This window comes from Rhinopithecus roxellana, chromosome 8, assembly GCF_007565055.1.
Source record: "Rhinopithecus roxellana isolate Shanxi Qingling chromosome 8, ASM756505v1, whole genome shotgun sequence".
NCBI lineage: Eukaryota > Metazoa > Chordata > Mammalia > Primates > Cercopithecidae > Rhinopithecus > Rhinopithecus roxellana.
In genome coordinates, this window is record NC_044556.1 from 85,452,115 (window position 1) to 85,524,203 (window position 72,089).

General features: G+C 39.4%; 1 pseudogene; it reads right to left on the bottom strand.

The window, feature by feature from the left end:
• Positions 1–24,451: 24,451 nt before the first annotated feature.
• On the bottom strand, positions 24,452–35,540 carry LOC104657342 (annotated as a pseudogene).
• Between the last annotated feature and the right edge of the window lie 36,549 nt (positions 35,541–72,089).

Genomic DNA, 72,089 nt, shown 5'->3' on the forward strand with positions numbered 1-72,089 from the left:
AATGGCAAGGACAGACAACTTCAGCATCAGGGAAAATGCCACCTGACTGAGCCTCATAGGAAGTTTTTGGAATTATAAGATAAAACTTGGATAGTGCTGCTGCACTGAGCAAGTGCCAGCTACCTGCCCCATGTCCTGCATTCTATGGAAGATGGCAACTTGTATTGCATGAATCCAACCCTCCAAATTTTAGATCCTGGAAATAGGTACAGCTGTTTTTTGAAAGCAAAAAGTGAGAAAAAAAAAATACCCACACAAGTCCTAGGAACAAGTTTTATTTTTGCTGCTGGTTCTATTTTCAATCATTTTGGAGGGTCAATGTTCATTCTCAACTCCTTCAAGGGTTTGTAACTTGGCTGCTTTGGGGATGGCTGAGTCACATTTTATGACATCAGCTTAGAAAATGCTGTGGCTTTTCATACTCTTCAGAGGACACCCTTAGGCTGGAGTTAACAACTTAGGCTTGAAGCTAGTTAGACATGGGGTATGGTCAGGTCACAGTGCTTAGTAACTTCAGAAAGCTTCCAATGGATAAAAAGGTGGTACTCAAGAAGGTAACTGGGAGGGGTGCAAGACACCAGTGAAAACAGCAGAAATAGTAGATTAAAATAATAATCACAACAGTAACATAGGACAGCAATTTTGGGCATATATAATAAAAAAAAAGACAAGGTAATTAACAGAACTTGTAGATCTATGGAAATGCTTAACAAATGAGGGGAAGCATGAAAGAGAACCACTATAAAACATGGCTCTTTCCTTATGAGCCTACTCTGAAACAAATGGAGCAAAGGAGTAAAAGAGTTAAAAAACTTTGGGCATAATTCCCTTTGAATTTGTTTCTGTGACTTTTCATTCTCCAGAGGACACCCTTAGGTGGAGTTAACTCAGGCTTGAAGCTAGTTAGACTTAGCATCTAACTAGTTCTGGTCCCTTACTAAAAAAAGCATCCAATATTTTTTTAATTGGCCAATAATATTCACCCTCTCATAATAAAGATGGATAGAAATAATTTTACTCACATTCATTTTTATCTAACATTCAATGAAATCTTCAACCAATCAGTCCTATCCTTAGCTTGCATTGAAAATATCACTATTGAAGGTGACTCCTGTGTACAGAAAATTTTATTCTGCATCCTCCCCCTGCCACCAAAGCTAACTAAAACAATGAGTGACCCATGCTTTTCAAGGTCATTTTGTGTCCTTGACACTGCCCCTGCTTCCTCTAGGTTCCCTTCCATTCTCCTTGCTCACCTCCAAACTCCAGATAGAGAGGAAGAAACCCAGGAAATGTGGAGCTTCAAATGTGCTTAAAACTGCAATATCACCCAATCTGAAATTGATTACAGGGAATGTAAGCGGCTGTTTTAAGGCTATTACTAAGGTTTTCTCAAAGAGTTAATAGAGATTTTGTTTGTTAGCTTTTCATATACAATTGTATATGATCTTGTGACTTACGTAAAACATTACAATAACGTATTTGAGAAGTAGCAACTCAAGGTTTTTCCCCGACTTGAGTTGTTACTTGAGTAACAAAATGTGTGCCATTTTCCTTTTCCCCAGAAGAAACACATATACTCATATTGATCTGCTGTCAAAAGGTGATTCCTGTACAAAATTAGCCTCCAAATCATCTTGCACCTAACTAGATGTTTTGAGTACAAACATGAGGATGATTCATCTTTTCAAAACAGAATGTAGCTGGCAAAAATGTTGTATTGCTTTAACTTCTCATTTTGGATTTGAAAAAAAGGGCAGCTCAGCTATTACTGAATGAACTACTTATTCTTCAACATTGAGTCTGACTTGACCAGGAGGGCATATAAACAGTCAGCTTGCTTTAAGAACAGCTGGTTGACTCAGTGATTACAGTCAGCAAATTTTCTAGCTGTGTCAGGGACTGCCTGGGATTGCAACCTGGGAAGTAAAGATACTCCTTAGGCAGATGAGACTTCTGAAATCAGCCAGTTGCTCATGAAACACAGAAGTTCAAGGCCTTACGTGGCCAAAACTCATCATATGGCCCACATTAGCCTATTCTTTGTGTGTAAGATTCAGCCACCTGAGAGAAACTAATTATTCTTTTGCCATCAGCTTCCTCAACATCATGATCATCACCCAAAATAATCAAACTCTGACCTGCACATGGTGCTGTACCTTACAAGCACAAGGCAAGCAATGTCTGCCTCCCCAGGCCTCCCACAATGTTCTTTCTGAGCCTACTTTTCCACCACATATTGGAATAACGGTGCAGGTGTGTGCCAACATGCACTTCTTCTGCAGTCTGTGAGCCCCTCAACTGGAGATACTATTGTTGTGGTTCAATCAGGCTGGTGGGAAAAATATTAGAGATAGTTATAGAGATAGACACAAATCTTGGAAGGCCAAGAAGTTTGCGTAACTTTGGTAATAGATCTGGCTGACTGTGGCCTGCTCCCTTTACCTTTAGTTAGACAAATTAAAGTAGTAACAAAGGAAAGCAGAGTAGTTTACCTAGCTAGCTTGTTTACTCATGTGGTCTTAGGACTAACCTTTGATGTACTGCGGGTGCTTAAGTGCTTTTGACTTGGGAAGTCCACAATGTCAATTACCCTCTAAAGGTGTTGACTCAAGCCATTGTTAATTAATCCTACTGAATAAATGTGAGTCTCACTAGCTGGTCAGTGCCATAGTGGCAACTGTTTACAGCACTCAGCAGGGAGTCTGTAAGCGGCTCCAGACACCCTCAGCTGGACTGGCAAAGCAGAATATCTGTGTGTCAGTGTATGTTATTCATCCATCCCTGGGTCAGGTGTCTGCAATGGACAGACCCCCTGCAGCTGGTGGCCCTGTGTGAGGGGCACTGCTGCATACTATGACTCACACTAACTTGCACAGTGACGCACAATCCAAAGGAGGATCCCAAACTCCCTGCAACTGGAACCAAACCAAAATTCATCGTCCAACGTAACACATTAAAGTGATCATTTATAGAAAGACCCTTCAAGACACTCTGATAATTATACATTTACAAAAATTACACAGATATACATATATAAGCAAATCTCCACTATTTTCATTAATGAAAAAAGAACAAGCAATTAATCTAAAGCAGAACTTAATCAAGATACCATTAATATTTGCCTTAGGAATATTATATAATTTTTGCACAGTGATTTGATGTGTGCTCAGTTCTCACTAAAATTAGTTTGTGTTTTCCAATCCCACTGTGTCAGGTCACAGGACAGTATAACTCAGCGTGTTCTGGTTGGCAAGGGACAGTCTGTGAAAAATGAATTAAGTGGTCCCATTAAACCCTAATATGAATAAACTATGTGTGATGAGTACATGTGTCTGTAAGTGTATGAGGTGTGACATAGTATATGTGAGTGTGTGTATGTTTCTGTGTGTACCTGTGTATGTGTATCCAGATCTCATTGTCTTTACTTTGGATACAAAGCTATGGCACAAGCGTGTTGGCAATCATCTTTTAAAAATAGCCCTTTCACATGGAGTTTAGCTGGTTTTAGTGATCAAGACTTAAATATCATGTAATGTGTGCTTGGTTTTGTTCTAAACGAGGGCCAGCAAATCATGACCTATGAGCTGAATCCAGGCTTGTTTTGGTAAATACAGTTTTATTGGAATACAGTAATTCCCATTTATTTACATATTATTTATTGCTGCTTTCATATTAAAATAGTTGTGACAGAGACCATATGGCCCACAAAACCTAAAACATTTTCAGTCTGGCCCTTTACAGAAAAAGTTTGATAACTCTTGTTAAAAGTACTTAACAACTACTAACTGCTACCTGTAAGGTTTCATCTGCATAACAAGACCACCTTTGCTAGCCAGGTTTCCTCTTCTCTTCCTCCCATTACCTATTTTACCACCATAACCTGTTTTATCACAATCCAAGTTCCTATTCTTTCTGTAACCTCAAGATGGTATACAAGCAACAACCATCTGACCATTTCTTTGAGTTTTTATATTTTAGATGACACCTGTGCACACATACACATCTGATAACATTTGTAAGCCTTTTTTATTCCCAGTGAATCTGTGTATTATCAGTTTGCTTTATAGACTCAAATCACTGATCCTTCAGGGGAAAAATTTAAACTTCCCTACAGTAGATACTATTATTGGAAGAAATCATTTCTTTAAAACCAGCAAATTAAAAGCATTTTGATGAGGGCTTCATTAGCCTTATAAAGGTATGAATTAGAAAAGAATTAAAGAATTCACAACATCCCAGGGTTTATGTGTCCAAACTACTCTGTGGACAATGAACTCGGGGAAGAAATAGAAAAAAAAAAATCATATCAGAAAGCAAAACTAAATTATAAGGTACTCAAGAGAGGAAAGCTTATAGCTTTTAATGAATACTTTATAAGGAACATTGAAGAATGGTGTAAAAACAACCAAGAGAATGAAAATGGGATACAGAGGAAGTATAAACAGTCAAGAGAGAGTCACTGAAAAGGAAGATAGGCAAAGCAAATTGAACATTCATTTTACCAATTCGTGAAAAAGAAATTTTTTAAAGGAAACAAACTAATATTTAAGATGATAACATAACAAGTCTTTCTATAAATAAAGGAATGCCTGAATCTACAAACTGAAAGACCTACCAGATACAGGGGGAAATTACCCAGAATTATCAACTGTCAGACATGTTCTTATAAAATTATTACACCTTAAAGATCAAGATGAATATTCTCAGGGGCCTCCAGGCAAAAAGGCAAAATAACTTTAAAAGGTAAAAAAAAAAAAAAAAAAAAGATTGTCCTCAAACTTCTCAGAAACAATTTTAAAAGAAAAACAATAGTGGAACAGCATTGTTAGAAAACGTCAAGAAAAAGTGTAAATGAAAGACATTATACCGAATCCAGCTGTTTTTCAAGTTTCAAAGCCATAGAAATGCAGTTCTGAATGTGGCATAATGAAGGAAATACTATACACATGTGCCCTTTCTAAGACATTTAATAGATGATAGACTTCATTTAACCAAAATTACATGCACATCCTTCAAAAGGATTGGCAGTGGGCGTTTTGTATTGTCAATTGTAGAGGTAAGAACAAAACAAGAGTGGGTTATGGGCTAAGTAATAATATGTAAATATTATATATTCTGACAAGCCAAAAGAGTGCAACTGAAAAGTGGGACCAAAAGGGACAAAGTAGGCCAGGTGTGGTGACTCACACCTGTAATCAGGCCAGGCAGTGCCATAATCCCAGCACTTTGGGAGGCTAAGGCGGGCAGGTTGCTTGAGCTCAGGAGTTTGAAACCAGCCTTGGCAACATGATGAAACCCTATCTCTACGAAGATAAAAAATCAGTCAGGCAGGTGGCATGTGCCTGTAGTCCCAGCTACGTGAGGCTGAGGTAGGAGGATCACCTGAGCCTGGGGTGGTCAAGGCTGCAGTGAGCCATGATTTCGCCACTGCACTCCAGCCTAGGCAACAGAGTAAGACCCTGTCTCAAAAAAAAAATAAAATAAAATAAAGACTTTATAAAGAGAAACAAAACAAAAGGGACAAAATGGAAAATAGAATAAAATTATTACCTGTTGTGTACAGATAATAGACGGGAGTGAAAGGGCACCATTTAAAACTGATAGGTGGTAAAACTTAAGTAAAAATAAAGGGTATTGAACATAAATAAAATGTATTAATACAAAGGTAACTACTTAGAATAAAAATTTAAATTTTCCTAAATACCAAAACAAAAATTTAAAAGTCAAAGAGGGTATACCAAATAGAGAAGGAGAAAAGCTAGTAAATTTAGGATAGTGCACATGGTAATCTCACTGTAAAATAGTAGGGTGGGCCGAGTGCGGTGGCTCATGCCTGGAATTCCAGTACTTTGGGAGCTTGAGGAGGGTGGATCACCTGAGGTCAGGAGTTCAAGACTAGCCTGGCCAACAGGGTCAAACCCCATCTCTACTAAAAATGCAAATATTAGCCGGTTGTGGTGGCATGCACCTGTAATCCCAGCTACTCAGGAGGCCGAGAGGCAGGAGAATCACCCGGGAGGCAGAGGTTGCAGTGAGCTGAGATGGTGCCACTGTACTCCCGCCTAAGAAACAGAGTAATACTCTGTCTCAGAAATAAAGTAAAATATAAGTGTGGAATTGAGACTAAACATTATAATATCAAAAAATGTGAATATGCATAAGGTATCCATTAATAAAAATGATATAAAAGTTGGTATACAAAACAAAACCTAACTCTATGCTATATATAAGAGATACACTTAAAATGAATAATTCAAAGAGGCTAAGAGTAAAGAGGTAGCAAAAAATGTACCAAGTAAAAGAAAGCAGAGGACACAGTGCCGTTACTAAAGTAGACTTCAAGCCGAAAAGCATTCAACGAGACAAAGAAGGACATTTTATAATATTAAAAGCCACAGTGTACTATGAACGAAAAATTATCTGAGACAAGTCTCAACCAATTTAGTTTATTTTGCCAAGGTTAAGGATGTACCCCTGACACAGCCTCAGGAGGTGCTGACATGTGCCCAAGGTCACTGGGGCACAACTTGGTTTTAAACATTTTAGGGAGACATAAGACATCACTCAATACATGTTAAGATGTAGGTTGGTTTGGTCTGGAAAGGCAGGACAACTCAAAGCAGGGGCTTCCAGGTCATAGGTAGTTTTAAAAATGTTCTGATTGGCAGTTATTTGAGTTATCTAAAAACCTAGAATCAATAGAAAGGAAAGTCTGGGTTACAATAAGAGGTTGTGGAGACCAAGGTTTTATTATGCAGATGAAGCCTCCAGGTAGCAGGCTTCAGAGAGAATAGGCTGTAAATATTTATTATCAGAATTAAAGAGTCTGTTCTATCAGCCTTAAGGTCTGTGTTGATGTTAATGGTAATGAGGTATGTCCGGACTGCCCCCCACTTTCCATCATGGCCTGAACTAGTTTGTCAGGTTAACTTCGGAAAGCTCTTGGCCATTCCAAATCTGTTCAAATGGGTAGGGGGGGATTTTTTGTTTATGCTACATTGAAAATATAATAGTTATGAATAGCTAGGCACCAAATAACCTGGCAACCATCTTTACGAAATACAAGTCATGGGAGATGCAAGGATAAATAAGTAGAAACACACTAATAATAGAACACTTTAACACATCACTCTCAAATAGCACAGGTTAAACAGACCAAAAAGGTAAGGTTGTAAAGTAGCTAAACAACATAAGGTGGATTTTTTAGGCATATATCAAAGACTACATCCTGATAATAGAGAATATACCCTTTTCTCAAGTGCACATTGAATGAAAATTGATCATACACTTCAGTTCAAAGAAAACACCAGTAGGCTCCATACAATAGAACTCTTTGATCACAATGCAAAAAAGGTAAAGAATGAAAACAAAGAAAGATAAAAAAAAGTCCTTGACCTTAGAAATTTGAAGACTTTCTAGCCCTTGGGCAAAAGGGAAATACAGCCAAGCACTATGGCTCATGCATGTAATCCCAGCACTTTGGGAGGCCAAGGCGGGAGGATCACTGAGGTCAGGAGTTCGAGACCAGCCTGGCCAGCATAGTGACCTTGTCTCTACTAAAATACAAAAATTAGCCAGGCATGGTGGCAGGCACCTGTAATCCCAGCTACTCAGGAGGCTGAGGCAGGAGAATCGCTTGAACCCGGGAGGCAGAGGTTGCAGTGAGCCAAGATCGTGCCACTCCACTCCAACCTGGTGACAGAGTGAGACTCCCTCTCAAAAAAATAAATAATTAAAAAAAGGGGAAATACAAACAGTAATTATAGAATTTCTGAAAAATGGTGATAATAAAAACATTACATATCAATCTGTGAGATGCATTAAAGTAGGGATCAGAGGAAATTTATAGCTCAAAATATCTTTATCAATTTTAGAAAGGTAAAAATAAATGAAAACTATTGAAAAGCAGGTAAGCCAGAAAAAGAAATTTAAGATCAAAGATTAATTAGGAAAAGTTTTTTAAAAAAAGAGATTACAAACAACTTTATGCTAAAAAAAAAAAAGAGAGAGAGAGAGAGAGAACTTGGATAAAACAGATAAATCCCTCAAATAAATTCAACTTATAAAAATGTAAACAGGACAAAAAGAAAATTTGACTAGCCATATTTCAACTTTAAAAAATTAATCCATAATTTAAAATCTTCCCACAAAAAAATCCCAAGCCCAAAAGGCCATACCAGTGAATTAAACTGAACATTTTTAAAAGAGATAACAAAAGAGGAGGGAAAAAAATCACCTCAAGTTCCAAAGACATTTTGTTGGAAAGTCTGTTAGTCAACCTGTGCCTTAATTACCACAGGTAAGCAGAACCAAAGCACCCTATTCCAAAGCTCTCTCCCATTGTGTTGGGAAACTGCTCTTTCCATCCACACCTCAAGGCAGGAGACAACAACCATTTTGTCTGTACGGCAGGAACAAGACAGCATAAATACCTTGCAGACAATGACCAGAGTGGCACACACTGAAAGAGCTGCAGCTTGTAGGAGCTCAGCAGGAAGCCCAGCAGCTCATGCTAAGCTTGTGTTCCAACAGTCAACATGGGAGGAGAACATAGGTCAGAAAACAAAGAGATGAGGATAGGGAATTTAGAAAAGCCAGCCTGGGCAGGATAGGCTCTTTAGACAACCTGTGTACTTCCAAAGGGAAGGAAGCAATGAAGCCCTTCATCTGACCCCAAAAGAGACATCACTTTCTTTTCTTATTCTTCCAGTTTTATGACCCTCCCCACACCAACACCCCAATAACTTCTTAGAGACCAACACCCTCCTCCCAACCTCAACCCAAGACTTCTTAGAGACAAACACCTTAGGGGCAGAGATTCAAGTACTTTGTGCACTCTTTTCTTCCTCTAACTCTAAGGAAGAGACATTCTCCCAGATTGAATTGCAAGTCGAGAATCCCACTGCATACCCAGGAAACACATCCAAATGGAATATGAAATTGCTGACTGCTCAGAGCTTTGTGCTGCATTAAAAAAAAAAAAAAAAAAAAAAAATCATCTAGAAAAAAAGTTCATTCCTGATAAAGACTCACTGATGTTAGGCTGCCTGTTTTCCACTTGCCCTCAGCACCACCTCGTCTCTATCTCTATTATCCTTTCCACCCTGCCTTGTGCTCTAGGAGGCTGACCTGTACAGATGGCATTAAAAGGCCTTTTGGCTCCCAGCTGGGTCCAGCCAATGTGGAACGCTACCATAAAATGGGAGGGAGGAGGAGAGAGATGGGTCAGTGTACACGCGGCCTCCCTCCCTGCAGAGTCCTGGCTGATTCTCAATGTGGAAGCATCCTGCTCTGATCAGGTTACTCTTGCTACCTAATTCTGTCTCTGAGTAACCACTCCTCTTTTCATCCTTCCAGGCCCCAAAACACACCCTTCCACCCTCTGTTACTTCCTCTGGGGCACTGCACAGTCCCCTGTGGCTTTTCCATACAGAGCCTTCTCATTTCAAAATAGTCCATTTATTAACCTCTTTGAATACCTGCCATCTCCTCACATTCTGCTGTTGAGTTTCTGACTCTACAGTCAAGAAAATAAACTCTCAGAAAAGAACTTTAGCCTGGAGATCCCAGGCCATGCTGCTGAATCAAGCTGTGAGGTCATGGCAAGGTGGGCCTGTCCCTAATTGTCACTTCAGGATATTCCAAATATGAAGATAGGAGGGAACACTGGTGTCCATCTTTGTTAGGCCTAGAAAACTAAGCTAAGATTGGATGTTTATTTTACTTTAATGCAGTATCTGCACAGTAAATGTTTGCAATTTGGAAGCATTTTTCCCCAAATATTTAGGAAATAGCCCTCCTCTCTAATAAAAGTATTTTGAAATTGTTATAACATTTTGTTTGTTTTCTCAGGTGTTTATATTTCCAGGTCATTAAAAAAATCATCCTTGCTTGGCTATGCTACTAAAATCTCAACTGCCCTGTGGGTATGGCCAGGAAGAAAGACAATGCTTGCCACCAGTCCTGCTGGGCAGTCCAGCCTTGATCCAGAGGTCTGGGAGGGCATGGATGATGTATTCCAACCCTATTTGTATCACCCTCTAATTGGAATCCTGGTTTGTAGCCCATTCTGAATGAGCCTGCTTTAATTCCCTAAACAGATGTCTCCAAATGAGAAACGAAAAAAGAAATTTGTAAAGCAAATGACTGTCAGGTGTTTGGTCCAGTCTGACTTAACCAGACACTTCAAGTACAGCTAAAAAAAAAAAAAAGAAAGAAAGAAAAAGAAACACAATTTTGGATCCAGAAGACCCGGGTGCAAATTCTGGCCAATGTACTTAATATATTTATCTTGTGATGCTCAACTGCTCATATTCGTCATCTGCGAGATGGGTATAGTAAAATGTTCTCACCTGCACAGTATCATAAAATGTGAATAAGGTAATTTGCCTAAAAACATATTAAAATCAAATATGCCAGGCAGATTTTATGTTTGTTTTTGTTGTTTTAGAAAACAGAGTCTCACTCTGTTGCCTAGTCTGTAGGGCGGTGGCATGATCATAACTTACTGCAGCTCACACTCCCGGGCTCAAGCAATCCTCCCACCTCAGGCTCACAAGTAGCAAGGACTACAGGCATGCATCACCATGCCTGGCTAACTTTTTAAACTTTTTTTGTAGAGATGGGGTCTTGCTAGGTTTCTCAGGCTGATGTTGAACTCCTGGCCTCAAACAGTCCTCCCACCTTGGTTTCCCAAAGCTTTCAGATTACAGGCTTGAGCTACTACACCCTACCAGATGTTTGTTTTAACAAAAATCATGAAAAAACAAAATAGTAGAATCTAAGCCATTTTGTCCAAAAGTCATTCCCCCAAATATTAATTAAGGGCTTGGCATTGATTCAGAAGATGTATACAGCATAGAGTCAGCCTCTAAAGTTTGCAACATAATTAAGGAAACAAATATAGCTTTAATGATTATTAGAGTATTAGGAAGTATATTCTGATGGCTAAGTTGTGTCATTTTAAAAAGTTCTTTATGACCATAGTTCATGGAAGAAAGACAGCAAGGTAGATTCATTTCTGTAATGAGAGAGGTCTTCACAGAGGAATTTGGTATGGAATAATAATTGGAGTTAACATTTATTGAGTAATTATCACTTTAAGACATAATTTTAAGGTGTTCATATATTAATGCATCTAAGCCTCAAACATCCACATGAAATAGTTGTTACAATTTTCTCCATCTACAAAGGAGGAAACTAAATTTCAGAGAGTTTAAGTAATGTGTTCATTGTGTGCAATTAAGCAAGTGGAAGACCTAAAATTCAAAACTGGACAGTCTGAGTCCAGAGCTCTACTTTGACCCTTCCTGATGATGTGGGTGCACCTGGTACACCTGCTAACACATGGCACAAAGGTTCTGCAAACTCTGTTGAACAATTTGCCATCTGGCTCCTTCCATCTTGGCTCCTTCTTATCCAGTAACTAAATGAGAACTAGAAAAAGGTGTTCTACTTCCAGTCCACGGGTGACCTGCTAAGTAACCTTGGGAGATTTCATATGTCCTGCCACAGACTGTCAGTCTTAAATAATGAATTTCAGAAAATATAATTAAGTACAGTTTATTTGAGTGCAAAGCTTGAGGATGGCCACCCAAGACACCAACTCCAGACAAACGGGGTCAGCATTCCAAAGTGGAGAAGTTAAGGTTTCATTTAAATAGAAATCTTAGCAGGATTATGACATTTTCCATACAAGATCAGAGCATATGCCACAGCAATTTAGTTGGTTAAAAATTGCTACATCCCAAGGCAGATTACTCTATAACTCCCTGAGGAGGGGTAGTGATCTGAGTGGGTGTCTTAGCTCCAGCACTGTTTGGTCTTAATTATTTAGAGAAAAAAGAAAAGAAAAAGGCAGAAATTGAAACTGCAAGGCACATGACTCAGATGGCATAGCCACCTTCCTCTCAAGGCTCAGGATAATTTAAAGCTCCCACCAGGTGCAGTGGCAAACACTTGTAATCTCAGCACTTTGGGAGGCCAAGGTGGGAGGCTCACTTGAGCTCGAGAGTTTGAGACCAGCCTGGACAACATGGTGAAACGCTGTATCTACTAAAAATACAAAAATTAGCTGGGTGTGGTGGCACACACCTGTAATCCCAGCTACTCAGGAGCCTGAGGCAGGAGAATCCTTGAACTTGGAGGCGGAGATTGCAGTGAGCCGAGCCGAGATCACACCACTGCACTCCAGGCTAGCGACAGAGCGAGACTTCGTCTCAAAAAATAAATAAATAAAAGAAAGAAAAGAAAAGAAAAAAGAAATCTGGTCTCTACAAAAAAATACAAAAATTAGCCAGGCATGGTGGTGTGCACCTGTAGTCCCAGATACTCAGGAGGCTGAGGTGGGAGGATCTAGGTTGCAGTGAGCCTAGATCCTGCCACTGTAGTCCAGCCTGGGCAAAAGATTGAGACCCTGTCTCAAAAAAAAAAAAAAAAAAAGAAAAGAAAAGAAAAGAAAAGAAAAGAAAAGAAAAGAAAAGAAAATGAACATGGCCAATTTATTTAAGTTGTATTTTAAAAGTGTTAATAATGTAAAGTTCCAACAGCTTTAAGTTTGAATATTTTTAAGTTTGATTTTTTTAATTTCACAGCTTCTTTACCAATAAATCCAAAATACTTCCACAAATGTACCTCAACTATCAGAATAAAAGAAACTGTGAGAATAAATGGGAAAGGCTGCTAAAGAATACAAATGACCTAAAACAGTAAATTAATTGTCATCATTACTATTTATTTTTTACTGTCTATTTAACCCCATGGCCAGAAGGCATATTTCTAACTATAATCTGTAATGACAAAAGGAAAGTGGGCAGAAGCATGTGCCCGGATCAGCATGGCCCGACAACCTCCGCAGGATTAGTTGCTGTGGATGCAAGTCCTGCAGCAGATAGAACAGCAAATGTGCACATCTGTATTATTCAGGTGACGCGAGGATACAGAAGAAGAACAGAAATGACTTTTAGAACCAGTCTTGTTTTCTGCTTGTGTTATTTTATACAGGACTACTTAATGTCTCATTTTCAAAATTGTCTGAATATGCATGTCTTTGATGCAAGCAAGACACAGGGCTCCTAAATAAAAGAAGAAATAGGAATATGAGTAAAAAGTAATGACTGTTTTTCTTCTTTAAAATATATTATTCTACTCTGGTAGCATAGAGAAGCCCTAAGGGAGCACTGAGTAGAATTTTTAAAAAGCCCTTCCTCTGATTCAGTCCGTACTAGCTTCATGATGACACCTGAGCAGACTTAGTTGAATGAATTTCTGAATGAATAATAAGTGACAGAAATCAATCAGATATCTCTGCTGCCGCCAAATGTACAATATGACAATGTCACTGACTGGGAGAGAGCAAAGATTGGCCCTTGACCAAGTGTGGGAGGCTTACAGTGCATAATGTGGAAGTAATAGGACAGGAAGTACCTGTCTTGCATTTGATAACCTGAAAAAGGGGATAGAATTAATATCTCTTGGGCTTGCCACGTCTGGTGAATTAAAGGGAATATTTACTTGACTATAGAGAATGCAGGAATAGAACCATAGATGTGACAGAAATATTGGCAAGTATTTATTCATTCATTATTTCACTCATTCATAAATCATTCAGTGACTGTCAAATAACTGACTACCTGGCAAGCAAACGTGGCTAGGTGCTGTGGATTAAACATGAAAGAAGCGGAGTCCCTGATAAAAGGAGCTCACAACGTAGTGATAGAAATAGGCATAAGCAAATAAATATAATGTGATGAGTTTATCTTAATCACAGCGATGGGCACAGGGTACTGGGAGAGCCCTTAAGGAGGTGCAGGGAGGCAGGAGGAATGCTTCCCAGAGAAATGACCTTGGAGCTAAGTGTTCAAGTATCAGCATGAGTTGACCAGGTGAGGGGCAGGGAGATTTTGCACCAAGAGGACCTATTTGAGTAAACAACTGAAAATGAGATACAGAATGGTTTATGTAGACAACTGCAGACAATTTACTGTAGCATAAAATGCAAAGCAGGAAATGGGAGAGAAGAAGCAGAAAAGGTGGTGAGGACCAGGCCACAGTTGGTCTTATCCAAAGAAGCAGAAAAGGTGATAAGGACCAGGCCACAGCAGGCCTTCTCCAAAGAAGCAGCTTTTTTTTTTTTTTTTTTTATGATGTAATTTTAGGCTCATTTAATGAAGAATATAAATTGTATATATTGTATATGCAATGTCTCAACTTTTCTTTTTTTTTTTAATTTTTTTTTTTATACTTTAAGTTCTAGGGTACATGTGCATAACATGTAGGTTTGTTACATATGTATACTTGTGCCATGTTGGTGTGCTGCACCCATCAACTCGTCAGCACCCATCAATTCATCATTTATATCAGGTATAACTCCCAACACAATCCCTCCCCACTCCCCCCTCCCCATGATAGGCCCCGGTGATTATAAATCATGCTGCTATAAAGACACATGCACACGTATGTTTGTTGTGGCACTATTCACAATAGCAAAGACTTGGAATCAACCCAAATGTCCATCTGTGACAGACTGGATTAAGAAAATGTGGCACATATACACCATGGAATACTATGCAGCCATAAAAAAGGATGAGTTTGCGTCCTTTGTAGGGACATGGATGCAGCTGGAAACCATCATTCTTAGCAAACTATCACAAGAACAGAAAACCAAACACCGCATGTTCTCACTCATAGGTGGGAACTGAACAATGAGATCACTTGGACTCGGGAAGAGCAGCTTGTTTTTTATCCTTTTGGGTAGAAGTTCTCAAACTTCAGCCTGATTGAGAATGACCTGAAGGGTTTTCTAAGCATTCATTGCTGGGCCCCACCCGCCAGAGTTGCTGACCTCCTAGGGCTGGGGTAAGGCCTGAGAATTTGCATTTCTAACAAGTTCTCATATGATGCAGATGATGCTGGTCCTGATAACACCCTGCTCTAGGCAACCAAAAGGGCTTAATGGGTTTCAAGCAAGACATCCATAAGGTAAGTTGTGCCTTTTAGAATCCATGGACTCTCTGGATAGGCTGCAATTTTAAGAGTCAAGGCCTGGAGGGGGGTAGGCCAGTTAGGAGGCTGTGCCAGAGGCCCACATGGAGAAGGAGACAGACAAACCGAACTATAACTTTGTTAGTTAGCAACTCCATACGTTACTCACAAACATTATTGTGGAAAAAATCAATGTATCATGTTTGCAATGTCTGGCTCTTTAATTAGTGCATAAAATGTGAACAATATTGAAAGAAAAAATATTTAAGAGAAAAGAGGTAGAACTGGAGCTATACACATTTTCTATTGAGAAATGAATCCTACTGATTAAAACCAGAAAATACAGATTAGTTTCCTACCTTGGATTCCTCATCCCAGTGATAGGGACAGAAGGAAGGGAAATTCTGGGCAGAAGAGGGCAAGTCCTTGGCAAGGGCCCCACCCTCAAGCTGAAAAGCCTAATACCGCCACCAAAAGTGAGAAGTTACATCCCTGTTTTCCTGATCAATGTTGCCTTTTCCAAAACCACCTGTGGCCCACCCTACCCCTGATCCTGTGCCCATAAAAGCCCCAGGCTTAGCCAGCAGAGACAGCAGAAGCAGTTGGATGTCAGAAACTACAGTTGGACATTGGAGAGAAGCAGCTTGAATTCAGAGGGACAGCTTGATGACATAACTTCAGAGAGGAGTCCAACCAGGGACAGCCAGACTCCAGGGGAAGATTACCTTCCCTCTCTATCCCCTTGTCAGCTCCCCTTCCAGCTGACAGCCACTTTCATCAGCACTAAAATCCCCCGCATTTACCACCTTCAATTCGTTCATGCCACCTCATTCCTCCTGGACACCAGTTAAGAACTCAAGTGCCACAAGTGTGGGTTCAAAAGGCTGTCACACTGACCCTCCACTGAGCTGTTAACACTTAAGCCATCAGTGAATGGCAAAGCTAAAAGGGCACTATAATACTTCCTCTGGGGCATCAAGGGTCATGGGCACCCTCCCCTAGATGCTGCAACAGGGCCAGTACAGGGTTGGCTCTTGCCAGTGTCCAAAAGCACCCACCCCAACTCCTGTACCCACTCATCTGCACTCCCCCTCTCATGAGGGGTGGAGCAGCAACTGAGTGGAGTTCACCACTGCTGGTGCCCATGCACCCCAGTTCCTACCAATGAAGGGGTCAGGGAAACATCCTGCTTTACCAGCCTGGCCTATTGGATGAGCTAGTAAGTGGTGTCTCATCAAACCCCTTTGGAAAGTAAAAGAATTCCAACTCTGAAAGAAGAAGTCAGGGCTTTGGAATTAACAAAGAATATGTAGAAAATAAAAATGGACACCTGGGTGGCATGCCAGACCCCTACTGACTCCAGTAAGGATGGTATCATGTCCAAGAGGGCAAAAAAAAAAAAAAAAAAAAAGAGATCCAGAGACAAGAAAGGAGACATGGGGTTTATTAGGGGGAATTTCCATACGAGGATGGTCCAGTGGCAGTGGGCTGAACAGGAGAACCACTACCATTTGTAAAAAGTATACAGCTTACATAGTATTTTTACTTAGCACCCTCCATCCAGCAACCTTTACCTTGTAACCTCCATTCAACCCAAAACAAAAAAACTCGATCATCTGTATGACCTGCATTCTAAGTGATGGGCTGGCGGTTCAGATGTCCTTCATAGATAAAGACTGAATCTCCAGGTTGGCCACTCCTGGACTTCGAACACACATTCTTCTTAGATCACAGTGTCATTCTCAGGGTATGCTTAAGTTAAATTATTGCTGTCAAGTGTGCCTGCTGGGGGGTGGCATGAAGGAGGTGGGAATGAGTGAGCTCAGACACATCAATTTCCCCAGTCTGACATCCAGGTAAAGCCCCACACCTGCAAACCCAACCCCCAAATCCCCAAATATTTCCTAGTTGACTTTCTCTAACCTGAGTTCATCACAGTTCCTCCCCTGGAATCTGAAGATCAATGAGAAAGACACAGAGACTAAAAGATGTTCCAGGAAAGTCTCAGAGCAAAAGTTCTTCTGCTGGGAGCCCCAGAATCCAGAGGAGGTCTGGAATCACCTTTCCCTAGGTCATTCAGTAACACCCTGAATGCTGTGTGACCCCAGTTTCACAAAAGCGTGCTTCATCAACCATCTGTAGACAAGAACTAGTTTGTTTGTTTGTTTGTTTGTTTTAAATATCCAATCCACTATGCATCTGTGCACTTGTAAAATATGATTTAATAATGGATTACGATAACCACAGTCTGATCATGACAAAAAACATCAGAAAAATCTCAACTGAGGGACATTTTACAAACTACCCAATCAGTACTCCTCACAACTGTCAAAGTCAACAAAAACAAGCAAAGTCTCAGAGACTATCACAGCCAAGAGGAGCCTAGGGAGACACGGTAATTAAATGTAATGCAGTAGCCCGGATGCAATCCTAGAACAGAAAAAGATCAGGTAAAATTAAGGAAACCTGAATTGAGGGACATTCTACAAACTACCCAACCAGTACTCCTCACAACTGTCAAAGTCAACAAAAACAAAGTCTCAGAGACTATCACAGCCAAGAGGAGCCTAGGGAGACACGGTAATTAAATGTAATGCAGTAGCCCGGATGCAATCCTAGAACAGAAAAAGATCAGGTAAAATTAAGGAAACCTGAATTGAGGGACATTCTACAAACTACCCAACCAGTACTCCTCACAACTGTCAAAGTCAACAAAAACAAAGTCTCAGAGACTATCACAGCCAAGAGGAGTCTAGGGAGACACAATAATTAAATGTAATGCAGTACTCTAGATGCAATCCTAGAACAGATAAAGATCAGGTAAAATTAAGGAAACCTGAACAAACTGTGGACTTTAGTTAATAATATGTATCAATATTGGCTCACTAATTGTGACAGATGTACCACACTGCTGTTAAAAAAAAGGGAAATGGTGTGAGGTATATAGGAACTCACACTATCTTTGCAATTTTTCTGGAAATCTAAAACTGTTCTAAAAACGTTTTATCTTTAAAAATGAAGTTGCTAGAAAAATAAATTAGAAAAAGCAAGATGAACAAAATATAACCTCCAAATTTATGATATTCAGCAAACATAAAATTACATTTCAATAAATGTAAGAATAAACAAACCTAGAAAAAAGAAAAGAATAGCAAACATTATATACCTCTTTTATTGAAAGTGTGTATATAGGACAATAAGTAATGAATCACTTATATACAATGATGATTTTCGTCATTCTGCAATTGTAACTAAACGAAGAGTGTGAAAGAGTGAGTCCACATACTAAACACTGAAGTGCATACTTTGAAGGAACATCAGATTTATCAGTATTAAAGTTCTTAACATGACAAATTAGCATGCTTTGTGCTGGTTAATGTATTTGATTAAGTTTGGATTGATCACAATGCTTCTCACTCATGATAATGTATACCTAAATTATTTCTGTGTTTCATAACACTGGTAGTAGAGAAACGAGTCTTACAGATACATGTCGACAGGAGGATTAGAAGTGACTTTAAAAGGAATTTTAGCAAGCTTAGCATATTTATGTTGGAACTTTATTCAAAATGAAGAAAGCAATATTTTATTTTTGATATTTATTTTCAATCCATCAGTAACCACTCCAACAACTTTTTCCAATAAAGTCATAATGAAATTTAAATTATCTCTCAATGAAAGGAATGGATTTCAGATCAATAAATTTCCTATGTAAGAATTTTTTTTTTTTTTTTTTTTGAGACAGAGTCTTGCACTTTCGCCTGGGCTAGAGTGCAATGGAACACTTTCAGCTCACTGCAAATTCCGCCTCCTGGGTTCAAGTGATTCTCCCACTTCAGCCTCCGGAGTAGCTGGGATTACAGGTGCCCGCCACCACGCCCAGCTAATTTTGTGTATTTTTTTAGTAGAGACGGGGTTTCATTATGTTGGCCAGGATGGTCTTGAACTCTTGACCTTGTGATCTGCCTGCCTCAGACTCCCAAAGAGCTGGGATTACAGGGCGCCTGGCCCCCTATGTAAGAATATTTTTAGTAGAAAATAAAATGCAAAAATTCTGCCAAAATTCATCAAGTGTTTGGTGATAACATTTTACATTTTTGAAATAATCAGGATCATGACTTAGGTGAAAATTGTTAAATTATGGAACATGTCATAATAATCTTTAAATCTCTGTTCTTCTAAGCTTCCAATTTTGTTCTTGTCCTTTGATCTTATCCGCCACTGACAATTATTCTGTACTCCTTCCTTTTACGGAAGTAGTAGGATCATTATAATACCAAAGATACGAGACAAACGAGCAGTTCAGATGTCCAATTTACCTCTTTAAGAAGATGAAACCTAATACTTTTCTTATCTTGCAGAAGTATTAAGAGCTTATTCTATAAATCAAGCACGCTCAACTTTTCTGCTCTACAATCACTGTGCCTTAATATGCAATGAGTCATTTGTAATTCATCTTCCATGTTATCACATAGTAAAGAGAATAATCTAGAATGTAATGCATTCCACTTTACTTAATTTACAATTTTTATTGTGTCACTTGGCACATTGTTTATTTAGGCTTTTTTCATAGCATGACTTTTGCAATAAAGGAAACAATGCAGTGATTTTTCTTCTGGCCCAAGCTCCTTGATCTAGGTAACGACTTCAGAAAATTTTCTTTTCACTGGAAGTGTGACATCAGAGCATACTTCTACACAAAACTTAAACTCTAAAACATACTTGTTAACTTTGTAATCCTTCACAGATTTATACAGTTCAGAGTTAATCATAATTGTCAACAGTGAAGCTTAAAAAATTAATTCTTCAAACCACCATCATGTTCAAGTTGCACATATATAAAAAGAATTGCAAGTTAATAATATCAGTGTATAAGTCAAATTTCAATGAAAAAAACTTTGCTAGGTTTATTTGTTCTTTGAGTTGATCTTATCTCATTAGCCAGTTCAAAATTACATCAAGCTATTGTGTCCAAATACAGTTACACCTACATGTCAAAGTAGCTTAAGCTATTTTGCTATATAATTATCCTATATTTCCCAGCAAACATCTTTAAAACAGCTTTAGCAATTATATATGATTTTTAGTGTTATTAATATGAAGTTCTATTTTATGCATAAAATTTTCAACATCTATTTCTTCCATGTTTTAAATTCAGCACACTTTTTTCAAATAATTGTTTTAGTTTTGACCTTTTTTATGTTTTGTGTATAAATATCACTTACATTTTGTAGTTTTATTGTCTCATTAGCTAGCACATCTCTGAAAATGGAATCCAACAATACATTTAAAAGTTAATCCATTATGACCAATTAGAATTTATCCCAGGAATACAAAGTTGGGTAACATTCTAAAAGCACAGTATAAACAAATTAAGAAAAATCATACTAGCTCAACAGATGTAAAAAGGCATTTGACACATTTCAATATTAATTCCATTAATTCCTGATAAATACTCTCAGCAAACTAAGAATAGACGGGAACTTCCACAACATGAAACAGTACTACAAAAAACCTACAGCTAACATCATACATAATGATGAAAGACTGAATGCTTTCCCCCTATGACAGGCTGAATTACGTCCCATCCTCCAAATTCATATGTTCAAATCCTAATCCATTGGTACCTTAATATGTACCATGGGTATTTGGAGATATGGTCTTTAAAGATGTAATTAAGGTAAAATGAGGACACATGGCTAAGCTCTAATCCAGTATGACTGGAGCTCTCATAAGAAGAGGAGAATAGGACACAGACGGATACAGAGAAAGACCATGTGAAAAGGCAGCCATCTGCAAGCCAAGGAGAGAAACCTCAGAGGAAACCAAACTTTCCGGCACCTTGATCGTGGACTCCTAGACTCCAGAACTGTGAGAAAACACATTTCTGTTGTTTAAGCCACCCAGTCTGTAATATTTTGGTATAGCAGCCCTAGCAAACTAATCATCTCCTAAGATTAGGAAAAGACAAATATGTCTTCCTTCATCACTTCTACCTAGCATTGTCCTGGAAGTTAAGGCCAGTGCCAAAGTCAAGAAAAAAAAATTAAAATTGTCCAGAATGGGAAGGGACAACTAAAAATATTTTTGTTTGCAGATGACAAGAATGTCTATGTAGGCCAGGCGCAGTAGCTCACGCCTGTAATCCCAGCACTTTGGGAGGCCAAGGTGGGCGGATCACAAGGTCAGGAGATCGAGACCATCCTGGTTAACATGGTGAAACCCCGTCTCTATTAAAAATACAAAAAACTAGCCAGGTGTGGTGGTAGGCGCCTGTAATCCCAGCTACTCAGGAGGCTGAGGCAGGAGAATGGCATGAACCCGGGAGGCAGAGCTTGCAGTGAGCCGAGATCGCGCCACTGCACTCCAGTCTGGGCGACAGAGTGAGACTCCATCTCAAAAAAAAAAGAATGTCTATGTAGAAAATCTTATGAAATATGTTTAAAGGGTATCAGGATTAGTGAGCGAGTTTAGCAGAGTTGCATTTTATAAAATCAACACATAAAACTTTTATTTCTCTATACAAGCAACAAAAAACAGAATTCGAAATTTTAAGACACTACTATTTACAGTAGTTTAAAAAATATATAAATACCTGAGGTTACGTATGACAAAAGGTACACAAGACCTGTTCAGTGTTAATCACTGAGAGAAATCAACAAAGACCTAGATAAATGGAGAGATATATCATGTTCATGAGCCAGAAGACTCGATACTGTGAAAATGTCATTTCTCCCAAAATTGACCTAGAGAATCAACACAATCCCAAAAGGAAACACCAGTCAAAATTCCCAAATTCCTTTTTTTGTAGAAATTGAAAAACTGATTCTAAAATTCATATGGAAATGTGAAGGACCTAGAATAGCAACAACAACTTTGAAAATAAAGAACATAGTTGGAAGACTAACACAACCCACTTTCAAAATGTATTATAACACTATAGCAGGAGTTAGCAAATTAAGACCTGTAGACCAAATTCAGCCCATGACCTGTTTTTTACAGTCCTCAAGCTAAGAATGGTTTTTATATTTTTAAATGCTTGTTAGAAACACATGCACACACACACACACACACACACACACACACTACAGAGGACATATGTGCCACACAAAGCCTAAAATATTTACTATCTGACCCATTATAGAAAAAGTTTGCTGACCCTCAAGCTACACTAACCAAGACAATGTAGTATTGTCAAACAGACACACAAATAGATCAGTGGAGCAGAAGAGAGAACCCAAAAATAGACCCATACATATATAGACCACTGATTTTTTTACAAAGATGCAAAGGCAATTCAGTGGACAAATGATAGTTTTACTATCAAATGGTGCTGAAAGAATTGGATATCTATGTGCAAAAAAAGTAAACTGGTCTATGCTAAACTTTGCATAATATACAAAAATTAACTCAAAATGTATCATAATCTAAATGTAAGCCTAAAATTATATAACTCCTAGAAGAAAACATAAAAGAAAATCTTTGTGACCTTGGATTTGTCAAAGATAACCCTTAGATATGACACTAAACCAAGATCCATGAAGAAAAAAATTGACAAATTGAACTTTAATTAAATTTAAAATGTCTGTTCTCAAAAGTCACTGTTAAAAGATTAAAATACAAACCAAATACTAGAAAAAAAATTTGCAAATCATGTATCTGATAAAGAATTGGCATTAGAATACACAAAGAACCCTCAAAACTCAATAATCAAAACCTAATATGTTTTAAACAGGCAAAATATTTGAACAGACACTTCACTAAAGAAGATATAACCATAGCAAATAAGCACATGAAATGAGGGTCAACATCATTAGTTATCAAGACAATGCAAATTAAAACTTCAGGTAAATACCACTACACATCTATCAGAATGACTAAAATTAAAATTATTGGCCTTACTAAGTATTGGCAAAGATGTGAAAGAAGTGGAACTCTATACTGCTGACAGAAATGTAAAAACGGCAGAACTACTTTTAAAAACAGTTTGGCAGTTTCTTAAACATATGAACATACACCTATTATGATCATGCCTAGGAGTAGTTCCAAGAGAATGAAAACATGTGTCCATATAAAGACTTGTGCCCAAATGTTCATAGCAGCTTCGTTTGGAGTAGCAAGAAACTGGAAGAAAACCAAAGAGCTATCATCACATTAATGAATAAACAAACTGTGATATAACCATACAATGGAACAGTATTCAATGGTGAGAAAGAATTAACTATTGAAAATGTAACAACATGAATAAATCTCAAAATACTTACGCTGTGTAAAAGACATCATACCAAAAAAAAAAAGAAAAAAATACATACTCTGATTCCATTTATAGAAAATACTAGAAAACAGAAACTAATCTATTTGACAGAAAGCACATCATCCTGGGGATATGGAGAGGGCAGGCAAAAGAGATCAGGAAGAAGGGAAGAGATGCAAGAAAACTTTGGGAATGACGAAGATGTTCATTATCTTGATTGCGATAATGAGTTCTCAATTACATACATACATCAAAACAGCAAATTTTATGCTTTAAATATGTACATTTAAGTTATACCAACTACACCTCTATAAAGCTGTTTTTAAAAGTAAGGCAAGCTACAATTTTTACTTTGCTTCAAAAAATTAAACTAATTTTTTACTTAAAGCAAATAAACAAACAAAAAACACTGCCATTTAAGTACTGAGTGTGATAGAACACAAAATTTCACTGAGACACAAACATAAAGCAGAGAAAAATCCAAGACTACCCATCATTTGTTAGCAAATATAAATCATTTGGGGAAACGCTGAATATTGTACACACCATATTTCACTCTCCACCCTCAGTTCCATCTTGGACATTCTATGTGTACATTAGTATGCAAAAGACTCCACAGGTCCTGAGGAAGGAAACTTACTTGACTGGCCCAGGCCCATTTTTCCCAGATAACTATTAGTATTCCATAGAACTAGCATCCATGGGTACACTTTAGAAGACAATTTTATAGACTGTAGGTGTCAGCAGACATCAAGTGAGGGTGATAGGCATAGCAAGGAAAAGAGGGATTACTTCCAGCCCTAATATTTTATTAATCTAAGACACTCAAAAGTTGGACTATTAAGCTAGACCCAAGTCAAGATCAAAATACATGCTAGAAACACTCTCAGAACATTTTAATTACATTTTAAATGTCATAAAAAGGGGGAGGAAATAAAAAGAGATGATAAAGTCCAAAGTCAATAGACAATTTGCCTTTGCTTCTTACAGGTTTTACCATATTCTGTCCTTGACAAATTTCTGTATTATCTTAGCTGTGAATTAATCTCTATGCTTTGCAGACTAAGTTAATCCTTCTGTAAATTTTACATCTTTATGGTTCCATGTCTAAAAGGATAACCATCACCAAGTTATAAATGCAAGCAATAATTTCTAATTTCTTTTTTTAAAGAATCTCTAAAAGTCATTTTAATTTGCATTATATATTTCTCTCTACTGTTTTAGAGAGACAGAGACCAACTTTTCATTTTCAAGGATTGATGGACAATCATTCATGAGCTCTTGAAGTTTAATAACAGAAAACTGTACTTGTTTTTCAAATCATTTGGCTACTGTAAGAAGCTGCAGGTCACAAAATGCACATTCAGTAAACTACAGTCCTATTGGCAAACCTCGGTTTGAGAGTGCAACAGGAATACTCACTGCTGGCAATCCTGCCATGTTTAGAACCTGTGTGAGAAACTATCATCCCGGGCACTTCTTGTTCTGTTGTCTTCTTTGATGAACTCCAAGTATGGTACTGCCTCACTCAAGGTGGTGGGAGTTAGCAAGACATCTACTCCAGAGTTAAAGGCATTCACAAAATCATTAGCAATGAGGTATCTCACCTTCTGTGCTTTGATGAAATAATTTTCATAGTTTTTTTTAAACAAGAAAAAGTTTCCTGAGAAAATTCTTCCTCTCACCACATCATTGAATCCTTCTTGTCAGGTTGCAGCGTACCTGGCTTCACTGGACACATCAATTTCACATCTGTGACCATATTGTAGCCCATCAAATCTTGCCATATTTGATGCCACTTCGAATGTGAGCAATACATGGTAGCAGACAACTGAATAACTGGTGTGAGGAAGGGATGCTTCAATTACTTTGGCCCTCACAGACTCAAAGAGGTCAGCAACTTTGGACTGAAGAGATTGTACTTCACTGATAATTCTGGTACAAGATATTTTTTGGAATTCCTATACATCGTTTGTTTACATCTGTCAAACTGGGAAGTATGAATGGTTTAACAGGATCTTGTACTGTGGTAGAATCCTTGGGGTCATGTCCAGCCAGTACACCCAACACAACTGCTGCATCATCCACACATCTGGTTAAGATTCCTGGCAGATCCATCAAATTCACCAGGGAAATGAGACCATGACGGGAAAGTAAGCCATAGCTTGGTTTGAAACCAACAGGTTTAATTTTCCTCAGATCTGTATTCCCATATTCCTATTATAGTTCATGACACATTGCATTATAACTATATGTTAATGTATCTGTCTTCTTTGCTCCTGAAGGCAGACATTGTCTTATTCAACACTCAATAAATGTATTTTAAATTGAATTATCATCATTAATAATATATTAATGGTTTTCCTCAAAACACACACACTCTCTCTCTCCCTCACACACACACAGAGGGAGGGAGTGGAAAGGGGGAGAGAGAGAGAGAGAGAGAAACTTAGGAGGAGCTATAAGAGAAGGTTACAGTTTTAGCTCTTGCCTTTTCATGGATTACAACCTAAGACAGATAATAAAGAAAGACATGGATGATCACAGTGAACTTCCATAGTATACACCTGAAAAGGAGGCAGTCAACGAACAGATAAGATAGTAAATAAATCAGGACTTTTGCCTGGAGCAGTTGAAGCAAAAACCCTAGTACAAAAAAAAATTACATTGGCTCACAGACCTAGAAAATTCAAGAAATGTATCTGACTAAAGGTACAGCTAAACCCAGGGTTTCAGATTATATCGCTTGGATGTCTAATATCCATTTGAAGCCTAACATGTCAAAAACCTGAGCTTTTTCTAATCATCCTCCAGAATCCACTCCCCATTGTGCCTTCTGCATCTCAGGAAATGGCAGCTCCATTGCCTCAGTTATTCAGGCCAGGAACCCTAGAGTCAGTCTAGATCCCTCTCTTTCTCTGACTCTCCACATCAAATCCTTCATCATACTGTAGGCTGCACCTTCAAAATACATCCTGAATGCAATGTTCTTACTACGTCTCCTAAACCAAATCATTCCTCACCTAAATAAATATCCTTTGCCTTCCTAGGGTCACTTTTCAACATAGACCAGAAAGACAGTTTAAAGTAAGTCAGATCATGTCTCCTCTTTGCAAAATCCTCCATTGCCTTCTCATCTCACTCCACACAAAAGCCAAAATCCTTACAATGGCCTCCAAGGCCCCATGCTATAGGCTTCCCTCCCCTCTCATCATCACCTCCTCATCTCCCCCTCACTCTGCCCCCACCATACTGGTCTCCTTGCTCTTCTCTTACTCAAACAGACTGAGCATGTTCTCATTCTCAGGCCTTTGCATTTGTTCTTCCCTTTGTCCAAATATGCACTTCCTGCAGATGTCTGCATTGCTCACACTCTCATCCTGCAGACCTTTTCGTAAAATCATTTTCTCAGAGAGGCCCTCGCAAGCTGTTCTTTCAAAACCACAACAATCCCTACCACCCAATTCTCTATTTTCCTTCCTCATGGTTTATCTCCACAGCACTTATCAAACATGCTACCTAATGTACTGAATTGTGTTTATTGTCTGTCTCGCCTTGCTAGAATGTAAATTCCTTTCTCCATTGGCAGATACCCATGTGTTCCAGGAAGAGATGATGGACAGTTGCTCCTTTTCCACCACAGTTTAGTGCAGCATTGAACTATGTCACCTGGACCTGAAGTTTTATAGGATTTCTTATCAAAAAAACGATTCTTTCAGCTTTTTCCAGTGTTCCCTTTTCCACTGGGGGTCAGCCCTAGTCCTGGAGCCAGGATGTAGAACAAGACACCATCCCATCCCCAACTGGGACCATATAATATCCACCCTCCCTGCTTTGATAACAGAACTCCCGAGTCTCAGCTGGCAGCCTATGTGGCCATGTGCATAAACCCTGAACAACAGAATGTGAAAAAATGATGTGTGCCACCTACGAGTTGTACCCCTGAAAAGAAATGTGTAAGTACTTCCCTGACCCTTTCTCTTTGATTTCCCTGTTGCTGGTGAAATAACAAGAATTATCATCTGCCTTGGACTCTGAGGCGGGAGCTCTAAGTGGAGGATTTCACTGTCACCTGGCAGCCCTGGACCACCTCCTCCTGTACAGTGATACAAGGAAGAGAGAAACTTCTATCTCAGTTAAGCCATTATATCTTGAAGTTTATTTGTTATAGCAGCCTGGCTAAAACCCTAACTAATACAAAAATTACATTGACAATGTCTTTCTTGCCTTTGGGTATTTGGGGAGCAAAGGAAAATAACTGGGGGTTGAAGAAAGGGAGTAGAAGAGAAATTAAGAACTACTCAGTTCCAGACCCAATTCTGCTACAGAAGCCTGTGGCTTCTCATATCATAAAACATCAGAGCTCCTACTTGTACCGGTATGAAATAGCCTCAAGCAAAACTGCTGATATGCCGTTGTTAGTTAATTTTTAAAGGTTTATATATATGCAAGTGTTAAAAATGTAGACTATTTATGGAAGAATACCAAAAAAATTCTTAGGTGGCTGCCTCTGGAGATGGGGACTGAAGGATAGGAAGACAGTGTTGGAGGAAAAGAACTCACTTTTGGATGCTTTCTGAATGTTATTTCACGTGTAACTACTAAAAAATAACAACATTTAAACCTTAAGAAGTCAACAAGCTAAAACTAATTTTTAGAGAGGATTAAAATCTCAGCTATTAACCCTTTATCTCATATGAGTGATTTTCACCCTTTTTGGGTGACCATAGCTCACAGTGGCACAATGAGAAAAAAATGTCGCATTTTTGAAGGCCATTGTTATCAGTGGATGTGAAAGCAAACTTCCTTTTGGACATAAGTATGCATAGCTTTCAAATGGCACAAGAAAAATCAGGTCTTTCCTCAATGTATTTTTTTGTTTGCTGCCAGTGGAAGCAGAAATCACCAGCAGCCTAGCATCCTTGAAACTTTCCCTCCTTTCCCCCGACATCATCATCATTTTATAAAGGTCATCCCACAATGAATGGGTTGCCAAGTCAGGGTGAAGGCAGCTCCACCATGGCCCTCATTACGCTGATCTGTGCTGTCTTCCATCCCTTATCAGCAGCAAAGTCAGTATTTCATCTGGGAGCTAAAATTAAGTCATCACCCCTCCTGTGAGCAACGCTCCTCCTGAAATAAAAATTTTACAACATTAGGTTGGAGGAGGATCACTTAGCATTTGAAAACACTTCCCCTGTGACCTTGAGCTTTTACCGCTTGGGAGCCAAAATAAAATCTCTCAGGCAAGATTTATGAATAAATAATTAACCATGAAAATAAAAGCAGCACTGAAAAAGAAGTAGGTCCTTTCCATTTACAGCCAAAGTTGGGGTGTGTGTGTGTGCGCGCGCACGCGCACGTGGGTGTGTGTGTGTGTGTGTGTGTGACTTTCTCTTTTATGCACACGGTGTTTTCAAGAAAAAAAAATCCAAGATATAAAAGCCTGACCTAACCACAGGAGCCATAAGACATTCGGACAGATTCTGCATGGCCTGCTTCTTCCATGGGCCTTCCTGGAGCCTCAGAAAGTACCCAGGCCACCCAGACAGTGAGCAGCAACGACAGCCCTCACTGCTCTCCATCCTCCTGGGATGGGCTTCTCCCCACCCCACTCCACCCTTCCCAGCAAGAGCAAGGGGTGTTTCCCCAGTGGTCCACCTGCCAGCCAAGGTGGGTCTGAAGGAGAGGCAGCAGGAACTGAGTCCCGCAGAGAAGACTCTGGGCTCACACATCCCCCATCTCAGAGCAGGGCTCTCTAAAAGCAGTTCACCCAGTGAAACAAAAATGACAACACTGGGGAACACTCAGCTCAGTTTCAAGGCAACCAGGAAAAATAATCACAAATTAAGAGAGCTCTCTCCCTCCTTTAAATGCAAACTCAGCATGTGGAGGAGGAACGCAGTCCAGTCTTGGGTTCCAGCTGTCACAAGCTCTCTCTGAAGAACTGCAGTGCCTTCCTCTTCCTGAAATGCTCACCTCCTGGTGAGCTGCCCATTCCAGTTCAAGCAAAGAAAACACTTCCAGCATGAATGACAGGAATTCAAAGAGATGAGGCCTTGCTGCCTCCCGGTGAGAAAACTGACTGAGGGGCAAAGAGCCCAGGGATCTCCCTAGCCTGTCCCAGGGCGCACAGTCTCTGAGGAAGCATGAGTCTTGAACTTCATCCTAACGTTGGAAATCTAAACTTTTTCTTTTTCCTCTTCATAGCATCTATTGTTTTTCTTTAGACTGCTCTAACCTGCCTCCCTGCTGACTCATTTTTGTCATGTATTCTCTGAAGCAAGATAATAGACCAAATTATTCTGAAGCATAACTGCCTGTTAAAAGTCAGAAAAAGACCTTGCCCAGCCTCCTCCTCTGAAACAGACACTCCTCCACAGGGTGGACGGGAGGCAGGCCAAGCCTACAGGCTGGTGGAGAGCCCTGTTCCTGCAGATAAAAGTGGCAGAAACACTCCTCCCATCAAAAGAAGTCAAATGAAGGTTAATCTTTTACATCCCCAATCTTCCCTTCAGAAAGGAGGTTAATTTTAAGAATTCCTCTAGCAGTTGAATAATCCCTAAGGGTTCTTCTGTCTTCAAGATTCCAGGATTCCCAAGCTTCCTACTTTGCTCAGGAGGTCTTTGGTGACTCTGCATTTCCATGACATTTATCAATATTAAAGTTCCCTGAAGAACCTTAGGAGACAGGATTAACAAAAGCACTTTGTCTTACAGTTAAAACTGTAAGACAGTATTAACAAAAGCACTTTGTAAACCCTATGCATGCTACTAATGGCAGTTTGCTCGTCCAAAAAACTGCTCACTTCTGTTTCCCTATATTCCAGAAAAACTTCAGCTGCTATTTACCTTATTCTTAAATCAAGTTTTTTATTTGTTTCTTGCCTTAGATATTTTTAAGCAGCTCCACTGAGGTATAATTGGCAAAGAACAAACTGCAAATATTTTAATTATACACTTTGAGAAGTTTTAATAAATATAAACACCATGAACAATCTCTATAATCAAGATAATAAACATATTCATCATCCTTAAAAGTTTTCCCAGGCCCTTCTTACATCAATTTACGAGCAAAATAACATTGTTTCTTACCCTAGACCTAACCATAATTAGCTGTGTGACCTTGAGCCTCTTTGCAAGTTTTCATCTTTTCACCTGTTCAAGGAGAGAATTGTATCAGATGATCTTCCTAGTCCTCCAAGACAAAGCCTTCTATGAATCTAGGCTTGAAATCAACCTTCAAGGACAGAGATCACCCGTGAATTTCCTCATTGTTTTTTCTGGCCACAAAATTTATTCTCAAGCTATGGCACTCATGATGATACACATGGCATCATAATATTTATTTTTGTTTCTAAGTAGTTCTACAATGTTGCCTCTATAATAGGACCACTTTCATGGGCCAGTGACCTGCGCAGCCACACATCCTCAGAAGGGCCACGCGGTTGAAGTTCAATGCTCTGCAGTTGCCATCTTGAAATTCTTAATAATTTTGTCTTTGAATTTGTGGTTAGTAAATGAAGTCTAATGAGACCATGGAGCTGCAGGCTTGAAGCTTTGACTCACATACGCTCCTACGTGCCACCACCTCCCTACCTGCTTGCCTTTTCAGACAGGCTCTCAGCAGTCCAGTCCCCAACCCCTGGTGTCCTGGCGCAGTCTGACCTCCTCATTCCTGAGACCAAATTGCATCAACAGAACACGACTGCATTCTACTGTCATTCTTTACCCCAAGGAGTGAGAGGATCAGGGTTAGACACTCACCCCATGGCATCTTGGGATAGGACAAGATAGCATCCATCCTGCACCAGGCTGACAGCACCACTACATGTTTGGTGGGTGACCAGTGGGGAGGGATGTATCATCCACCTCAGTCTAGGTACCAAGTACATCCAGGCAGGGGTTAGAATAGAACAGCCAGCATGTAGGAAGGGGAGACTGACTTTGCCATCCCATCCAGCCCCATATTTTCATTTTGCACTGGGATCCACAAAGTATGTGCTTTTTAAAAGAATACTATGAATATAAATTGCCTGTTGCAGACCAGGAATCAACAAGACAGCCTCCCATCTGTGCCCTTTCAAGAGGTCATGCAGGAAATAACATTGTATAGTGCTAAAAGCAATGACTATTTAATGATCCTCTGGCTCTTGATCATCCTGTCACTCAGGGACAGGCAAAGACAGGTGAAGAATCTCCAGCTGGTTTAAAGAAAAGTGTGAAATGGTGTTAGCCAAGCTGGAGCTGAGCTATAGCAAACTCCAGGCTGGATCCTGCCTCTAAATTGCATCTAAGTATATGCTAAGCCTACCTGGTCTGCTCTCAAATGGGGACTCCGCCCCTCCTCTCTGGATAACTCTCCCACCACCTCACTGCTGCCTGAGATGGCTTGGTTTTAAAAGAAAATAGTATCTGTATTAGTTTACTAGGGCTGCCATAGTAAAGCACCACAAACTGGGAAGCTTAGAACAGCAGAGCTTAATTGTCTCACAGTTCTAGAGGCTAAAAGTCCAAGATCAAGGTGTCAGCAGGACTGATTCTGTCTAAGGATTGTGAGGAAGAGTCTGTTCCATGCCTCTCTCCTAGCTTCTGGGAGTTTGCCTGCAATCTTTGCCATTCCTTGGATTTTAGATGCATCACAGCAATCTCTACCTTGATATTGACATAGTGCTGTTCTTCTTCTTATAAAATTTTCCCGTTTTATAAAAGCAAATTCATGTTGGATTAGGAATGCACCCTACCCCACTATGACCTTATTATAACTAACTAATTATATCTGCAATGACCTTATTTCCAAATAAGGTCACATTCTGAGTTGTTACAGGTTAGGACTACAACATACATTTTGAGATGACACAATTCAACCCGTAACAGGAGCCCTGAGTAGACCATCAGAGACAATGCTTCAGTAAATAATTATTCCTGGGAGAGGAAGCACGCTGGCTGACTCAAAATTCACACTAAGAGTGAGCAAGTTTCGGAGAGAAGAGAAAGCAAAACCTAAGGTCCTTTGGCTCTACAACACAGTTGGGGTATAGAAGAAAAGGTTGGAGGGAGAGAGAAGAAAGGGCAATAAAGTATCCTCACAGAATACAGGCATAAACAATGTAAAAAAGAGTGACAAAGCCCAAGGACAGCCTTTACTGGCTCTGCAAAAGGCTCAGTCCTGAGGCTGGAGCATAGTTGCCTTTCTCAAAAGGTTGCCTATCCCCACTGTGTAACTTTACTGTCATTTTCCTAATGTGGAAACTTAAACCAACACACACACACCCAACACATGCACACACACACACGTACACACATACCTACTGTCCTCTCTAATAATGTTTCCTTTGCTGCCACAAAGGCCTGTTTCTCTTCCAAAGCAAGTTCTTCCAGAAACTGCTCCTTTATCACCAACTATGCCCAGAAGAATCAATACTTCTTAACTGTATTAAGCAAAATCCTGCAGCATCTGCAGACCTGGATATCAGAGTCCTGCTAAGAAGGAAGAAAATAAGTTGCAATTGCTGCACTCTCAGAAAAATGGTCATCAATTTAAAGCTTCTTCGAATATACTCCAGTATATTACAGTGTACATACAAAATGGCGGGTGGGTATTTTAAGTCCTCTTAGGAGCCCCTAAGTTATCACCAGTCAAAACCAGCACCTATAATCTCTTCTACAATCTTGCTTTTGTAAACAACATGCTGTGGTGTCAGCTGTCTGTAATAAGAAGACAAGGTAATCGTATGTTCTCAAGAAAATCCATGCACTTGTTAATGGCCCTAAATGTTCAACAAATTAGCAGACTTTAAAAATTCATTAACACTTCTGTTCTTAATCTATGGATTTGTTCATTTAATAACTGTGAGCTCATAGTAAGGATTTATTAGCATATCACGGGAAATGGTTTGGTTGTGTCCACACCCACATCTCATCTTGAATTCCCATGTGTTGTGGGAGGGATTCAGTGGGAGACAACCGAATCATCAGAACAGGTCTTTCCTGTGCTGTTCTTGTGACGGTGAATAAGTCTTATGAGATCTGATGGTTTTATAAAGAGGAGTTTCCCTGCACAAGTTCTCTCTCTTTGTCTGCCACCATCCATGTAAGATGTGACTTGCTCCTCCTTACCTTTTGCCGTGATTGTGAGGCCTCCCAGTCATATGGAGCTATAAGTCCATTAAACCTCTTTTTTGTGAATTGTCCAGTCTTGGGTATGCCTTTATCAGCAGCGTGAAAACAGACTAATACACCACAATTGCTATTTGGAGGATCTGGCCAGGTGATGCGTAAGATGGGGTTTTACTTTTCTAAACCTGTGTATGTTGAAATCCTTTGCAAGGGAAATTAACCAAGTCTTGTCCAGAGGTGAAGCAACATGGTTTTGAATGGTCCAGCACTACAGAATAATAATTGACATAAATAAATATCAAACTCTTTGCATCTTCCCAAATGCTCTAGGAGGTAGGTCCTATCATTATTCTCATTGCATTGTCTTAAGCCTTGGTCACATGAAGTCAGGGGCCCACCCTACCCCAGTATGACCTCATCCTAACTTAACTAATTACATCTGAAATGACCCTATTTCTAAATAAGGTCACATTCTGAGCTACTGAAGGTTAGAACTGCAACATACGAATTCTGGGGGTATACACCTCAACCCATAACAAGGGACATGAATAGACCATCAGAGACCATGCAGAGCCATGAAGAAACTGCAGCTGCAGAGAAGCAGCCAGACTGCTGGATTCCAGAGCAAGGAGCTATGTGAAGGGAAAAAAAGAAAAAAAAAAACGCAAGAAAAGGGAGAAATGGAGCTCCTCTATACTTTTCTTTCATGGTGACAGTGACAGAGAAGGAGAAGGAGGGGAGAAAGAGAGTTCCACTCCTTTCCATGGTCAGTATCTTTTAGTTGTTCTTTTTCTCATAGTTTCTAGCCCATTCCTCTGTTTCTGAAACTACAGTTTCATAAGATATTTTGCTGTTATTCCATAATTCTAAACTACCTGACAAGGAGATTCTCAGCCCATAGTAATTTAGGGAATTAGATGCTCTTAAACAGTGGTTGATGTAATAAATATGACAGGCCCCAAGTGATGATCAATGCATATCTAATGCACTCATTTGCTGAGAATTGCTTGAAATCAGTGGACTTCGCAGTAATTAACATTGTCTATATGCACATACACACAAACACCATGGCCAAACATCACATTAAAGAGATGGCCTGCTAGAGGAATAAAACAGCAGATCTGTATCAGTCAAAGTAGACTTCCATTACAAAATACCATACATTGGGTGGCTTAAACAACAGAAATCTATTTCTCACAGGCTGGAAGTCCAGAATCAGGATGCCAGCATGGTTGGGTTCTGATGAAGGCACTCTTTTTCTTTTTTTTTTTTTTTTTTTTTTTTTTTGAGATAGAGTCTTGCTCTGTTGCCCAGGCTGGAGTGCAGTGGCGTGATCTCTGCTCACTGCAACCTCCGCCTCACGGGTTCAAGCAATTCTCCTGTCTCAGCCTCCGGAGTAGCTGGGACTACAGGCATGCATCACAAGGCACTCTTACTGGTTTGCAGATGGCCTCCATCTCACTCACATGGCAGAGAGACAGCAATCTCTCTCTTCCTGTTCTTATAAAGCCACCCACCCCATCATGAGGTCCCCACCTTATGACCTCATCTAAACTTAATGTCATCCCAAAGGCCCCATTGCTAAACACCATCACTTAGGGGTTAGTGCTTCAACATATGAATTTTGGGGAGGATACAATTCAGTCATTCCACTCTGGCCCCCTTAAATTTATGTCCTTCTCACATGTAAAATACATTCCTTCCATCCCAACAGTCCCCAGAATCTTAACTCATTCTAGCATGAACTCTAAAGACCAAAGTCCAAATACTCATATCAGCAAAATCAAATATGGGTGAGATGCATATGTTGCTATGATTCACTCTGAGACAAAATTCCTCCCCTTCTGCAAACATTTGAAATCAGACAAGTTTACATGTTTCCAAACTATGAAAATGCGACAGGCACACGATGAACATTCCCATTCCAAAAGGGAGAAATAAGAAAGAAGGAAGGAGTAATGGGTCCCAAGGAAGTCTGAAATTTAGCAAGGCAAATTCTACCAGATCTTAAGGCTCTAGATTAATCCTCTTTGGTTTCAGGCTCTGCCTCATGGACCACCGGGGTGACAATCCCACTTCTGAAGCTCTGTTAGGTACAGGGTTGAACCCTCAAGGCTCCATGTGGCCCCTCTCACAAGATTTTGCAGAGTGGTCCCATTCCCACAGCATTGGTCAGAGGCCATCTAGCCTGTTCAAACCAAGTGGTACCACTGGTAATCTCTGAATTGCCTTCTTGAAGAATAGTGCATGTTCACAGCTAAATGGCTCTATGATCTGGTCCTGTTAAATCAAAGAAGTACAACTGCCTTCCCTAATTTAGTCTCATTTTTTTTTACATTCTCTTTAGTTCAAACTGGCAGGGTCTTTGTTGGTATAATCTCATCTCTATGCTTGGATTCTGTTAAAATGGCTAAGTCAATAAGTCATACCCATGATGTCTTTATCAAATGATTATTCAGCCACATCTTTAATGTTCTCTTCAAAACAAGCTTTTCCATTTTTTGCAATGTGGATAAACTAAGAATTTTCCAAATCTTTAAATTCTGCTTCCTTTTGATTAAGAATTTCTTCTTCATCTCTTTCCTTTTGTATTTTTCTATATGCATTTAGAAGGAACCAAACCACTTTTTCAACACTTTGCTTAGAAATCTCTTCAGCCCACATTTTACTCACAAATTCTACCTTCCACCAAACACTAGAACACAGTTCGGCCAAATTATTTGCCACTTTATAAAAAGGATCATCTTTCCTCCAGTTTTCAATATCATGTTCCTAATTTCCATGTAAGCCCTAATCAGAATCACTTTTAACATCTATTTTTCTAGCACACAACTCAAAACTCTTCCAGCCTCTACCTATTAACTAGTTCCAAAACCACTTCCACATGTTTAGGTATTTGTTATACCAGCACCCCACTTCTTTGTATCAAAATCTGTATTAGCCTGGATTCTCCAGAAAAACAGAACCAATATGTTTTAGACATATAGATAGCTCTACATACAGATATATATTTCAGTTCTGTTTCTCTAAAAAATCCAGACCAATACAGACATGTCTATAGACATAGACATACACATCATATATATAATCCAAATATGTCTATATAGATAGGTATCTATATCTATGTATATATAAACATATAGATAGAACAATTATAACGAACTGACTCACATGATTCTGCAGGCTGAGAAGTCCCAAGATCTGCAGCTGACAAGCTGGAGACCCAAGAGAGTCAATGGTATTTCCAGCCCAAGTTAGAAGGCCTGACAACTAGGAAAACCAGTAATGTAAGTCTTCATCTGAGTGTGAATCTGAAAGCAAGAAAAGAGCAATGTTCCAGCTCGAAGAGAGTCAGGCAGAGAGAAAGAATTCTCTCTTACTCAGCCTTTTTGTTCTATTCAGGTCTTCCATGGATTGGATGAGGCCCACCCACATTGGGAAGGCAATCTGCTTTGCTGAGTCTACTGATTCAAATGCTATTCTCATCCAGAAACACCCTCACAACACACTCAGAATAATTTTTGACCAAATATCTGAGCACTCCAAGGCCCAGTCAAGTCAACACATAAACTTAACCATTACAGGACCCAAGGAGAATAACACAGCTCTCCAACAGAATGGTTTCTGCCTCTCTACCCTATTCCCTACTGATTCTTTCCCTCAGGACCCTTGCTAAGTGTTCTCTTGACCAGATGAAATGGGGAAGGATAGGAAGAGCAGGGAATATAGACAGGATGGATGGAACACGAAGAATTTCTAAATGAGTTTGGGGCCAACCCCCTTTTGAGGTAAAACTCGATTTATAAAGGGGAATTTTAAGTAATCCCCTGTGTTTGGCCTATACTTGTAGTATATTAAGGCATTAAATTGGATTAAAATTATACGTTTAGAATTTTCAAGTAGGTAAGCAGGATCAAGAAGAGACTTTTTATAAAGGAAGGCTTAATAAGCTCCCACAATGTTCCTGGCCCTCATCTGATGCCCCAACAGCCCTTTGAGATAGATATTATTATCCCTACATTACAGAAGTAGAAACTGAGGTAAAGGCGTGTTCCTGCCACAATGGTGAAATAAGGACCGACCCAGGTAGGTGTCATTCCTGGCCTGCCATTCTTCACCACCTCACACCACCTGCTGTCAATTGGCAATGACTCCCCACTCCTTTCTCCACATGTGCACAGCTCTAGAGAACACGTTTCTCTCATCAGAATAAAAAATGAATCAGGGTTTTTAGCACCAGAGCTCTTGAATCAATTAAGGATTTTAATCAGAGATGAGAATTATACAAAACTTCCAGTAGACTCATTCCCAGGCAAATCCCCCTGCCCATGCCTCATCACTTCTAATAAGACCATCATAGCACTTTTAACCCTGGACTCCACAGTTAGTGAGGCATTCCTGATTACTCACATCTGTGGGAGAAATCTCCTTCTTAGGCCCTGAGCTGATGCTCTTCTATAACCCCTTATATGATTTTACGAATTATCCAGGACAGGGTATGTCAAGATGAGAGAAAATAGGAAAACATATTCCAACCTGTGCAGAAGCCATGCAGAAGACATCACGTTTAATACAACTATAATGAAACCAGGGGCTATTACTCATAGTTAATAGAGCTGAATTAAAGAGAGGTGGAACATTTTTCAATTTATCTACCAACAAGGAAGGAATCACAGCACATTCCCACTTCTTGGGGAAATAAGAAAATAGGGTTATTTTATGTGGTCAGACTTTACATACATTTTCCCTGTTACAGTCAATTCCCATTTCAAGAATAAGTTGACAGATGTGTAGAGCTTGTTTCATAGAAATAGACCCCAGTATTTTGTTAAGTAACACTGTCTAACTGATGAATTATTCCAAATAATTATTCCATCTACACTTGTCAGGACTCTCTCTCTAGGACACCAAGGGACGCATATTGACACTTGCATTCTTCATCAATATATTTAATTGCTCAATTCTGCTTTGCATAAAGGGGATTCTTCTCTTCTGCACCAGTGTTTGGTTGAGAAAGCTGTCTGGGAGAAAAAAAAGAAAGAGAGACACTCAGATTTGAATATGTAACTGAGCTCTCCACAACAAACAGCACAATAGAATGAGACCCAAGAGAGCCTCCCAGTGCTGTTCCATCCAGGCCCCAATTCCTCAATAATAAATTTCCTTCCCCCAAAAATAGTAATGAACTCTGCAAAACTGTTAATTGCAGCTTGAAATAGGTAAATCTAAGCTTCCACTTTCCAGAGAGCCTTAATATTGGATATTAAACCATAAGAATAGCCTGAACACTGCTGGCTAGGCACACAGAACACTGCACATAGTAACCTGATGGAGCTTTATGCAGAAATTGTAACTAATTTACACCGCACTGGGTACACATCTTGTTCTCTTTTCACTCCAAGCCATCTGCTGCTTTGTCACCACCACCCGTGGCAGGACATCTCCTCAGCTGCTGCCACTGAGCTGGAATTGTGCCCTCTCCCTGTGATCTGCTATCAACAAGCATTTAGCACTCATCCCTGAATCAGATAGGACTCATTTAATCCAAAGGGGCTTGCTGTGTAGTAACACCTTGGCAGGCTCTGTACTGCTGGGGAGAAAGCAGACTTGGGAGATTATTTCACAGCCTCATCAGATCGAAAATATCACAAAAATCTAGGAAACAATTGTCCCTCAAAATGTATAAGCCAGCAATAAAATGAAAACACATCATAGCACTGCCTGACTTCCACCTCCTGTGAGTGCTTTTTTTTTGTTGATCTGCACCACACAAGGTATTCATTCATTCATTCATTCATTCATTCATTCATTCAATAAACATGTTTCAACACGTCTTCTGGGTTCAAACTCTTAATCTTCACCTTTGACAAGGAGCAGGGAATCAGAAGAGCTCTTTGGACTAGTTCTCACATTCACAAAATGATTCAAATTTAGACTGGTGAAGTTCAGTCCAAATGAAGTTATACATCAGTCCCAGAGATACACTGGATGATTGAAAGAAGAAACTTATCACCCAGACTTTCACTTACATGCAATCACCACAACGCACATGTCTAACATGCTATGAATTGCAATTAAACTCTGAACAGAAAAACTATCTTGTGTCTTCATGCTTTACAGCACGAATTTTTTCTTTTTTTTTTTTTTTTTTCTTTTTTTTTTTTTTGAGACGGAGTCTTGCTCTGTCGCCCAGGCTGGAGTGCAGTGGCGCGATCTCCACTCACTGCCAGCTCCACCTCCCAGGTTCATGCCATTCTCCTGACTCAGCCTCCCAAGTAGCTGAGACTACAGGCGCCCACCACCACGCCCGGCTTTTTTTGTATTTTTAGTAGAGACAGGGTTTCACCGTGTTAGCCAGGATGGTCTCACTCTCCGGACCTCGTGATCCACCCACCTCGGCCTCCCAAAGTGCTGGGATTACAGACCTAAGCCACAGTATGAATTTTTTCAGTGTAAACCTCTAAAATGTACTACAAAAACTTCAGACTTTTGTGTTTTAATATACCGAAAGCCTTTAAAAATGTAAGTGGGCCAGGCAGGGTGCCTCGCACCTGTAATCCCAGCTACTGGGAGGTGGGGATGCTGAGGCAGGAGGATAACTAGAGGCCAGGACTCGAGACCAGCCTGGGCAACATAGCAAGACCTCATCTCTTTAAAAATAATAATAAATTAAATAAAAACAAATAAAATGGAAGTGAATTGGACCCTTTCAATCCCTACAGAAAAGGAAAGAAGAGAAGGGGCTAGAGAAGTGAATAGCAATCCATAAAACAATCTGTCCACTCAATGCTCTGTATCTTTCTAGAGGCTTTTCTGTTGAGTGAGAGCACCCACTAATGCACTTTCTCCCTTACCTTAATATTCTCCCTTTTCCCGTGTCAGAATATCTTCTGGGGGCTTCTAATGAGAGAGCACACTGAACTGATTTTTTAAAAAAGAATCCTCTCTCAAAAATCTTGTTAAATGCTCAATAAAATATAACAAATACTTAAATTCAAAGTTAACCTTGAAAGAAAGAAGTTCTGGGAATAAAGAGGGAATCAAAGTCAGATAGTCAATGAGAGCTGTACTTTCAGGCCTTTTGTCTGTGCTAAACACTTGGATGAACATCTCTATGTATAAAACCTTTTTTCGATTTTGTCTGCCTCATCTCCACCCTCACCTTCCAGAATATATTCGCAGAAGTAATATTCTTTGTATACATGCTTTGTATCTGTGCATCTTCATAGGCTCTGCTTAAGAGGACTTATTTTCTCTATTGTTAGTAAATTTCAAAATGTGGACTGCCAAAACAAACCACTCTGTACCATAGCAAAAACTGCTTTTTGCAGGTGAATGACCAAGCACTAATATGGTCTTTCCACCGGCTACTGATATCAACAGCAAAGAGCTCACAGTGCTGGGATCCTCTGACCCGGCAGATATCTCAGTCCAAGCAGACTGCATTGACCAGGTCTCAGTGACACAGGCAGAAGATGATGGGGAGCCCATCCACTCACTTGTGTTCTTGGTATTCTTGGCTTAACTCATTGCTGGTCCAGTAAGAGTCTTCTTAAACCGAATCTAACTCGTTCTTATTTCCAGCCTGACCGCACTCATCGATCATCGCCACTTCCCACCAACAGTTATTTTTCAACTCATACCCTAAGTGGCAAAGTTCTCCATCAACCCATTATCCATTTCCCCATCTTCCTAACAGAACCTCAGTCTTGGAACAGCAGTGGACACATCCCCGGATCACAGTCGGTTTAAGCCAAACACAGCCATCCCATTCCTCAGTTTCTGAGCCTTCTGATGGGTGACCACAGGCTCCAGTTCTAGCCACTTTGATGCAAAGAGGATGCAGTTTTGGGAAAAGTTTGGGTGTTCTTGATGGAATAGACAGACACAGCTGACAGTGGCTTCTCTTTTCTCCCCTCATGAACATGGATGTAATGGCTAAAGCTACAACAGACAGCTTCAACCAACAGAAGAAAAACCAAAGTTAAGGCAGAAAGGGCACATACAAAAAGACACTGGATCTTTAAGAATGTGGCTGAACTGCTGTTTCCACCCTAAATTGCCAAACTCTAGACTTACTATTTAAGATTATTAAATGTCCTCATTCTTAAGCCACTGGTTTTTGAGTACTCGGGTCAAAACAGCTGAAAGCATTTCCAACTGATAACATCCTTTTAGTTCCTGTATTGCACTCAGAACCACCATGTATGATTCATGGCACCTCCAATATGATGAGTGCCCTGACAGCAACTATCACAATATGCAACCTCCTGTTTGTTTCATTATATATTATCCATTTCCTTTCTAGACTGTAAGCCCTATGGGATCTGACTTATTTATTATTATATTCCCAATAACTAGAAAATTGTCTAATACACAGTAGGCATTCAATAAATAACTATTACTGAATGAGATCAACTGGAATGAGCACATTGGTGCTTAAGCCTAAGGAGGCAGGGGGGAATTAGTTGTGGCTTTGATTGTAATTCAAGGGCCAGCTCTGTTAATACAATATAAGAGAAGTCAATTATGAGAAGTCAGGACTGGCAGGAATCTGTTGATTTGGATAATACCAACCTGGCTGTCCAGAGATCAGAATGAATCCCCTTTCCCAGACAACAGGGACTCTGAGGAAATCTGGAGATCCAACTGACACACTGATCCTTTCTCAAGGTTGGAAGTAGAGCAGGATGTCAAACACTCACTGCTGTCATTGTAACCTTGTAGTTCTGATCTTCCCTTGCCAGTGATATCTGCTGTGCTGGGCTCCTCTGTGGCTCTGTGAACTCATTCTGTGCCTGGAGCTCTGAAGTATGTTTAACAGTGTCCTCCCAAAATTCATGTTCACCCAGGACCTCAGAATGTAACCTTATGTGGAAATAGGGTCTTTACAGATATAATTAAGATAAGGACCAAAATGAGATTGTATTGGATTAGGATGTGCCCTAAATCCAATGACAAGTGTCATTATTATAAGAGACAGAAAATGATAATATTTAGACATGGAGAAGAAGATAGCACAAAGGTGGACACAGACTGGAGTGATGCAGCCATAAGCCAAGAAATACCAAAGACTGTGGGGAGCCACCAGAGCTAGGAAGAGGCAAGGGAGGAATCTTCCTTTGAGACTGTGAAGGGAATATGGCCCTGCTGACCCCTTGATCTCAAACTTCTGGCTTCCAGAACTGTGAGAGAATAAATTGTTGTTGTGTTAAGCTAGCAAGTTTGTGGTAATTTGTTAAGGCAGCCCTAGGAAATTAATACAGGCTCCCAGGGATTCTATTCTGTTCATCTGTTTGTGTGCTGTTTTTAGAAGTATGGCTGGTTTCTCCCTCTCTGGCAGGGTTAAGTACTCCTCCAGCTGCACTGCTAAGGATGAAAGTAGCATGGGTCTCTTCTCTCCCAAGAAGGGCTTATTCCTTTCTGGCCTTTAGTTCAATTAGATTTCTTTGCATCTTCAATTCTCTTGTGCATTTTTTTCAAGGATTATTTTGAGATGAATTCAGCTTTTGTTGTTGTTGTTAGTATGAGAGCAACATTCTTTTGTAAATTTCTAAAGCCTAACCACAAATTTGCATGAAACTTTTTAATTTGTCCTGTCAACTTCAACAAATTTACAAGAAAAAAATAAACAACCCTATTAGAAAGTGGGCAAAGGACATGAACAGACACTTTTCTAAAGAAGATATACATGCAGCCAACAAGCATATGAAAAGAAGCTCAACATCAGTGATCATTAGAGAAATGCAAATTAAAACCCACAATGAAATACCATCTCACACCAGTCAGAGTGGCTAATATTAAAAAATCAAAAAAAAAAAAAAAAAAAAACAGATGTTGATGAAGTTGTGCACAAAAGGGAACACATATACACTGTTAGTAGGAGTGTAAATTAGTTCAACCATTGTAGAAAACAGTGTGGCCATCCCTCAAAGATCTAAAGACAGAAATAACATTCAACCCAGAAATCCCATTACTAGGTACATACCCAAAGGAATATAAATTGTTCTATTATAAAGACACATGTATGCAATGAAATTCCAGCACTATTCAAAATAGTAGACACATGGAATCAACCTAAATGCCGATCAATGACAGATTGGATAAAGAAAATGTGGTACACATACACCATGGAATACTATGCAGCCATAAAAAAGAATGAGATCATGTCTTCTGTGGGAACACAGATGAAGCGAGAGGCCAGAGGCCATTATCCTTACAAACTAATGCAGGAACAGAAAATCAAATACCTCATATTCTCACTTATAAGTGAGAGCTAAATGAAGAGAACTCAAGGACACAAAGAAAGCAACTGGAGCCTACTTGAAGACAGAGGGTGGGAGAAGACAGAGGAGCAGAACCAATAACTACTGAATACTAAGCTTAGTACCTGGCTGACAAAATAATCTATACAACAAACCCCCACGACACAAGTTTACCTATATAACAAACCTGCACATGTATCCTCAAACCTAAAATAAAAAAATAAAAATAAAAATAATTTAACCTGTCCACATTTTAATAAAAGCTATTACATAATGAGTTTATATCTACTTTTTTGTTATTTCCCTTTTTGTAATACTTTGATAAAAATAATCTGAATCAGCATTGGTCTTTTAGAGAAATTTTTCTTTCAGAGGCAGTGGTTTAGCTCATTCAATTAATTAAGAATTTACCTAGTTTTATGCACTCGAGCCCACAATTCCCATCTCTACATTCCTAGAGGATGTAATGGAAGATCTCATCACATTTATTGCTAAAATTCTGATTGATTATATCTACAGAATTCCTTTTTTAAAAAATGTTTTATTTCCATAGGTTTTTGGGGAGCAAAACCTGCTTGGTTACAGCAGTAAGTTTTTTAGCGGTGATGTGTGAACAAATACATAATATTAGATGGAGATACATCTGGCATAAGTATAGCCATAGGTATAGATACAGGTATAGGTATATGCACAGGCTCAGGTATAGGTGCATAGATAACGGGTAACACTAGTTAGTCTTGACTTGCTCATAAGTGAATCCATGCTGGCTTCTGATGATTATTGCTTTCCTTTCTTGGTATTAATGGCAAGAAACCGACACAAGTCAATGTCAACTTATGGATTTCTAGTTTGTGAATCTTTCATTTTTAAATTCCATTTTCCTCTATTAAATCTGGCAATGTATTGTCCTACATCTATTTTCCCAGCAACTCTCTTGTCAAAACATGAATCATATGTCCCACAAGCCCTCTCTCATCCCAGAAAAACAATTATAAAATTAATGCTGGGGGCCGGGCATGGTGGCTCACACATGTAATCCCAGCACTTTGGGAGGCTGAGCCAGGCAGATCACGAGGTCAGGAGATCAAGACCATCCTGGCTAACATGGTGAAATCCCATCTCTATTAAAAATACAAAAAAAAAAAATATATTAGACAGGCGTGGTGGCAGGCGCCTGTAGTCCCAGCTACTCGGGATGCTGAGGCAGGAGAATGGTGTGAACCCAGGAGGCAGAGCTTGCAGTGACCCGAGATCGCGCCACTGCACTCCAGCCTGGGCAACAGAGCGAGGCTCCATCTCTAAAACAAAACAAAACAAAAAAATTAATGCTGGGAATCAAAATGCTATTTTCTATTTTAGATGATTCTCAAGAATAAATGAGATTATTAGAAGAAGATTAGCCTAGTACACTAGCCACAGAATCCATTTCCACTCAGCAGCAAATAACATCATAGCCTAGTTCTAAGATGTTTAATTACCCTATAGATAATGCTATGATTTAATGCTATGTAAAGTGTTTGAAAACTTCCAAAGAGAAAGTTCTTCCTCCTCCCCTGTTCCAGGCTTATACAAATAATCTAGGAAAGACTTCTTCCTATGAAAAACAGACTTTCTAAAGTCTGTCTAAACTTTCTAAAAATAAATATGTAAATAAATGTGTGTCCCCTAATTCCTACGATGTGAATGTTTTCTATACTGGACCAGATCTCATTCCCCATCATAGTAGAGATTTCTGGAGACATATGTCTCCAATCCCTTTAGGACTTACAAAACTGAATTTTGAGTGTTAAAATTGTTACTGTTAGAAATGGAAAAAATTATAAGTGGTCCTTTTCATAGAGGAAGGAAAATGTAAGGTATCTTCTCATTAGGAATCAAGCTTATTTTTCCAATTACCCTCTAGGAAGTTCTGTCAACAAACTTTAAATGCACACTGCTTTGCAGATGGCGTCACACTTGAGGTTCGTTCCTCATGCTCATTATTAAATGTAGTGAAACATTCCTTTGACTCAACGTCAGACACTAACTAAGGATACAAGGCCTGGGAGAATATAAATATTTTCACATAAAAAAGAATTATGACTTGATTTGCTGCTGTTTCACCCAGATGTTTGCATTGCTGGTATTTTTTATCACTATACTGCAGAATGATCTTCAAAATGATAAAAGCTCCCAAAACGCTTTATCTTCTTTTTCCCATAATGATTTTTTTTAAAAAAACACTCAGGGCTGATGAAATATCAAGACATATGTCTTTTTAACTAGCTAAACCCAAGGAGATTTTGATAGCCTGTATCCAACAGTATAATCTCCCCTCCCAAGGAGGTACAGCCAGGCCAGGTGGGCCCATGGCCAAGCAGGTCAAGGTTGGGCTTTGGTCTGAGTAGACAGATTAATGTCCTAAAAAGAAGGAAGTGGAAAAAAACAGTGAGGTAGTGCAAACCACATCCCAATAAAATGCTAGTGGTCAGCAGTAATGAAGCAAAATCCATTGTCAAGACTAAAGACAAACTCAGGAAGTCATAAGCCAGGGACACAGGAGGATGGAGCTGGAGAGGGGGAACACAGGCAGGAAGGGAGCAATCTGTCCCAGAACATCTACTGTGAGTGAAGCTATGTTCTTGTCAGGAGCTGGTCTCACATTATGAGGTGGGTCATATAGACGGGTTTGCAGATGTGAACTCAGGACACACCCTGAGGTTTGCTAGAATAGGAAAGGCTCCAATATTTGCACACTAGAACCAGAAGACTAGGCAAGAGAAGTTCTCATATTTTTTCCAGCTGAAGATTCTAAAAGATGTTTCATTGACAACAAAGGATTCACTGGAATTGAGGGGAATCTCTACCTTTCTCTTTCAAATGGCAAGGATTTATGTTTAAAAACAAAACAACAAAAACATTGTTTTCTAGGTTTGTGACCCACCTCCACCCCCAACCTCCATTAGGCACCTTCCGTCTGACATCAGTCTCCTCAAATCTAGTTCTAAATCCTGAACTCAATGTGCCCCATAACTGGCATTTTATCTTCAAGTTTCCAGAACCAGAGCTCAGATTGACCCTTGGAAGTTTTCTTTCCTAGGGACAAAATCCCTAACCCTGAGCCCCACAGGGTGTCTGGAGCTTCAGGCCTGTAAACTGATCTCCCAGTCACCAAACTTGCCTGCTCAGATTTTGTGAGATAATCACCACAAAGACCCATTACATTCTCTGATCACTTAAGTGGACAAGCACCTGCCTTGGGTCCTTGGTCTATCATGGCTACAGCCCTTAGACACCAGTAGCTGAAGCCATTGCTTTGCTCTCAGCCAGCCACTCCAACCTGCAACCTATCCCTACCACTTGGGCTCAATGGCACGACTACAAGACCAGTCTGTGATTCACCCTTCCTTCAAGAGAAAAGCAGCAAGCCAAATAACCAATATTGCATTTGTTCCCAAATGTAGACATCAGCAGTTGTCATTATCCAAACTTTGCATGTCAGATTCTACCAGGCAGTTATGCAGGAACAAAGATCAAGGCTTGAAGAATAATAGAGATGGGACCAATGATAGCATTGGCATATTCCTCCAACTATTTGAGACTACTGATTACAAGAACATCCCTATATTTGGAAAATGTTAAAATATGGAGATTTGTCATGTTTTGCAGGCTAGTACACAACTTCTATTGTGACCTTTTAGAATTCATTCCCTCCCTGGTGATTCTTCTTTTTCTAAGTCCTGGCACTGCTACTTACCATGCCAGTTCCTGTTCCCTTTACCTGACCCTCTGGATCTTTATAAATGCCTTAGGACTCTGATCTCATTTGCCTCTCAGTCTCAAAGCCCCACAGAAAGGAGGCCTATCTTGCAAATGGAGAACACTGTAGTTCATCTCTGCCTCTTCTAGCCCTAGATCAACTGCTTTCTTTTCCCTTAAGGTAGTCATCCCACCACCTTGGGACGTCCTACCACAAACTTTTGACACTTTCCTCAAGATCCCATCCAGAGCTCTGGGAATTTGGTTACCCACATCTGGACAGTTGTTAAGCCTCAACATTATGGATTCCTTTCAAGACTTAACACACACAACCATGTTTCTCCTTGAACTGCCCTTCTCTTTATTCTAAAGAGATATGTAATCATGCCAGGCTCATTGCCTAATGTGCATCAAGTCAATACACCAAGACATTGAGTTGCAGCAGACAAAGCTTTAATCATAAGGCTGCCAAACAAAGAGATGGGAGGAAACCTCAAATCCATCTCCGTGAAGAGCTTGGGTTTAGGTGTTTTAAAGAATTTGGACAGGTAGTAGGCCAAGATGTTGACTGGTTGAAGAATGAAGGGTGAAGTTATGGGACAGAGAGGTAAAGAAATCACATTCTCATGCTGACTTGGTTTCTTGATGGGAACCAAGGACTAGTTGGCATCAGCTGTTCTGAAAAATATCTCAAATGGGAAGTCTTGTGCTCCTGATGTTAAAGATGCTATGTATAGGAAAAATGAGAAAGTTAGATTTTATGTCCTGGTCTACATGGTCCATAAGCAGCTACAAGGAAATTAGTCAAAGGGTAATCTGGTTAACATTTATCTGTACTTTTGTCTAATGCCTGTATATAATTCTTATTAATGCTATGGGGACAGTTTCACGTGTATTTCCTACACTAGAAATGTTGCTCTCAGGATCTGGCATTTTTATCCTACTTACAGGCTAATGAGTTAACCTGTTACTATTTCATGGATGCTGACAGAAGACATGAGATTTCTAGACCTGACATAAATGACATTATTACTCACAGCTTGTCCAGCAGCATGAGTTTATATTTCTATCAGCTCCCTTTGTCTCCTCCTCATCTAATTCCTGCAGAGGCAACCTGAAGCAGCCCTAGTGAATGCTGCACACATAATTGGTTTGTATCACAGTTGAGGAGCTCTGAGTTTGGGGACTCCACCTCCTCTATAGCAAGCCTGCTATTTGTTCCCAAGAGTCATTACCTCATTCCTCAAGGTTGCTCACTGCAAACATGACCCTGAGCAATGCCCCAGGCAAAGAGTGATCAAGGCCTGCATTCTTGAAAAATCCAGCAAGGGTGTGCAGGGACACTCAGAGCTCATAAAGGACTGCCTCTCCCAACAGTTGCTACAAGATTTTGGCAAAAGGCCTAGGTCATATGGTCTAAACTATAAGGCAATATTGGGTTCAGATGCAGGAAAGAAATCACGGCTTTTAAAAAAATCTTTATCCATACAAACCTTGCAACGCCTAATGAAAAGGGCTAAAATAATTATTGATAATATATGGAGAACATATGTTTTATAATAAAATAAATTTAATATAATTTTATACTTTTAAAAAATAATTAGTGGTTTTGATACTTAATTTCCTTCCTCATTTCAAGGATCTTTTAGATTCTTCTTTCACCAACTTGCTTCAATATAATAAATATCCTGGATTTATGTACAGCTTCCTCATTTCACCTGGGATCAAGGTTCCTTTATCCTTATCTCTTCTTATGAGGAAAAATACCTGCCCTATAGACATACTATTCATCAGAGGAAAATCTCCAGTTTGTCCTTTCATGCTGCAACTATCCACTCTGGCTCCATTTCCCATATTTGGCAGAAAGAAAAGATTGTAGCCACATAGACCATCTCTGTACTGAGGACTATTAGCAAGCTTATTTCTTGTCTTCGTTTGCTACTTCTTTTTGTCAGTCATAATAAAAACTACCATTCACTGAGTGTCATTTCTGGGTCAAGCAGAATGTTCTGAGTTATTTATATGCATTGTCTCATTTAATCCTCACAACAACATATTACATTTATAGAGGTGCTTTATCATACCCATTTTATAGATGGAGAAACTGAGTTACGGAGGAGTTCGATAACTTGTCCAAGTCAGGTAGTAAGTAAGTGATGTAAGTAGATTTCAAACCCAGATAAGTGAATGAATCCATGATGAATGAATTAGGAGAGAATCTCAGGGCCAGAAGAGTGGGCCTAGTTGCTGCTCTACTCATGAGTCCTCAGACACATTTGGCATTTTCACCCATCTGAGCACCTGGTATTTCCCAACTCCCAACAGCCAGCATTTAAATCTTTATTTTAGAGAACTTGCCCTCAGGCTGCTGTTACCTGTTTTGCCTAGATGCAGAGAGCCAGAAGTACCTAGAAATTTACGTTCACACAGGGAGAGCCCTAAGCCAACATCTGTGGTGTAGCAGTATAAATGTTTTTGCTCCCTTACACTAATGAGGATCACTCTGAAATATGACCACCACTGTTTTTGGAACTCCCCTGCAGTAGTGAGACAAAATTACCTTTTGTGCAACTTTGTTTGATACCGTGTTTTGGGAGCCCCCAGCAAAAGTGGGGTTCCAGTACCCGAGCAGCTGGCAAACCTGCCCCAGTGAGATATGAAGGGGAGTTAGGCATGGGCATTTACAATGTCCCTTTCATGGGATACTTCTTTTACCTGGTGGAGGGCCTAATACCCAGTTGTCTGACCCATGACCAGGGGTCCCTCACATAGGAAACTTGTTTATATTGGAAAACACCCTTGCGGTCAGGTCTGACCCATGTACAGCTTATGCCTGCTTGAGCATCACTATGGTGCTAGGAGTCCAACTTTGTGTTCTCCTGGGGCATCCTGGGGCAAACCCAGCCTAGACCAGCTCCTGGTTCTTCAGAAGGAAGACTCAAATTCAATACACTACCACAACAGGAAATAAGTTCAAAGACTTATTATTTACAAATCCTAGGCAGGGAGGGCACAATGAGTTGGGAGGCAGTCCCCTTGCCCCCAATCACACAAGGCAGGAATAAAGTGTCAGGCAGAGAGACTGATAGTGTGGAAACCTGCAGTATATATAAGGGAACAGGGTGCAGGTCACTTTAAGTTCAAGGGTAAATGCCTCAATGGTCTATTTAAAGGAAGCAGCAAGAAAAGCAGAGAATCCAGTCTGCTAGGCAAAAGAGATGCCTCTAAGTTACTATCCTTGGCCACCAGCGTGAGTCATCTGGGTGTGGTGTTCTACTTCTAATGCCTAGGCAGAAACCTTATTGTTGCACTATATCCTCATTCGGTATCTTTCTTCCAAGTCCACTTCTCCACTCCCTACCAGACTTTCTTTGAAGCATTTCCTAATAAATCATTTTGAATAAATTCTCAGTTTAGCCTCTGCTTTTGGAAACCCAACCTAACATAGCTGGTTCCATGCTTGGTCCTAAAAAGCACACTCTCAGGATAGGATTCTAGAACTGGATCACTCACTAGACAAACGCTAACAAGAGACCCACTGTTATGGGGAAATAGAGGGTAGACATCCACTAGCATACTGCCTTAATTGCTGAGACTTTTATTTGTAGTGAATTTGGATAGGATACAGATGGAAGGGATGCACTGGCATGCATGATACCTGTATTAGCTGACATATATGGGAGATTTGGTAAAAGACTGTGGAGTTGGGTTGCTGCCATATACAATTGATGAACTGAAAAAAATATATATGTAATTACTAACTCGGGGGAAAATGCAAGAGCTAGAATATCTTTATGACAGTGTTTAAAGATATCTTTATCCACTGCAGCCAAACAGTAAATTATGCTTAAAATCAGGCCCAGGCCTTGTTAGGAGAGTAGCAGAGACACAACAATGGGTGAATTTGAAGCCTGAAATTATCTTACAGAAGGCCAGATATGTCGAGAGCCACATAATCTGGATAGAGAATCTGAACTGACACTAAAAACAGGTCCTGTTATGGAGACATATAGACATCCAGAGATAAATGCAGTCCTGGACCAATTCTAGCTTACAATGTGTTAAGGGGTTCACAAGGTGATCACTTCCACTGTCCCCGAGTATATAACTGAGATTGACATATTTTACATCTGGCAAACTCTTACACTGGTTACTGGACCTGCAGAGTAAATGCAATCATGTTAGGAAAGGTCAAGAGGAAGCCTTTGAAAATGCCTCCTTTCCTGGACAAAATAGTAATGCAGAAACAATACTGTATCCCAGGTAGAATAACAGTAATTAATACTACACTCAACACCTAAAGGATGCAGGATTGGTTGCTCTAGCAAACAACATTTAATTCACCATAGAGCCATTGCAAAAAAAAAATGTGGATTCTGGTAGATGATGGTAGATTATCACACACTTAGTCAATCTGTGTCCCTAATCACAGTTGTATGTGAAGTATGTTATTATAAGGGATCAGTACAGCCTCCTTACTTGATATGTGCCTATTTATCTGGTGAACAAATTATTTTCAATATCCATCAGAAAGATAGATCAGAAGTACTTGATTTCACATAAGACAGATAACATTACATTCATAGTCTTGCTCTGGGACTATGTTAACCCTCCTGCCCTCTGTTTCAATATAGTCTGAAGAGATTTGGATCATTTGGATATCCTGCAAAACATCAGGTTAGTCTGTTAAAATAATGACATAAAGGTGGGCGGAGCAAGATGGCAGAATAGGAACAGCTCCAGTCTCCAACTCCCAGCGCGAGCGACACAGAAGACCGGTGATTTCTGCATTTTCAACTGAGGTACTGGGGTCATCTCACTAGGGAGTGCCGGACAATCGGTGCTGGTTAGCTGCTGCAGCCTGAGCAGCGAGAGCTGAAGCAGGGCGAGGCATCGCCTCACCTGGGAAGCGCAAGGGGGAAGGGAATCCCTTTTCCTAGCCAGGGGAACTGAGACACACAACACCTGGAAAATCAGGTAACTCCCACCCCAATACCGCGCTTTAAGCAAACGGGCACACCAGAAGAATATATCCCTCACCTGGCCGGGAGGGTCCCACGCCCACAGAGCCTCCCTCATTGTTAACACAGCAGTCTGTGGTGATCTAACCGCCAGGCAGCAGCGAAGCTGGAGGAGGGGCGCCCGCCATTGCTGAGGCTTAAGTAGGTAAACAAAGGCCCTGGGAAGCTCGAACTGGGTGGAGCTCACAGCAGCTCAAGGAAACCTGCCTGTCTCTATAGACTCCACCTCTGGGTGCAGGGCTCAGCTAAAAAAACAACAGGGGAAGCAGGAGAAGCCTGAGCAGACGCGAACGACACTGTCTGACAGCTTTGAAGAGAGCAGTGGATCTCCCAACACGGAGGTTGAGATCTGAGAACGGACAGACTGCCTGCTCAAGTGGGTCACTGACCCCTGAGTAGCCTAACTGGGAGACATCCCCCACTAGGGGCAGACTGACACCCCACACCTCACAGGGTGGAGTACACCCCTGAGAGGAAGCTTCCAAAGTAAGAATCAGACAGGTACACTCGCTGTTCAGCAATATTCTATCTTCTGCAACCTCTGCTGCTGATACCCAGGCAAACAGGGTCTGGAGTGGACCTCAAGCAATCTCCAACAGACCTATAGCTGAGGGTCCTGACTGTCAGAAGGAAAACTATCAAACAGGAAGGACACCTATACCAAATCCCCATCAGTACGTCACCATCATCAAAGACCAGAGACAGATAAAACCACAAAGATGGGGAAAAAGCAGGGCAGAAAAGCTGGAAATTCAAAAAATAAGAGCGCATCTCCCCCTGCAAAGGAACGCAGCCCATCGGCAGCAACGGATCAAAGCTGGTCAGAGAATGACTTTGACGAGATGAGAAAAGAAGGCTTCAGTCCATCAAACTTCTCAGAGCTAAAGGAGGAATTATGTACCCAGTGCAAAGAAACTAAAAATCTTGAAAAAAGAGTGGAAGAATTGACAGCTAGAATAATTAATGCAGAGAAGGTCATAAACGAAATGACAGAGATGAAAACCATGACACGAGAAATACGTGACAAATGCACAAGCTTCAGTAACCGACTCGATCAACTGGAAGAAAGAGTATCAGCGATTGAGGATCAAATGAATGAAATGAAGCGAGAAGAGAAACCAAAAGAAAAAAGAAGAAAAAGAAATGAACAAAGCCTGCAAGAAGTATGGGACTATGTAAAAAGACCAAATCTACATCTGATTGGGGTGCCTGAAAGTGAGGGGGAAAATGGAACCAAGTTGGAAAACACTCTTCAGGATATCATACAGGAGAACTTCCCCAACCTAGTAGGGCAGGCCAACATTCAAATTCAGGAAATACAGAGAACACCACAAAGATACTCCTCCAGAAGAGCAACTCCAAGACACATAATTGCCAGATTCACCAAAGTTGAAATGAAGGAAAAAATCTTAAGGGCAGCCAGAGAAAAAGGCCGGGTTACCCACAAAGGGAAGCCCATCAGACTAACAGCAGATCTCTCAGCAGAAACTGGACAAGCCAGAAGAGAGTGGGGGCAATATTCAACGTTCTTAAAGAAAATAATTTTCAACCCAGAATTTCATATCCAGCCAAACTAAGTTTCACAAGTGAAGGAGAAATAAAATCTTTACAGATAAGCAAATGCTTAGAGATTTTGTCACCACCAGGCCTGCCTTACAAGAGACCCTGAAGGAAGCCCTAAACATGGAAAGGAACAACCGGTACCAGCCATTGCAAACACATGCCAAAATGTAAAGACCATCGAGGCTAGGAAGAAACTGCATCAACTAATGAGCAAAATAACCAGTTAATATCATAATGGCAGGATCAAGTTCACACATAACAATATTAACCTTAAATGTAAATGGACTAAATGCTCCAATTAAAAGACACAGACTGGCAAACTAGATAAAGAGTCAAGACCCATCAGTCTGCTGTATTCAGGAGACCCATCTCACATGCAGAGACATACATAGGCTCAAAATAAAGGGATGGAGGAAGATCTACCAAGCAAATGGAGAACAAAAAAAAGCAGGGGTTGCAATCCTAGTCTCTGATAAAACAGACTTTAAACCATCAAAGATCAAAAGAGACAAAGAAGGCCATTACATAATGGTAAAGGGATCAATTCAACAGGAAGAGCTAACTATCCTAAATATACATGCACGCAATACAGGAGCACCCAGATTCATAAAGCAAGTCCTTAGAGACTTACAAAGAGACTTAGACTCCCATACAATAATAATGGGAGACTTCAACACTCCACTGTCAACATTAGACAGATCAACGAGACAGAAAGTTAACAAGGATATCCAGGAATTGAACTCATCTCTGCACCAAGCGGACCTAATAGACATCTATAGAACTCTCCACCCCAAATCAACAGAATATACATTCTTCTCAGCACCACATCACACTTATTCCAAAATTGACCACATAATGGGAAGTAAAGCACTCCTCAGGAAATGTAAAAGAACAGAAATTACAACAAACTGTCTCTCAGACCACAGTGCAATCAAACTAGAACTCAGGACTAAGAAACAAAATCAAAACCACTCAACTACATGGAAACTGAACAACCTGCTCCTGAAAGACTACTGGGTACATAACGAAATGAAGGCAGAAATAAAGATGTTCTTTGAAACCAATGAGAACAAAGATACAACATACCAGAATCTCTGGGACACATTTAAAGCAGTGTGTAGAGGGAAATTTATAGCACTAAATGCCCACAAGAGAAAGCAGGAAAGATCTAAAATTGACACTCTAACATCACAATTAAAAGAACTAGAGAGGCAAGAGCAAACACATTCAAAAGCTAGCAGAAAGCAAGAAATAACTAAGATCAGAGCAGAACTGAAGGAGATAGAGACACAAAAAACCCTCCAAAAAATCAATGAATCCAGGAGTTGGTTTTTTGAAAAGATCAACAAAATTGACAGACCGCTAGCAAGACTAATAAAGAAGAAAAGAGAGAGGAATCAAATAGATGCAATAAAAAATGATAAAGGGGATATCAGCACCGATCCCACAGAAATACAAACTACCATCAGAGAATACTATAAACACCTCTACGCAAATAAACTAGAAAATCTAGAAGAAATGGATAATTTCCTGGACACTTACACTCTCCCAAGACTAAACCAGGAAGAAGTTGAATCCCTGAATAGACCAATAGCAGGCTCTGAAATTAAGGCAACAATTAACAGCCTACCCACCAAAAAAAGTCCAGGACCAGATGGATTCACAGCTGAATTCTACCAGAGGTACAAGGAGGAGCTGGTACCATTCCTTCTGAAACTATTCCAATCAATAGAAAAAGAGGGAATCCTCCCTAACTCATTTTATGAGGCCAACATCATCCTGATACCAAAGCCTGGCAGAGACACAACAAAAAAAGAAAATTTTAGACCAATATCCCTGATGAACATCGATGCAAAAATCCTCAATAAAATACTGGCAAACCGGATTCAGCAGCACATCAAAAAGCTTATCCACCATGATCAAGTGGGCTTCATCCCTGGGATGCAAGGCTGGTTCAACATTCGCAAATCAATAAACGTAATCCAGCATATAAACAGAACCAAAGACAGGAACCACATGATTATCTCAATAGATGCAGAAAAGGCTTTTGACAAAATTCAACAGCCCTTCATGCTAAAAACGCTCAATAAATTTGGTATTGATGGAACGTACCTCAAAATAATAAGAGCTATTTATGACAAACCCACAGCTAATATCATACTGAATGGGCAAAAACTGGAAAAATTCCCTTTGAACACTGGCACAAGACAGGGATGCCCTCTCTCACCACTCCTATTCAACATAGTGTTGGAAGTTCTGGCTAGGGCAATCAGGCAAGAGAAAGAAATCAAGGGTATTCAGTTAGGAAAAGAAGAAGTCAAATTGTCCCTGTTTGCAGATGACATGATTGTATATTTAGAAAACCCCATCATCTCAGCCCAAAAGCTCCTTAAGCTGATAAGCAACTTCAGCAAAGTCTCAGGATACAAAATTAATGTGCAAAAATCACAAGCATTCTTATACACCAGTAACAGACAAGCAGAGAGCCAAATCAGGAATGAACCTCCATTCACAATTGCTTCAAAGAGAATCAAATACCTAGGAATCCAACTTACAAGGGATGTAAAGGACCTCTTCAAGGAGAACTACAAACCACTGCTCAGTGAAATCAAAGAGGACACAAACAAATGGAAGAACATACCATGCTCATGGATAGGAAGAATCAATATCGTGAAAATGGCCATACTGCCCACGGTTATTTATAGATTCAATGCCATCCCCATCAAGCTACCAATGAGTTTCTTCACAGAATTGGAAAAAACGGCTTTAAAGTTCATATGGAACCAAAAAAGAGCCCGCATTGCCAAGACAATCCTAAGTCAAAAGGACAAAGCTGGAGGCATCACGCTACCTGACTTCAAACTATGCTACAAGGCTACAGTAACCAAAACAGCATGGTACTGGTACCAAAACAGAGCTATAGACCAATGGAACAGAACAGAGTCCTCAGAAATAATACCACACATCTACAGCCATCTGATCTTTGACAAACCTGAGAGAAACAAGAAATGGGGAAAGGATTCCCTATTTAATAAATGGTGCTGGGAAAATTGGCTAGCCATAAGTAGAAAGCTGAAACTGGATCCTTTCCTTACTCCTTCTACGAAGATTAATTCAAGATGGATTAGAGACTTACACGTTAGACCTAATACCATAAAAACCCTAGAAGAAAATCTAGGTAGTACCATTCAGGACATAGGCATGGGCAAGGACTTCATGTCTAAAACACCAAAAGCAACGGCAGCAAAAGCCAAAATTGACAAATGGGATCTAATTAAACTAAAGAGCTTCTGCACAGCAAAAGAAACTATCATCAGAGTGAACAGGCCACCTACAGAATGGGAGAAAATTTTTGCAATCTACTCATCTGACAAAGGGCTAATATCCAGAACCTACAAAGAACTCAAACAAATACACAAGAAAAAACAAACAACCCCATCAAAAAGTGGGCAAGGGATATGAACAGACATTTCTCAAAAGAAGACATTCATACAGCCAACAGACACATGAAAAAATGCTCATCATCACTCACCATCAGAGAAATGCAAATCAAAACCACAATGAGATACCATCTCACACCAGTTAGAATGGCAATCATTAAAAAGTCAGGAAACAACAGTTGTTGGAGAGGATGTGGAGAAATAGGAACACTTTTACACTGTTGGTGGGATTGTAAACTAGTTCAACCATTATGGAAAACAGTATGGCAATTCCTCAAGGATCTAGAACTAGATGTACCATATGACCCAGCCATCCCACTACTGGGTATATACCCAAAGGATTATAAATTATTCTACTACAAAGACACATGCACAAGTATGTTTATTGCAGCACTATTCACAATAGCAAAGACTTGGAATCAACCCAAATGTCCATCTGTGACAGACTGGATTAAGAAAATGTGGCACATATACAGCATGGAATACTATGCAGCCATGAAAAAGGATGAGTTTGCATCCTTTGTAGGGACACGGATGCAGCTGGAAACCATCATTCTTAGCAAACTATCACAAGAAGAGAAAACCAAACACCGCATGTTCTCACTCATAGGTGGGAACTGAACAATGAGATCACTTGGACTCGGGAAGGGGAACATCACACACTGGGGCCTATCATGGGGAGGGGGGAGCGGGGAGGGATTGCACTGGGGAGTTATACATGATATAAATGATGAATTGATGGGTGCTGACGAGTTGATGGGTGCAGCACACCAACATGGCACAAATATACATATGTAACAAACCTTCACATTATGCACATGTACCCTAGAACTTAAAGTATAATAAATTAAAAAAAAAAATTCAAACATTAAAAAAATAATAATAATGACATAAGTTAATTAGACCTGATAATCAAAAAGTGACAAGAACTATTGATGTCCTGGTAAGAAATACACCAGGGAGAAATATAACCCTAAAAATAGTCAAGAGTTTGCTGCATTCATGAAGTTTTGAGGAAGACCGTAGTCTGGACATAATGGAACATCCATCCCCTCCACGGTAAAGAATAAGCTATTGTGCCTTACACCTCCTTCCACCCAGAAACTGGGAAGCCTATTCTGATTTTAGAAGCAACATATTCTGCACTTGTAAAAACTGCTGCTGTGATCAATTTACTGGGGCCATAACAGGCTGCCAGTTTCAAGTAGAACGTCCAAAGAAAAAGAGAATTCTACAAATTTAGACTGTGAGGCAAGGAGACCTGCCCGCACATGAACCAGCAGACATAACAGTGATAGAACACACAGTGGAGAAAACCATCATACAGAGTTTTTGACCAGCCAAAGGAAGCAAATCTCCATTTGCATGCTTTCTGCAACAGGGAATTATACACCATTTGAAAAACAACTACCAGCATACTATGGCAGAGATGAAGTGTCTGACCATAGAGTATCAAATGAACATGTCACTAGAGCTGTCCCTCATGAGCCTGGCGCTATAAGACATACAAAATCATAGAATCAGGTATAGACCCTCAGGCTTGAGAAGGTCCCTAAATAGATGCCCAAGAATCCCATTTGACTCACCTCTTCTGCACTGACACTGTCCATGGTCTCATGGAGTAGAATGGAAAGGAGTAAGTTCCATACAACCAGGTAATAGAGGAGAAAAAAATGCCTAGTTCTTGAATAAATAAACTCAATATTGATGTTAGCCAAAAATAAACTGCTGCCACACTACAACCCCAGGAGCGACCTTGAAAATAATGATGAAGGGAAATTCTTCACAATGGGCAGAGCTTTGAGTAATGTGCCTTATTATCCACTTTGTGTGAAGAGAAAAGTGGCTCATAGTAAGGGTATATATAGCCACCGGCTTTGTGGGAAATGGCCTGGCTCGTTGGTCAGGGACATATAAGGAGTAAGGTTAAAAAATCAGGGACAAGAAGGTATGAAGAAAAATCACACAGAAGGGCCCATAAGAATGGACAGTGGTATGGTTTGGCTGTGTCACCACCCAAAATCTCATTTTGAATTATAATCTCCCTAATTCTCACATGTCAAGGGCAGGACCAAGTGGAGATAATTGGATCATGGGGGTAGCTTCCTCCATGCTGTTCTCATGATAGTGAGTGAGTCTCTTGAGATCTGATGATTTTATAAGCATCTGACATTTCCCTGCTTGCACTCACTCTGTCCTGCCACTCTGTGAAGAAGGTGCCAGCTTCTCCTTTGCCTTCCACCATGATTGTAAGTTTCCTGAGGCCTCTCCAGCAATGTGGAACTATGAGTCAATTAAAACTCTCTCCTTTATAAATTACCCAATCTCAGATATTTATTCAAAGCAGTGTGAGAATGAACTTATACAGATACCAAACGTCAGGATCTGCATGCTCCACATTAACGCTCATCACAAAGTATCTGATGTAAAGGAATTAAACAACCAAATAGGCAAGACATCTCATCTAGTAATTATTATCAAGACTCTGTCCTCAGCCATCACAATGCTTGCATTGTAAGAACATAAATGTAATAGCCGTGGTGGCAGAGATGGGTTTAATAGTAAGGGATTCATCTTACAAAGACTAATTTCAATATTGCCACTTCTGAACATCTGACCTATCAATCACAGATACTGATGCTGGGATCTAGATATGGTGCCATCTCTCAAGGATGCCAACCAGCCACTTTTTTGCAGGTAGATTACACTGAGCTCCTTTCACCTTAGAAAAGGCAGAGATGCATCCTCAAGAGGACTGATATGTATTCCAGGTATAGATTGGTCTTTCCTGCCTATAGTTCCTCAGTTAGTATCACTATCCAAGTGTTCATACTGATTAGCCAACATAGGATTACATAGAATAATGTCTTAGACCAAGAAATCCATTTCCAGCCAATGAGGTTCAACACTGGGCACATGAACACAGGATTCCTATGTTATACCGCATCCAGGAGCTGCCAGCTATACACAACATAGACTATCCATTGAAAATGTAGGCCAGGCACAGTGGCTCGCACCTGTAATCCCACCACTTTGAGAGGCCAAGGTGGGTGGATTACCTGAGGTCAGGAGTTCAAGACCAGCCTGGGCAACATGGTGAAACCCCATCTCTACTAAAAATACAAAAAAAATTAGCCAGGCGTGGTGGCGCATGCCTATAATCTCAGCTACTCAGGAGGCTGATGCAGGAGAATCATTTGAGCCCAGGAGGTGGCGGTTGCAGTGAGTTGAGATTGTACCATTGCAATCCAGCCTGGGTGGCAGAGCAAGACTCCATCTCAAAAAAAAAAAAAAAGAAAAAAGAAAAGAAAAGAAAACGTAGCTAAGGTGCCAGATAAAGATAAGAGATGAAACTCCACAAAAATGAGGTGCTATCAAGATGTGGTATATACCTTGAACCAATAATAATATGTTGCTATGTCTTAATAGGTAGAATATCTGGGTCCACGATCCAAAGGATGAAGGCAGATGTGGCCTCTCTTATCTTCATACCCAGTGATCCACTTAGGAAGTTTGTGTTTCCTAGTCCTACAATGTTAGACTTGGCAGATCTGGGGGTACTGGTTCCCAGGGGTAGAAGTGGGAAGGAAATGCTTTCACTAAGGGACACAGTAAGGCTCCACTGAACCTAAAGCTAATCATTTTGGGCTCCTCAATACAGTAGATCAGCAGAAACAGAAAGGAGTTTCATTCTGGCAGCAAGTACTGACCTAGACCATCATGAGAAGGTAGAGTTGCCGCTAGCTAAGAGGAGCAATGAAAAGTAAGTCAGAAAGTCTGATAATTCACTAAAGAGAAGCAATGCTTTCTTCCCTGAATCACCTTCTCTTGGTGATGCCATGCCCAGTTTTTAACTGTGAGTGAGAAAGAACAAGATTCATGGGAGGGACATGATTACCTAACCCTCAGAACTCTCTGGAAAGAATAGCTGTGTCATTTCAACTGGAAAGCAATCTAGATTAGTAGAAATCCTGCCCATGTAGGAAAGGAGTTTAGGATGAATGATGAAGAAAGGAGTTGATAGGTATTGCCTATGGTCTCAGGACCAACTAAACAGTGGGAGCTGTAGCTTATTCCATTAACCATCCTCTTGTAAGTCCTTTTATTTACTTAGATTTTGTAACTAGTCACAAAACCACAGGATCAATCAAATAAACTTACATGAGATGGAAGTGGCCCTGAATGGTGTAAGGGGTGGAATGTAGTTAGTCTTCCATCTGTGTTTCCTTGGATCCCTTAGCCAATTTTGTGCACACCAGCTCTCAGTTTGCTTTCATTCCAGCAGCAAGCACCTGTATATCTTCATTGGAAGACTTCACTTAGGTTGCTAGAAGTCATGTTGCCTGCACACACATAGCACAGCCAGAAGTACCTGAGAACTGACATGGCCCCAGGGGCAGCACTTAACCAATGACTGATAGATGTGAGGTATAAACACTCCAGCTCCTTTACTCCATTATTAGAAAAAATCTGAGGTGTGACCTATATTGTCCCCAGAGTTCACTGCAGAAGTGATATAAAATTAGCTTTAAGGGACTTCACTTAATTCCATACCCTCACTCAATCTCCTTCCTTTCCAATGCCACATTTCCACTTCTCTACTGGTTTTTCCTGGGATTATGTCCTAATGAATTATTTTAGAAAAATATAATAAATACACTATTATATATGCTACTAGATAATCAAAGCTAATAAAACCAGATACATAAAATAATTTTGGCCGGACATTTTCACATTTATATAAAGTAGAGTGACAAAGAGCACAAAATACAGCAAAACGTAAAAAGGTATAGAAAGCACTCTGATAAATTTTGAAAGAATTTTCCATTTGCACTCCTGGCTCCAAAGAAGAGAGAATCTCACTCTATTGCCCAGACTGGAGTGCAGTGGCATGATCATGGCCCACTGCAGCCTCACCCAGGGACTCAAACTATCCTCCTATCTCAGCCCCTCAAGTAGCTGGGACTAAAGGAATGCACCACAACACCTGGATAATGTTTCTATTTTTTGTAGAGACAGTGTTTCACCATGTTGCCCAGGCTGGTCTTGAACTCCTGAGTTCATGTGATCTGCCCACCTCAGCCTCCCAAAGTGCTGGGATTACAGGTGTGAGCCACTGTGGCCAGCCTAAACACTTCCATTCTATTCATAGCTGTAAACCACCATCTGTTCTTACGAAACCTAAAAAAAAAGTTGGGGGTGGGGGGCGGAAACCTATAGTGTGTTTATCTGCTCCAGTTAATGATCAGCAAGATCTGGACAACCAGATCTCAGTGGGGCCTTTAGCTCTTAAAAAGATATTTCAAGAGGATTTTAGGAAGATAGTGCAGTAGAAGGCACCAGCAATCTACCATCTCCACCTAGACAATAACTGCACTAACAGAATCTATCTGATGTAACTATATGGAACTCTGGAGTCTATTGAAGGCTTGCAACTTCCAGAAGAAGGTTTAGATAGTAAATTACAGTCAATTTTAGTCAATTTCCACTCTTTGCACAGCAGCTGCTACCTATCCTCCACTCCCAGCCCCATGGCAGGCAGCTGTGCACACATTTCAGGAGCAGCTTGCACACAGCTTATGGGAACCAGGTGGGCAAAAAGCACCTTCCCTACAAATATTACTGATTGCTGCTTCTGATAACATAGGTGCAGACAAAGGGGTAAGTAACCACTGTTATCACATCTCTCCCCATTGTTTGCAACCTCCTACACCACTGGCTGAAGTAACCTATGGGGGATTTAGGAACAATGCCCTTTCCCTGATGGCAGATCTACTAGACAGACTCTAAAACTATCTTAAAGTTCTCAAAGAACCAAAGAAAGATGTAAAAAAAACAAAGGCAAGAAAATGATGTCCAAACAAAATGAAAATATTCATAAAGAAATGGAAAACCTAAAAAAGAAACCAAAAGGAAATTCTGGAGCTGAAAAATAGAATAACTAAAATTTAAAATTTACCAGAAGTATTCAAAAGCAGAGATGAGCTGGAAAAAAGAATCCATTAACTGAAGACAGGATATTGAAAATAAATGTGTCTGAAGAACAGAGACAACAAAGATTGAACAACGATAAACAGAGAGCCTAAGAGACCTGTGGGACACCATCAAGCAGACCAACATATGCAGTATGGGAATTCCAGTAGGATAATAGGGACAGAACATGGCAGAAAGAATGTTTGAAGAAATAATGACTAAAAGCTTCCCAGATTTGATGGAAGGCATGAATATAAACATTCAAGAAGATCAATAAACTCCAACTAAGATGAACTCAAAGAAACTCACAATGAGACACATTATAATTAAAATTCAGAAAGATAAAGAAGGAATCTTAAAAGCCACAAGAGAGAAGCAACTAATCATATATAAGGGATCCTCAATAAGATTATCAGATTTCTCATCAAAAAATTTGCTCATCAGAAGGCATTGGACCAATATATTCAAAGTGCTATAAGAAAAAACTATCAACCAAGAATTCCATATCCAATAAACAGTCCTTCAAAAGTGAGGGAGCAATAAAAATATTCACAGACAAACTTAAGCTAAGGGAGTTCATTATTATTAGACCTATCCTGCAAGAAATGCTCAAGGGAACTCTGCAGGAGGAAATGAAAGAGCACTAGACAATAACTGAAAGCCATATAAGATATCTTTAATCAATAAAGATAAACATATGGGTAATTGTAAAAGCTAGTATCATTTTAACAATAGTTTGTAACCCCACTATTTATTTTCTATATGACTTAAGAGACCAACACATTTTTTAAACAATTGTAAGTCTAAAAGCTAGTATTACTGTAACATTAGTTTGTAAGTCTATATTTTGTTTTTTACATAATTTTAGAGATTAATGTACTTCAAAAAATTATTAGCTTATATTTTCTGTTTTTATGCTACAATGTATGAAACGTAATTTTATGACATCAACAATCAAAAGACTTGAAGATAAGGCTGTAAAGGAGCACAGCTTTTGCATATTAATGAAATTAAGTTGTATAAATTTAAATTAAAATGTTATAACTTTAGGATGTGAAATGTAATCCCCATAATTACCACAAATAAAACAGCTATAGAATATACCCCCAAAAAAGAAAATAAGACAGTAATTTAAATGTCTCACTAGGACAGATGCAGCAGCACATGCCCATAATCCCATTAGTTTGGAGGGCCAAGGTAGAAAGATCTTTTGAGTCCAAGAGGTCAAGACTAGCCTGGGCAATATATCAAGGCCCTGTCACTGCCTATATATATACTTAATTAGCCAGGTGCAGTGGCATGCACCTGTAGTCCTAGCTACTTGGGAGGCTGAGGTGGAAAGATCACCTGAGCTTAGGAGTTCAAGGCTGCAGTGAGCTAGGATCACACCACTACACCCCAGTGTAGGTAACAAAGCATGACTCTGTCTTGAAAAATAAAAAAAAACTCACTATTAAAAATCAACTACACACAAAAGAAAATGAGGAGCCAAAAAAGCTATAAGGCATATGGGAAGCAAATAGCAAGATAACATAAGTTCTTCCTTATAATGAATTACTTTAAATTTAAATGAATTAAACTCTCCATCAAAAGACAGAGAATGGCAGAATGAAAAAATAACCATTATCCACCTATATACTGTCTGCAAGACTTAACTGAGATCCAAAGACACAAATAAATGAAAAATGAAAGGATGGAATAAAATATTCCTTGCAAATAGTAACTGCTATGGTTGAACATCCACTCCAAAAACTCATGTTTAAATTTAATTGGTATTGTGATGGTATTAAGATGTAGGGCCTTCAGTTGCTACAAAAGGAATAAAATACCTAAGACTAAAGCCAAGAAGGGAAGTGAAGGACCTCTTCAAGAACTACAAACCACTATTCAAGGAAATCAGAGAGAATACAAACAAACAGAAAAACATTCCATGCTCATGGATAGGAAGAATCAACATTATGAAAATGGCCACACTGCTTAAAGTAATTAATACATTCAACGCTATTTCCATTAAACTGCCAATTAGAAAAAAACTATTTAGAAACTAGTTTCTAAATTCTATTTAGAAACTAGAATTAGAAAAAAACTATTTTAAAATTAATATGTAACCAACAAAGAGCCTGAATAGCCAAGACAATCCTAAGCAAAAAGAACAAAGCTAGAAGCATCACACTACCTGACTTCAAACTAAACAAGGCTACAGTAACCAAAACAGCATGGTACTGGTATAAAAACCGACACATAGACCAATGGCACAGAATAGAGGACTCAGAAATAAGACTGCAGATCTACAACCATCTCATCTTTGACAAACCTGACAAAAGCAAGCAATCGGGAAAGAACTCCCTAATTAATAAATGGGGCTGGGAGAACTGGCTAGCCATATGCAGAAAGTTGAAAGTGGACTCCTTCCTTGGACCTTATGCAAAAATTAACTCAAGATGGATTAGAAACTTACATGTAAAAACCCAAAACCATAAAAACCCTAGAAGAAAATCTAAGCAATACCATCCAGGACATAGGCATGGGGAAAATAGTTTATGATAAAAATGCTGAAAGCAATTGCAACAAAAGCAAAAATGGACAAATGGGATCTAATTAAACTGAAGAGCTTCTGCACAGCAAAAGAAACTATCATCAGAGTGAACAGACAACCTACAGAGTGGGAGAAAAATTTTGCAATCTACCCATCTGACACAGGTCTAATATCTAGAGTCTATGAGGAACGTAAACAAATTTACAAGAAAAAAACAAGCAACTCCATTAAAAAGTGGGCAGAAAACATGAACAGACATTTCTCTAAGAAGACACTCATGCAGCCAACAAACATATGAAAATAAGCTCAACATCACTGATCATTAGAGAAATGCAAATTAAAACCACAATGAGATACCATCTCATGCCAGTCAGAATGGTGATTATTAAAAAGTCAAGAAATAACAGATGCTGGCAAGGTTGAGGAGAAAAAGGAATGCTTTTACACTGTTGATGGAAATGTAAATTAGTTCAACCATTGTGGAAGACAGTGTGGCAATTCCTCAAAAATCTAAAGGCAGAAATACCATTTGACCCAGCAATCCCATTACTGGGTATATGCCCAAAGGAGTAGAAATCATTCTATTAAAAAGATACATGTGGTCGGGCACAGTGGCTCATGCCTGTAATCCCAGAACTTTGGGAGGCCGAGGCAGGCAGATCACCTGAGGTCAGGAGCTCAAGACCATCCTGGCCAACATGGCGAAACCCCATCTGTACTAAAAGTACAAAAATTAGCCAGGCATGGTAGCTGGGCACCTGTAATCCCAGCTACTCAAGAGGCTGAGGCAGGAGAATAGCTTGAATCTAGGAGGCAGAGGTTGCAGTGAGCCAAGATCATGCCATTGTACTCCAGCCTGGGTGACAAGAGTGAGACTCCATGTCAAAAAAAAAAAAAAAGATACATGCATGCATATACTCATTGCAGCACTATTCACAATAGCAAAGACATGGAATCAACCAAAATGCCCATTAATGGTAGACTGGATAAAGAAAATGTGGTACATATATGCCATGGAGTACTATGCAGGCATAAAAAGGAATGAGATCATGTCTTTTGCAGGGACGTGGATCAGCAAGCAAATGCAGGAACAGAAAAATCAAACACCACATGTTCTCTCTTATAAAAGAGAGCTGAACGATGAGAACACATGGACACATGGGGGGAACAACATACACTGGGACCCGTCAGGGAGGGTAGGGGAAGGAGAGCATCAGGAAGCATAGCTAATGGATGCTGAGCTTAATACCTAGCTAATGGGTTCATCTGTGCAGAAAACCACCATCGCACACACTTATCTATGCAACAAACCTGCGCATCCTGCACATGTACCCTGAAACTTAAAATAAAAGTTCAAAAAAAAAAAAAAGAAGTGGGACCTTTAAGAAGTGATTAGGCTATAAGGGCTCAGCCCTCATGAATAGAGGAATGCTGTTATTGTGGGAGTGGATTAGTGACTGTGGGAGTGAGCTCCTGATAAAAGAATGAGTTTGGCTTGATTTCCTCTTCCTGTCTCATGTGCTGACTTGTCTTTCTGCCTTCTACCTTCCACCATAGGATAATACAAGGATACTGACCCTTGCCAGATTCCAGTACCATACTCTTGGACTTTCCAGCTCCATAACCATAAGCAAAATAAAATATTATTGTTTAAAAAGTACCAGTCTGTGGTATTCTTTTGTAGCAGCAGAAAATGGATGTTTTAAAGCAGTAACCAAAAGACAGCAGGGACGGTTACACTAATATCAGAAAAAAAAATGACTTTTAATCAAAAAAATTACAAGAGACAAAGTCATCATCTAATAATATAAATTTCAATATAGCAAGAAGATAGAACAAGAATAAACAGTTATATAGATACTGATAAATCATCAAATTATATAAAGCAAAAACTGACAGAATCAAAGGAAGAAATAGACATTTCTATAATAATAATAGTTGGAAATTTTAATACTCCACTCTTAATAACGAGAACAACCAGACAGAAGAAAAGCAAGGGAGCAGAGAATTTAACCACACGATAAACCAACTAGATCTAACTGACATGTATAGAATACTCTACCCAGCAACAACAGCATACATATTCCTCCCAAGTTCACAACGGACACTTTCCAGGGTAGAACAGAGGTTAGGCCACAAATTAAGTCTCAATACATTTAAAAAGATGAATATCATACAAAGCACCTTGTCCGACCACAAGGACATGAAGATAGGAATCAATAACAGAAAGAAAATGGGAAAAAAAGTACAAATTTGTTGAAATTAAACAATACATTCTTAAACCACAAATGAATAAGAGAAGAAATCACAAAAGAATGTAGAAAATATTTAGAGACAAATGAAAATAAAAACACAACATACCAAAACTTAGGGGATGTAGTGTAAGCAGTAAGGAGGAAATTTATGGCTATACATGCTTACATTTAAAAAACAAGATTTAAAATCAATAACTGAACTTTGCAACTGATGAAACTAAAAAAGAGAAGAACAAACTAAACCCAAAGCTAGCAGAAGGAAGGGAATAATAGAGTTTAGAGCAGAGATAAATTTAAATAGAGAACAGAAAGACAGTAAAGCAAACCAATGAAACAAAAAGTTTGTTCTCGAAGAGATCAACAAAAGTGACGAACCCAGATGGAATATCTAAAAAAAGAGAAGACTCAAACTACTAATGTTGGAAATGAAAGTGGGGACATTACTGCCAATTCTATTAAAATAAAAAGCATTATTAGAGAGTACAATGAACACTTATATGCCAACAAATTGGATAACCTAAATGAAATGAACAAATTCCTAGAAACATAAAACTTACCAAGACTAAATTAGTAAAAAAGAAATATTGTTGAGGATTTCTGCATCAATCTGACTAGCCTGATAATTAGTAAGAAGATTGAATCGGTAATCAAGAATCTCTTAACAAAGAAAGACTCCAGACCCTGAATTTGATGGCTTCACTGATAAATTCCCCCAAGAACTAACACAAATCCTTTTAAACTATTCTAAAAACTTGAAGAAGGAACACTTCCTTACTCATTCTATAAGACGAGCATTATCCTGACACCAAAACCAGACAAAAATACTATTAAAAAAAAATCAATATCCCTTATGAACACTGATGCAAAAATCCTCAACAAAATACTAGCAAACCAAATTCAGTAGCCTATTAAAAGTATTATACCCCATGACCAGGTGTAATTTATTCCCAGAACATAAGAATGGTTCATTACATGAAAGTCAATCACTGTAATACACCACATTAACAGAATGAAGGGGAAAAAACACATGATAATCTCAATTGACGCAAAAAATTGACAAAATTCATCTTTTCAAGATAAAAAGGCTCAACAAACAAGGAATAGAAAGAAACTACTTCAACATAATAAAAGCTATCTATGAAAAACTGACAACAAATACACTAAATGGTGAAAAATTGAAAGCTTTTCTTCTAAGATTAGCAACAAGGCATGGATGCTCATTTTTGCCACTTACTCAACATAGTACTGGAAATTCTAACCTAATAAATTAGACAAGAGAAAGAAATGAAAAACATCAAAACTGGAAAGAAATAAGTAAAATTATCTCTGTTTGCAGATAATATGATCTTATATGTAGGAAAACCTAAAGATTCCACAAAAATATTATTAGAAATAAATGAATTCATTACAGTAGCAGCATACAAAGTGAACAGATAAAAATCAGTTGGATTTCTATACCCTAAAAATAAACAATCTGAAAAGGAAATCAGGAAAATAATTCCATTTAAAATAGCATTAAAAATTCTAAGGAATTAACCACAGAGGTGAAAGACTTAAACAATGAAAAACATATTACTGAAAGAAATAGAAGTCATAAATAAGTAGAAATGCATTTCATGTCCATGGACTAGAAGACTTACTGTTATTAAGATGCCAATACTACCCAAGCAACCTACAGATTCAATGCCATACCTATCAAAATCTCAGTGATGTGTTTTGGAGAAATAGAAAATCCCATCCTAAAATTCATATGGAGTCTCAATGAATCTGAATAACCAAAACAATTTTGGTAAAAAAAGAACAAACTAGAGGGCTCATATTAACATTTCTGGATTTCAAAACTTATACAAAGCTACAATAATCAAATATTGTGGTATTGGCATAAAGACAGACTTATAAACAATAGAAAAGATAGCTCAGAAATAAGCCCTCAAATACAGGGTTGAATTACTTTGACAAGGTGCCAAGTTCATTCAGTCTTTTCAACAAATGGTGTTGGGAAAATTGGATATTCACATGCAGAAGAATAAAGTTAGACTCTGACTTAATACAAACAAAAGCATTAACTCAAAATATATCAAAGACCTAAATTTAAGACCTGAAGCTATGAAACTCTTAGAAGAAAACATGAGGCAAAAGCTTCATGACATCGGATTTGGCAACATTTTTTTTGATATGACACCAAAGGCATAGGCAACAAAAGAATAAATAGAGAAATTCGACTTCATGAAAATTACAGTATTACCTTGATTATACAACCAGACAAGGATACAACAAAAGAGAAAATTACGGAACAATGATTCTAATGAACATAGATTCAAAAATCCTCAACAAAATACTTGCAATCAGAATTCAATAGCACATTAAAAAGATCATTCATCATGATCAAGTGGGATTCATCTCAGGAATGCAAGGATAGTTTGACATAATAAATGTGATAGATCACAATAACAGAATAAAGGATAAACTCCATATGACCATTTCAACAGATGCAGAAAAGCATTTAACAAAATTTGGCATTATTTCCTAATAAAAACTCTCAACCAATTAGATATAGAAAAAACATACCTCACCAAAATAAAGGTCATATATGATAAGCCCACAGCCAACATCATACTGAATGGGGAAAAGTTGAAAGTTTTGCCTTTAAGATCTGGAACATAACAAGGTTACCCAGTTTCACCACTACTATTCAAGATAGTACTGGAAGTCCTACCCAAAGCAATTAGGAAAAACTGAAAAGCATTCAAATTGGAAAGAAGAAAGTCAAATTGCACCTGTCTGCAGATAACATGACATTATATATTAAAAAAAACCCTAAAGACCCCACCAAGAAAACTGTTAGAATTAATACAGAAAAGTGGCAGGGTACAAAATCGACATGTAAAAATCAGTAGCATTTCTATGCATCAATAGTAAACTATCTGAAAAAGAAATCAAGAAAACCATCTCACTCATAATAGCTACAAAAAAGGAAAGTAGGAACAAATCTAACCAAGGAGGTGAAAGATAACTACACTAAAACTTCTAAAACACTATTAAAGAAATTGAATAGGATACAAATAAATAGAAAGGTATTCCATGTTCATAAATTAGAAGAATACTATAAAAATGGCCATCCTACCCACAGCAATCTACAGATTCTATGCAATCTCTATCAAAATTCCAATGTCATTTTTCACAGAAACAAAAAAAAAATCTAAAATTTACATGGGAACTACCAAAGACTTTGAATAGCCAAAGCAACCTTGAACAAAAATAATAACAATAATAATAATAATAATAAAGCTGGATGCATCACACTACTTGATTTCAAAACATACTACAAACCTGTAGTGACCCAATAGTATGGTATTAGCATAAAAACAGACACATAGACCAATGGAACAAAACAGAGAGCCCAGAAATAAACCCACACATTGAGAGCCAATTGGTCTTTTCGGTTTTTTCTTTTTTGTTTTTGGAGACAGCATCTTGCTCTGTTCCCACAGGCTGGAGTGCAATGGCTATATCACAGCTCACTGCAGCCTCAATCTCCCAGGCTCAAGCAATCCTCCCACCTCTGTCTCACAAATAATTGAGACTATAGGCACATGCTACCATGCCCAGCTACATACTTTTTTTTATTTTTGGAAGAGAGGAGGTCACACTAGGTTGCCCATGCTGGTCTCAAACTCCTGAGCTCAAGCGGTCCTCCTGCCTTGGCCTCCCAAAATGCTGGAATTACAGGAGTGAGCCGCCATGCCCAGCTGCCAACTGATTTTTGACAAAGGTGCCAAGAACACACAATGGGGAAAAGACACTCTCTTCAATAAACGGTGCAGCGAAAACTGAATATCCACATGTATAAAAATAAAACTAGACCCCCTATGTCTTACCATATACAAAAAACCAACTCAAAATAATATAAATACTTAAATATATGACCCAAAACTATGAAA